The sequence below is a fragment of the Myotis yumanensis genome, unplaced genomic scaffold (assembly GCF_028538775.1).
Source record: "Myotis yumanensis isolate MYYU_CA2020_CCGP unplaced genomic scaffold, mMyoYum1.0.hap1 SCAF_2, whole genome shotgun sequence".
NCBI lineage: Eukaryota > Metazoa > Chordata > Mammalia > Chiroptera > Vespertilionidae > Myotis > Myotis yumanensis.
In genome coordinates this window covers 118,239,479-118,311,567 of record NW_027223753.1, presented here as the reverse complement: position 1 = coordinate 118,311,567, position 72,089 = coordinate 118,239,479, and the positions used below count along the sequence as shown (strand labels likewise).

Here is a 72,089-nt window from a genome sequence, read left to right as displayed (position 1 = left end):
TTAAAATTATAAAATATGTTCAGCTGGTGTGGCTCAGTGGTTGAATGTCAACCCATGAACCAGGAGATCATGGTTTGATTCTCAGTCAGGGCACATGCTCACATTACAGTTGGCTCAATACCAAGCAGGGGGCATGCAGGAGGCAGCCCATCAATGATTCTCTGTCATCACTGATGTTTCTATCTCTCTCTCCCTCTCCCTTCCTCTCTGTAAAAATATGAATAAAAACATATTTTTAAAAAGTATATAATATGCTATATATTTTAACTTTTTAATAATTTACACCCCCCCTCACACACACAGAGAACGTAAGTGTAGGATAGTGGTTATTTTCATCTCATTTATTCACTCCTTTTCTCCTAACTGAAACAGTGTTACTTGGTCTATCATAGGCATTCAAAAAGCATGCATGGATATGATAAGTGAATCAATTAATGATAGGAAGAAGGTCTGGTTTGGTTCACCAAGGAACAAAGAATGGAAAAGAATATTAGGAACTCTATGAGATAAAATAAAAATAAATGCACTTAGATATTACTCCTAAAGTTGCTACTAATGAACTATATCATCTTTAAATACTTTTTATACATCCTTTTAAAAAAGCAATTTCAATGTTTCATCTATAAGAACAAGTTGAGTAATATTTATAATAATAAAAGTGTAATACACTAATTAGACTGGATGTCCTTCTGGACCACCTTCCAGATGAAGCTGGGGCTGCGAGGGCCGAGCCCCTTGCATAAATTTTGTGCATCGGGCCTCTAAGTGTAATATAAGATCCTTTGCATCTCTGATTTTTTTTTTAATGACAGATTTTATACTCCATTCTCTTGTCCCATTTCAGAAAATAGAAATTTATAACTATTTAAGTGCTTATGTATCTGTATTAGCCTGGCTTTTGTCAGGATTACATGAAATATAGCATTTTTAAAAAGTCTCCCCCCAAGTATAAACATAGCATTTTTTACATTTTCCCCTAACATAAACAATTACTAAAGAAACATTTATAAATTTTTATTATAGGTTTTCCAAACTAATGATGATATGAAAGAGAAAAATACAACTCCACACACATACACAGCTGAAATTTATCAGAAAAAAAATATAAGCCAATCTCCTCTTCCAGGCACCCTGCCCCAGCTGGTCTAAGAACATACATCACCATGGCTTCCAAATTTTAGTTTACAAGAAACACATGTGTTAGTTTCATAGGTCTTGATCATTACAAAATCACAGATTGCAAGGTTTGTCTCATAAACTAATCAAAAGGTGACACATTCTGTTAACTTCTATTATGCATTCATAATATCATCTTTCAATCCAATGTCATAAAGAATTCATGTAGGACATTAATCATGCAAGACCACTAAATTGTTCTCATTTCAGTGATAATTGTTTACTCTTATAAATGGTTTGAGTTCCAACAATCCTACTGAATAAAATATATCTCCTACTCACTCTGGAATGGGAAAGAAAATTAACCTATGAAATAACAAACTGAATGTGTAATATGACTTGTAGAAAAACTAAAATTTAGTAGAGTTCTTCTCTGTTTAATGACAAAGACCAATGGTACAAAGGATACTTCTGTAGGCTCTACTAAAAAAAATCTTGAGAAAAAAAATGAAAAAAAACTACAGCAAAACCATGTATAATCAGCAAATATCTATAAACAAACCCTCTTTAACATCTACATGAGACAGTTGACTCTGAAATCAGCTAGAGTATCTTGTAAATGAAACTCAATACATCTTGCTAGTCAACAAAGCTAAATCTAATTAGAGTGTCAATCATTAGCCAGGAACAAAAGAAAAGGAAATCTAATGGTAAATTAATTCAGTAATGTCTGGTGAAATGGCATGAGAACTGCCAGTCTTATGATCTGACTTCTAGTCCTAAATTCACTAATGCTTCCATAACCTTGAGATTGACACCTACACTCCTGTCTCAGTGTCTTTCATGTGTAAAATGAGAAGGCAGGATTCCACAATTTTGTAGGTTTGTCCTAGCACCAACATTTTATGAGTCTATAAAGAAAGCTAATCAAAAACTCTGATTAAAAACCCCCACAATGATTTGTCTCCAATTTTTTTTACTTCCCCACTGCCTGCTGAACAGAACAAGAAAGGGATCACTTTAAGACAGCCCTTTCAGCCTAAAGGTGCCACAACTAATGCACTGTCTATCCCTGCTCTCTAAACGGAACCTTTCTGTATACATATTTAAAGTGTCTACTTTATGAGCATAATAAATAGCAATTGCCCTTTAATGGAAACTTTAGCTGTGACCATTATGGCACAATTTAAGTGCTTAAAAACACTAATGGGAGTGATCCAATGTTAATTATACTAAGGATATGAAAGCTGTTCACAAGAACTCCTTCAAAATTAAGTAAAACCCTGGCTAATTCTAATTACCGTCTGTCTGGAAATGATAAGAGAAATTAAGCACCCCCTTTGCACCGCTTCCTTAATATAACATCACTATTTGCCCACATGGGTTGAGCAAACATTGTGACACAGAAAAGTGGGATTCTGAAATAAAAGATTTTTTCATTTTAAAAGAGAAAAGAAAAACAGTGGATTATTTACATAGTAAATGCATATTAAAACAGAGCTAACTTTCTTGTCTCTAAGCCTAAGGTAACCCATTTTTTAAAGGGATTATTCATTAAATTTTCAGACACAAATTTCAGACACCTCCAGTGTCTTTTTAGACTTATTTTATGAACCATTTAGAATAAATAAATTTTAAAAATAAAACCATGAAAACTCTCCTTCACCTTAAAATCATGGTTTAAAAAAAATTAAAGGCCATATCAAATATTTTTGTTTCTTTCAGAAATATCTATTCCTGACTCTCATCTTTTTCCTTCACTCATTTATTGAATGCCTTCTAACTGCTAGTACTAGATGTTAAAATAAAATGGTTAATCTTACTGCCTTTAAGGAGTTTATAGTCTAGCAGAGACAGACTTGTAAAAACAAAATAACAGTTCATGTTTACACCTTAGCATCTGTTATAAGAGAAATATTTTTTTCTCTCTGCCTTCCAGCTCATTTTTCCCTTTTTTCTCCAAATTCTGTTGCTTTTCTCATTATAAGTTGGTTTACATGGATACCTGACTGAACTAAACTGGAATAGTAGAAATTAAGTGATTGACTTATCCAATTTTAATAATTTGTTAGAAATAAGAAGGTCATAGGATTGCATGAAAACCATCAGCTAGACAGCCTGGAAATTTTGAAGTGCTACATTTTGAAAACTGAGGCAAATGACATCTCATCAATAATGAAAATAATTGGGTGACAGCGTTCAATTTTCAATATGCACATTGTTTTAACATATCATAAACTAAGTAAAATATCAAGAGGACAAGAGAAATCCACTCATTTTTAAATTAACTAGAGGCCTGGTGCATGAAATTTCGTGCACTGAGGGGGAGTCCCTCAACCCAGCCTATGCCCTCTTGCAGTCCAGGACCCCTCACTCCTTATCACCTGCCTGCATTGGAGGCAGGAGAGGCTCCTGCCATCGCCATGGCGCTCACAAGCTGTGAGCCCGACTTCTGTTTGAGTGGTGCTCCCCCTGTGGGAGGGCACTGATCACCAGGGGGAAGCTCCGGTGTTGAGTGTCTGCCCCCTGGTGGTCAGTGTGCATCATAGCAGCTGGTCCTTCCACCATTCAGTCGATTTGCATATTAGGATTTTATTATATAGAATAACAGTCCTAAACAGATTGAGATAATTTAATTCCACTGAAAAGTGTCCCATAATCTCTAAATTATAGGTATTTGTACGTTAACCCAGATAGTTATGGCAAATACCTAGATACTTTACAAATCACCTGAAATCATGTATTATCTATCACAGACTTTCTAATCTGTCTATATGTCTAGTTTCAAGTGACCCATAGGGCATATGTCAAATGCCAGCCTTGGAAGGTTATTTGTCATTTCAGCAACATCAGTTTTACAGCAGTAGGGTAGTTTCCATGACATTTAATCCGTGTTCCCTTGAAAAAATAATTGTATCACTGTTCCTAAGTATATGTTTTCAAATGCAGGGCACTTTGCACCTTATGTTTTTTAAATATATGCAGATCCCCATTGTCTCCTGTGGCCACGTCAAACTCAACGCTAAGAGGGTTTATACATGAATCCAAAGGTTCCATTGGCATTCCTTGTAATAAATTTCTGAAATTTCTTTGTGTTTTTTATATTTTTAAAAACTAAATTCTATTAGCAAGACTTTTTAAACCTGGTCATGGTTTTTATATTTTCTTCATATTTTTCTGAGATTTTCTTTTGCCAGGTGAACACACACACACGCACCATATTCACTAAAAATGTTCTCCCCATTTTCATTCATAGGCTTGCAGTCAGTGTTTTTCAGATGTTCCCTTACTGGTAAACAACGCTGCATCTGATTCTATTTCTTTGCTATTTGCCTATTTTCCCCCATACTAAATGTCATCATTGTAATCACCCATCATATACTAGTATTTTTAGCCTCTTTACTGATAACCATAGCATTTTCTACTTAGCATTGCCATCATTTCTTATTAAGGTTATTTATTCCTTTATCAGATGGTTACTATACAGAAACAATCTTCCTTTCACCAGAAAAATAGATTTAGAAATAAACAACCTATTGAAAGCATCAAAGACAGAAAAACAGGTAAGATGATGAGAGAATGTGGAAAACACAGGAATGGATAATGTGCTGGAGAGTGGAAAATGATGGCAATGGGTCTCTATAGAGGAGAGGCAATGGCTAGACCACAGAAGCCTAAGATGCACCCGTAGAGAGGACAGGTGGCTGACACAAACTCTCTGTGTGACTTCAGGCAAGCCACTGAATTTCTCTAGTATTGTTTCTTCATGTCTAAAACAATGAGTTCAGTACCCTTGGAGGATATTCCCAGAAGGAACATAGGAAAAAGGCAGACAATTTAAGGAGAGCTCAATTTTCAAAAGATTGGGAAAAAGAGAAAAAAATGGAAAAAAGTGAGAAAATAATTTAAACACTGGCTTTAAGAGATTGACAGGTATCACCATTATGAAACACAGTATGGAGTTTCCTCAAAAAATTAAGTATGAAACTGCCATTTAACTCAGTGATCCCACTTCTAGGAATATATCCTAAGAAACCTGAAACACCAATCAGAAAGAATGTATGCACCCCTATGTTCATAGTAGCACAATTTACAATAGCTAAGATCTGGAAAGAGCCCAAGTGCCCATCAGTAGATGAGTGGATCAAAAAGCTGTGGTACATTTATATCATGGAAAACTATGTAGCAGTAAAAAAGAAGGATCTCTTACTCTTTGAAACAGCGCAGAAAGAGCTGGAAAATATCATGTTAAGCAAATTAAGACAGTTATAGAAAGACAAGTATCACTTGACTTCATTCATATGTGGAATCTAATGAACAAAATAAATTGAGGAACAAAATAGATCCAGAGACATAGAAGCATAGAACAGACTGTCTAATCTAAGAGGAAAGGCAGGGGTGGGGAGGTGGATAGGAAGAGGTCAACCAAAGAACTTGTATGCATATATGCAAAACCCATGGACACAGACAATAAGGTGGTGAAGTCCTGGGGGAGGGGGCGGGCTAGAAGGGATCAATGGGGGACAAGGGAGACATATGTAATATCTTCAACAAGAAAGATTAAAAAATCATTAATCAAATCAAGCAAAAAAAAAAAAAAGAAATTGGTAATCATCCAGAATCACCTATAGAAATAAAATAATTAAGCATTCAGTTTTCTCCTTTAGAGAGATATCTCACACACACACACACACACACACACACAAAAAAAAAAAAAAAAAAAAAAACACACACCAGGATGCAATTATGGTAGAATATAGTGTATTATCTACTGGAGTTATGTAGAGGCTAAAAAAATTTTGGGTGCTTGAAGTTGGTCCTTTATAAAATAGAGGGAGACTATATTATTACATTAGTAATACTAGCTGTAGGCTAGATCCAGAATAAGAGAGAGAGAAGAGAGAAAGAAAGGCAGAGAGAAAGAGAGAGTGAGAAAGAGAGAAAAAAAGAGATAAAGGTAGAAGGATAAATTGATAATTACATAAGAGAAATGAAGATAGAGACACAAACTCTAGGAATTGGCCCCTTAGATTTACTTCTGTCATCTGAGAGAGAAAAGTAATGGGGATCTGACCTCTAGTTTTCATTGGAAATTATTTAATTTAGCTTGTATCAGAATAAAAAGAGGAGACAGACATTAATGGCAAGAGAAAGACATCACTGGGTAACCAATTATTGCAATTCACTAGCTTTACATCTATACTAATAAAAGGTTAATATGCTAATTAGACCAGGAGACCTTCCGGGAGACCTTCTGGACATTCTTCCAGACAAAACCATGGTGGTGGGGCTGAGGCAGAGGTGGTTAGGGGAGATCAGGCCAGCAGGGGAGGGCAATTGGGGGTGAGCAGGCAGGCAGAGGTGGGCAGTTAGGGGTGATCAGGCTGCCGGGGGCGGGGGGGGGTGCAGTTGGGGTTGATTAGGCTGGCAGGCAGAGTTGTTAAGAGCAATCAGACTGGCAGGCAGGTGAGTAGTTAGGAGCCAGCGGTCCCAGATTGCAAGAGGGATGTCCGACTGCCAGTTTAGGCCCCATCCCATATTGGGCCTAAACTGGCAGTCGGACATCCCCCGAGGGGTCCCAGATTGGAGAGGGTGCAGGCCGGGCTGAGGGACACCCCCCCCATGCATGAATTTTGTGCACTGAGCCACTAGTATATTAATAATTAGTAAAGTGAACGTAGCATAGGTAAATTAATTGCCCCAGCTAAATGGAGATAGGGCACTCACTACAATCTTAGTTCAATATACCACAAAGGTAAATCATCTGTTGAAACATAGTTTCTTTAGGGTTATTGGTATCCTGGTGACTTTTTGCTTGTTACTTCTGCACTTGAAAAGACTGTATAACTCTCCATATTTTTAGATTTCTTTTATGGACAAGGAAAGATCTTATCTGATTATATTTTTAAACTTGAAATTTCACTTTCCAAAATTAATTTAATTTTTACAAATATTGCCTTGATTATGCCTTCTGATCCATATTTCACTAAATAGAAAGAGAGCAATAGACTCATGGACCACCAGCTGGAGTAGAAAATAAGCAGTGGTGTGAATAATCCCCAAACGTTGGGTAATTATAAGAAAAATTCCATTTGTCTCCTGAATACACACAATGAGTTGGAGAGAATAGATTTACTAATCTAATTACTCTCTGTTGTAATTGAGCCAATACTGAAATGACTTTACACACCCTGGGTACACACCAACTGTTGGAGGTAAGGAGGGACCTATAACCATACTGGATACTGAGGGAAAACATTTTTAATATGCAATCCACAGGGTAAAATGCCTTCCTTAGAGCTGTGTCTGAATCATGACAAAACTGGTCAATTTCTGTAGTTCATATGAGAAATTAAACAAAATTCTTTAAAAGGAAAATCAAGTTGGAACTTTTTACCGGTACATACTAAACTGATCACTTCAGTCAAAATACCTAACTTCAAATGCAGATATAGTGAAAGTAAAAGTTATAGTACCAAGTGTCTTATAAGAATTGATCATGTTTTCCTACTTTATAAATAATTAAAAATGACGTGTGCCATATTTGTAATAACTCTATATAAAGTGATGATTATATAGAAAGACTGGATATTTTTAAAGTTCACTGTCAAAGAGGAAATGCAGACAAAGAAGACAATGGAAAAATATAAATTAAGCTTCCATCTCTCTAGCATTTATTGTGTATTGAGCATAGTGATTGTCTATAGGCAGTTTACTAAAACACTCAAAACAATTCCCAAATATGTAGGTATATTATTGCTGTGTTCCCAAAGAGGAAATGGAGGCTGGCAGAGTTTGAGAAATTTATCTTTTTTTTTCCTTTAAAATATGGAATGCTTCACGAGTTTGCGTGTCATCCTTGCGCAGGGGCCATGTTATTCTTCTCTGTATCATTACAATTTTAGTATATGTGCTACCGAAGCGAGCACGTGAGAAATGTATCTTAAACAGGATATTGAGTTGGTAAGTGAAAGCTTTCTAATTTGGACTAGGATATGTCTGTTTTTAAAACCTGGCTTTCCCCATTTGTGTCCCCTTAAAATCAGAAGACAAAAGGAAAAGACAGAATGCAATGTTTTGTCTAGTATAGTGGGACTCACTCATCCAAAGCCATAGAGCAGTCCAAATCTGAAAGTCACATTCTGAACCATGAAGCCAAAAATAAAAAAGACCCTTTTTTTAAATTTAATAGGATTCATTTATTTATTTTAAAAGATGTGGGCTGCTAGCATTCTGTAATGTAGAATTTTCTTAGCATTTTTTGATTTATGTCAGCTTTACTTTAAAAAGCAGCTGTTGAGCCCTAACTGGTTTGGCTCAGTGGATAGAGCGTCGGCCTGCGGACTGAGGGGTCCTGGGTTCGATTCTGGTCAAGGGCATGTACCTTGGTTGTGGGCACATCCCCAGTGGGGGGTGTGCAGGAGGCAGCTGATCGATGTTTCTCTCTCATTGATGCTTCTAACTCTCTATCCCTCTCCCTTCCTCTCTGTAAAAAATCAATAAAATATATTTTTTAAAAAAAAGCAGCTGTTGAAGAGAATTGACGTCACCAAGGTCCAATTAGGCCTTGACTAACACTAGAGCAAGCTATCTTTTTGGACCTGGGTTTCCTGCAGAACAATGTGATGTCGAACTCAATGACTTTCAAGATTCTTTTCAGTGATAAAACTCGGTTAACATAAGCACCCTGATTCTCAATTCAAATTTTTTTTGTATTACCCCAATCTATTTATTATATTACCATAAATCCTTCAGACGTGCTGATCAGTGATTCAGTTCATCAAGACCTGATCAGAACAAACATATAAAGAGACAGAGAAGCAATCATGTTCAGTTTCTCTGTTGTCACCTGACATGGAAAGGGGCTAAAGATATATTTATATTGTGATTACAAGGGATAAAGGACCCCTATTTGAATCAATCCTCTGAGTCTGTTCTTATGCTTTTGGGCTGACCTACTTATTTGAGGGATATAAGTTTCTTGATTTTTCCCTCCTCCATTCAATTTTATTGATCCTGTCAAGTGCATCAATGTATCAGAACCCTATGAAAATGGAAGGATTGATCCAGGTCAAAGGTATTAAACCACAAGGAGAAAAGAGTCTTGAATGGAAACACATATTTACAACTTGCTTCCTTTACATTGTTTCTCTCTCTATTTTTATTTCTGTCCTATAATTTTCTAATAAGTGAATTAAATCCATATTTGCCATTATGGCAGTTACTAATATCATAACATGCAGCTTCCCTGGTACAAAAAAGTGAAAAAAAAAGAGTAAAATATGGGACATTTGCCATTTTCATAGAGGCTACAGTGGTGGTTGTTTCTTTTGAGATGTCAAGTTGTTCTATTATATTTATTCTCTGACTGTATTGTATTTATCCATATTTAATTTACCATCTTATTTTGCTTTGTGGTTGCAGCCAGGGAATTTGAGAATGTCTGGCATCCTACATTTATTTTATTCCTAAAATAATCAGATCATAATTTATACCTGTGCAAATGTCTTTAATGTAGATCAGGGTCAGCAAACTTTTTATATAAAGAGCCAGTAGTAACTATTGTCATCTTTATGGATGACATACAGTCTCTGCTTCAATTACTTAAATCAGCTGTTATAGTGTACAAGCAGCCATCCTATCTAATAGTAGACAAACATGGTAATTGACCGTACCTCTGCTATGCCTCCCATTGGCTAATCAGCGTGATATGCAAATTAATCGCCAACAAAGATGGCGGCTAATTTGCATACTGCAGGCAAATCCCGCCGAACCTCCCAGCCTGGGGCTGGTGGCAGCGCGATCCCTAGCCACTGGCCGCCCCAGCGCAAGATCCTGGCCTGCTGTGTGCGGCCCAGGGAGGGCGGCAGCGAGATCCTGAGCCTCTGCCCACCCCAGCCCCGGATCCGGGCCTGTCATGTGGGGGGCGGGGCGGGCGGGGCGGATGGCAGCACTATCTGAGCGGCTGCCCAACCCAGCTCGGGATCTGGGCCTGCCATCTGCAACCGGGGGAGATGGGGCAGACACCATGGGATTGGGCGTGCCATCTGTCACCAGGAGAGTGGGCTTAAGCAAGCAGGTGGTTATCTCCTGAGGGATCCCAGACTGTGAGAGGCACAGGTTGGGCTAAGGGACCCCCCCCCTCCCCCGCCAGTACACAAATTTTTGTGCACCAGACTTCTAGTCTATGATAATAAAAGCGTGATATGCAAATCAACCGAATGGCTGAACAGCGTAATGACCATCTGGATAACCATGCTATGACACCCACTGGCGCCAGGCCAGCCAAGGCAGGTGCAATGCAATTGGTCGGGGGCCCTGCCATCACTCCATGATCACCCCGCAGAGGGAGGTTCAGGCCACCGGCCAGCAGGGTGATCAATTGGAGAGCTCCACAATTGCCACAAAGAGGGAGGCCCAGGCCACTGACCAGCAGGCTGCGGCTGGTGGGCGGGGCCTTGCTCTGTGTGGGTGATCCATGGTGGAGCCCCAGCTGGGTAGGAGGGGCTTCCTTCTGTGGGGCAATTGTTTGTGGGGCTCCCAGACTGTGAGAGGGCACAGCCTGGCTGAGGGGACCCCCCCCATGAGTGCACAAATTTTGTCCACCTAACCTCTAGTAGATATATAAACAAGGATTGTGGCTGTGTGCCAGTAAGACTTCATTTACCAAAACCATGGCACAGGTCAGATTTAGCAATGGGTTGTAGTTTGATGACCTTGATTTAGATCCTTTGATTTCTGGCCATACATTTAACTCATCTTTTCAAGCATCAAACTATCATTATATGTTGAACATAAATACATATGCAATATGGTTTTGGAAACCTATTACTTCTGTCTGGGTTGTTCTTTTCTTGATTTACAGTGGAATCCTGCTCAACTTTCTGAGTCCAGATCAAATTTCATCTCTAGGGAGCTTTCCCAATCCCTTCTCATGTCCATCCTTAATTTCAACTCTGTTATTCCTTCTTTGTAGAGCTGTAACTTCTCACATATATTTCACATTGTGCAATATGACAATTTTATGTGTTTGTTCTTCATCAAATTGTAAGTTTTTGAGAGAAGGATAAACTGTTATTCCTCTTTGATCCCTATGAACAAGGACAAGGACCGACTTTAGCTTGTAATTAAAAATTCAATAAGTGCTTATTCAACAATATGCACTAGGGAAATTAAGTTCATTATTTTTTTTACTTTATAAGACAATTGATCTTTTTGAATTTCAGAAAACATGATAACGTAAGTATTATGTTTGTTTAATTTAAAAAACATAATATTTAGCTAAGAGGTGGATTGATGCCATAACCATAGAATATGCAGGGTGTCTCCCACACACACAAAAATTGCATACATACTTTAACAGCTGATAGCTCAATTTTGAAAATGAAATATATTTTAATAAACACTGGTTTATAATTATTCAAAGTATGTAAACATTTTTTGGGACACCCTATATTTGCTTTTTTTAACAAATATAAAATCTGAAGATGTCAAACCATCATAAAACCTTAAATAAAAGACTACTTCACCACTCCTTTTACAGCTAGGTTTTGCCAGGTGACTAATTTCTAGGCAATAATAGGGTGGGTGGGAGTAGATCAACCAAAGAATATGTATGCATATATGCATAATCCACAGACACAGTTGATGGCTGGGGCGGGGGGCGGAGGTGGGCTAGGAGGGTCAATGGTGAAAAAAAGGGGACATATGTAATACTTTCAACAGCAAAGATTTAAGAAAAAAGTTTTTTAAATAATATATAAATGAAAAATATTGTGTGGAACTTCCAGGAAGGCTTCCTTAAGAGACTTAATCCAGGTGAAAGGAGCATCCCTCTTCCCTTTCCTATCTTCCTTTATTATTTTTTCTGGAATGTGAAAGTCATGAGTCAGTCCCAAGTGGACATCTTGGAGTGGAAATACAGACTATACCTGGGTTCATGTTGGAACTTCTGTGCCCCTTGTGGACTGCCTTCTCCAAAATTCTTTTATGTAACATTGTTGTTTCTGGTTTCTATTGCAGAAACCTGTCTGTTAATATACAACTAATACAGTGTAATATATTCCATTTAACATTAAGTAATTTCTCTGTATTCTAAACCTTATGCCAATGTATCTTTGCCAATATAGAAATAAATTAAAACCCATTGAGTGATAAAAATATTTTAAAAATGAGAAAGAAGATAAACATCAGAAACGATAAACATCAGGCCTTTCCAAAACAAGTCAGTAATTATTTATAAAATACTAGAAGCCTGTTGCATGAAAAGATTCTTGCAATAGGCCTTCCCTTCCCCTGGCTGCTGGCACCGGTTTTCCTCCGGCACCCAGGACCCAGGCCTTTGCTCCGACCAGAGCCACCTTCAGTCTTCACTCCACCGCTTCACGCCTATGTATGCAAATTAACCACCATCTTTGTTGGTGGTTAATTTGCATATCTCACTGATTAGCCCATGGGAGGTGTAGCAAAGGTACGGTCAATTACCATGTTTGTCTATTATTAGATAGGATAACATTTAGGATTATTTTCACCTAAAATGAGATGCAAACTATGAACATGATTCTTTCCTATCTCTCTCATAAAACTACTTCTCATTTCAGGCAAACATTTAGGATATTTGTAATGGTAGGAGAAGAAAATACCAGTACATATTGTTGTAAGCCATTTAAGCATCAGTCTGTTTGATTATTGGGTCTGGATATTAGCACTATATGTGATTGAAAATTTAGCAATATTTATGCTCCAATCTATTTTTCAGAAGGTTGACCATGGTGAGGAATAAAGGGTTCCTACTTTGGAGAGCATTAGATAAATGACAGCACGTACAGAGTCCACCTGGCTTTGCATCCTTGATGTGTTGCTACCCACCTGTGTGTACTTCAGCAAGTTATGGAAGTTCCTAGTGGCTTCAGTTTTCCTATCTATAACACAGTGATAACAACATTAACCCCATTGGGCTTTGTGATGATAAAATGGATTAATGTAGGAAAAATACTTAGGAATAGTAAACACTTTTACTTTTAGCTAGTTTTTTTTTCTTTACCCCCAATTGTACTTTAGCAGTGACCCATAATCTGCCACTTGCCATCTATGTGATCCAGAAGAAGACACTTCACTTCTCTGAAACCTTAAGTTTTTTATCTCTAAGATGAAGAAATACCAACTTATTGATGCTATTTTAGAGATTAATTAAGATATATCTAAAGCCACTGGTTCAGTGCCTGGCCCATGGTTAGCGCATAACATTTTGTCTTCCCTTTACTTCCTCTTTTCCTTTTAGTTATTGATAATCATATTTCCCCCCATCTAAACCTCTAAATAGGCAAATGTAGTTAGAATGAGATGGAATTCACGTAATAGGTAAATGCATTTTTTTTACAAATTAACACATATGTATATACACCCATAAAAACATTTAAATGTATTATTTACACGTATAATCAACAAACACTGCACTTGACAATCACACTGTGTAGATATATTATTACAGATAATGTAATATATTATATATATAATATATATGACATCATGTAAACAATCTCTCATCTAATAGATAAAAGTTAAACACAATCTTATTGAAAAGGGATTCTATATTTCTCTTCTATGTTTTTTAACTGTGTACAAAATCTCCCCATCCCTTTATGTTCTCCTTAATTTTAAAAATTAAATTTATTGGGGTGATACTGGGTAATACAATTACATAGGTTTCAAGTGTACAATTCTATGGTACATGTTCTGTATATTGCATTGTGTGCATACCACCCAAAGTCAAATCTTGTATTTGACTGCCATTACCTTTAACTATCACCACCCCTGTTCCCTCTAGTAGCCGCCATACTGTTGTCTATGTCTATGAGGTTTTTTTTTATTTGCTCATTTGTTGTTTTCAGCTTTATATCCCACATATGAGTGAAATCATAAGGTCCTTTACTTTTTCTGTATGACTTATTTCGCTTAGCATGATAGTCTGAGGATCCATTCATGTTGTTGCAAATGGCAGTATTTCATCTTTTCTTCTGGCTGAGTTACACCCCCTTTTAAAGAGAGGAAACCTGAACTGACAGAGATTAATCAAGGAATCATCTGTCTAATTACCTGCAGGAACTTGCAGACTATCCAAAATATTACTCTTTCAAAATATCATTCTGTCTGGGAAGCTCTCCTTCTAACATTTATGTTTCTTAGAATACTGTTTTTTAGATCACAATATCTGTCAAATTATTAAAAAATGAATCTCAATTCCATCACTAAAACAAATAAGATGGAATATATGATCTCTCAGGTCTTACCTAGTTATAATTTTCTGTAATTTTATGATTTTCTGGAGATTTGTTTCATTAAAAATGGTTGGCAGAGAGGGGAAAAAAAAGAAAAAAGAAAGGAGAGTGCAGAAGAGAATACTGGTAAATTTAAAACTGCAGAGAGAGCCATGTTCTCAATCCACCAACACATTGAGAAAAAATCTCATAGCACATTGTTACTGCCTTTGCAGTAATGAAAGGAAATCTACAATTGGCTCTGAGAATGTGTTTTGGATCATATTTTGAACTTCCAATTCGCTAATGCAATTTTTATAAAAGTTTCTGAAAGCTGTGGGAAGGTCATAAAAAAGGAGATACTCACTCTGCACCTATATAGATTCATTCCTGGTGTGAGAAACCCTGGATGTGGGCATGGAAGTAGAATGGGAGGAAGGAACCACATTGAGGCATCTGGTAGAGTGGAGAGAGAGCCTTCTCACAGCTCCCCATTGCTTATGGGGTCCCAGTTACATATCCCCCCATGAAGTACATAGTAAAATATCCACTCCTCACTTTATACAAATTGCACAGAATACAATTCTAATTCACAGATATGGAATCCTGTTAAAGTTGCAAACATATTGCAGGGACAAATTCCAAATAAACCTATATCTATTAGCTGTCTAAATCTAACTTTTCACTTTTGACCTTCTCATAGCAGCTTTATGTGTTTTTTACTTTCTGCTTGCTTAAATGCTTCAGGGCTCTTGGTACCACATGCTACCAACCAATATAAAACCTGTAATTGGAACTGACAGGAAATTGATATAAATGAAAAATCAAGAAACTGCACATGTTCCTTTGAAGACATTTTAGAGTTTCTACTAGTGACAGTTGGAACAAATTTTTCTAATTGCAAAAGAGAAGGGAATGAATGCTTGACAGGGACAAGGGTTACTCATTCAGTTGTTAACTCTTTGTAGAGTTCAATGTTGGTAAAGACAAAACTTGTTTCTCACTATATTCCTAAAACATAACACAGTGTCTGACACAGAAGACATGTATAAAAAATGATTTTAGAGGTTGTTATGTAAAGGAGCAAAGTCAAGCTTAGGTTTTATGTGCAAATATAAACAACAGAGAGGCAAAAATATGTATGCATTTGGTTGGATAAATTTAAAAATCCCCAAATCTAGTTTTGTTGTGAAAAAAAAAGTATTCCAGGTTTTATTTTGTTCATTTTTATTTTTGTTTGGTGATAGCTTGGAAACAAAGGGAATGTATTTGGGAATAAAGTAATAAACATACCAATTTCTTAAAGTCAAAGTAGCCCCCAAACTATCAAACAAATTAAATTAACTTTTCCCTTTCATTTAAATATTTCGTGGAATTACAAAGATCGCTTAGCAATGAAAGGCCCAGGGGGGTAAAGTGAAGGTATGAAGACACCAAATTGAAAATTGGATTGAGAGAACTGTAACAAGACACAAATCAACAAAAACCACTATTTGAGCATTCCAGATTAGAAATAGTCAATATCATAGAATGTAGACTAGCTATGAAAAGTGTTTGCAGAACAGAAGTTCAGGGAGAGAGGAATAGAACAGAGGAAAGGTAATTTTGCTGTAAGTTAGAAATAAGTCATGAGAAGAGAGAGAAAAGGCTGCATTTAGTTTTAAATTTAGGTGCTTTTAACCCTATCACTTTCTTAGGCAAAAAAATGAAAAGTATTAACACCACCTCTAACTTGGGTGTGTCTCAAACCAAAGGCTGATCTGCTGATATCAGTCAGTAGTTGCTACTGAAGAACACTGAGGAAAAGAAAAGAAAGAAGGAAAGTTAATAGACCATTCCCATTGTTACTGTCCTCTAGGTTTTCTTAGTAATAAACAAACAAACAAAAATTTATAACATTCACTTAATGGAGGAGAATCTAATCCATAAGTAAATCTGCTCGCTGGAGAAACAGAGTTAGAGGAAAAATCACAGGGGAAACTGACATTCAGAAGAGCTTTATGTGAGGTTAAAAATAAAATTTAAAAAAGACTTAAAAGGATAAAATGAACCCTCCAAAGGTATCAACAACAAGTACTCATGATTTTTTAATAATAGAGATTAAAAGGCCAATAACATATTTAAACAATATATTTGATATCTAAATTACTACCATTTTCACAAAAAATATTTTCCAAATGGTTATTGGTTAGGATAATGAAGACTATTTTACCCACTAATAGAACACAATTATGGACTTTTCTGCAGAGCCAGCTGAATGAAGGACAATTCTCAGCTGCTTCTATGAATGTTACCAGGTTTCTCTCAGGCAAGAGATTGCACTTTAGGCAAAGTTTGAGGTTGAGGAAGTGAGAAAAGAGCTTTAAGCAAGGGTGGGCTACAGGAAAAAGTCTTTTCTTCTTTTCTTTTAAATTAAATCTTTATTGTTGAAAGTATTACATATGTACCCTTTTCCCCACCATTAACCCCTTCTTGCCTGCCCCCACAAATCTCCTCAGGCCATCACCAGCCTATTGTTTGTGTCCATGGGTTATACATACATGCATAAAAGCTCTTTGATTGATCTCTTCCCACCCACCTCCCCACCCCTGCCTTTCCTCTGAGATTCCACAGTCTGTTACATGCTTCTATATCTCTGCATCTATTTTGTTTCTCAATTTATTTGGTTCATTAATTTGCATCTCTCTGATGACCAGTGACTTTGAGCATTTTTTCATATGTATCCTGTGTATGTCTGCTTTGAGAAGTGTCTATTTAGGTCCTTTGCCCATTTTTTAAATTGAATTGCTTATCTTCCTGTTGTTAAGTTGTATGAGTTCCTTATATATTTTGGAAATTAACCTCTTATTGGATGTATCATTGGCAAAGAGTGCACTCCCCTTTCATTTTGTTGATGGTTTCTTTTGCTGTGCAAAAGCTTTTTATTTTCATGTAGTCCCATTTCTTTATTTTCTTAGTTTCCTTTGACGCAGGAGATGTATCCTTAAACATATTACTATGAGAGATGCCTGAGATTTTGCTACCTATGGCTTCTTCTAGAATTTTTATGGTTTCATGACTTACATTTAAATCTTTTATCCATTTTGAGTTTACTCCTGTGCATGGTGTAAGTTGGTAGTCTAGTTTCATTTTTGCATGTAACTAATTTTCCTAACACCATTTATCGAAGGTACTATTTTGACTCATTGTATGTTCTTGCCTCATTTGTCAAATATTAATTGATCATAATGGCTTGGGTTAATTTCTGGGGTCTCTGTTCTGTTCCATTGATCTATATGCCTGTTGTTGTGCCAGTACCAGGCTGCTTTGATTGCAGTGGCTTTGAAGTATAACGTTATATTTAGTATTGTGATCCCTCCAACTTTGTTCTTCTTTCTCAAGGCTGGTGCAGCTATTTGGGGTCTTTTTTGGTTCCATATAAATTTTTGGAGTATTTGTTATAGATCTGTGGAATATGCCCTTGGTATTTTAATAGGAATTGCATTAAGTCTGTAGATTGCTATGGGTAGTATGGACATTTTAATGACGGTGATTCTACCAATCCATGAACACGGTATATTCATCCACTTGTTTATATCTTGTATTTCTTTTAACAATGTCCTATAGTTTTCTGAGTACAAGTCTTTTACATCCAGGGTAAAGTTTATTCCTAAGTATCTTAATTTTTTGTTGCAATGGTAAAAGGAATTGTTTGTTTAATTTCTCTTTCTGAGAATTCATTATTGGTGTATAAAAATGCTATTTATTTCTGGGTGTTAAATTTGTTCCCTGCTACATTGCAAAATTCATTTATTAAATTTAGTAGTTTTTGATGGAGTTTTTAGGGTTTTCTATGTACAATAGTGTGCCATCTGTGAATAATAAAAGTTTTACTTTCTCCTTTCCAATTTGGATGCCTTTTATTTATTCTTCTTGTCTGATCGCTGTGGCTAGGAATTCCAGTAAGATGTTGAATAAGAGTGGTGAAAGCGGACATCCCTGTCTTGTTCCTGTTCTTAGGGGAAATGGTTTTAGTTTTTGCCCATTGAGTATAATATTGGTTGTAGGTTTGTCATATATGGCCTTTATTACGTTGAGATATGATCCCTATATTTCCACATTGTTGAGAGTTTTTATAAAAAATGGGTGTTGGATTTTGTCAAATGTTTTTTCTGCATCAATTGATATGATTATGTGACTTTTGTCTTTCAATTTGTATATGTGATGTATCACGTTTATTGATTTGTGAAATTGTACCAATCTTGTATCCCTGGAATAAATCCCACTTGGTCATGGTGTATGATCTTTTTAATATATTGCTGGATGTGATTTGCTAACATTTTATGGGGGATTTTAGCATCTTTGTTCATCAGGGACATTGGCCTGTAATTCTCTTTCTTTTTAGTGTCTTTATCTGGTTTTGGAATTAGGATAATGCTGGCCACATAAAAAGAGCTTGAAAGTGTTCCTTCCTTTTGGATTTTTTTGAATAATCTGAGGAGTATAGGTGTTAGTTCTTCTTTGAATGTTTGGTAAAACTCCCCTGTGAAGCAGTCTGAACCAGGGCTTTTGTTTGCTGGCAGGTTTTTTGTTTGTTTGTTTGTTTGCTTGTTTTTTAATTACTGCTTCTATGCCATCAATTGTTATTGGTCTATTCAGGTTTTCTAATTCTGCCTTATTCAGTTTTGGAAGACTGTCTTTTTCTGGGAATTTGTCCATTTCATCTGCATTGTCCAGCATGTTGGCATATAGTTGTTCATAGTATTTTCTTAAAATCCTTTGTATTTCTCTGGTGTCAGTTGTTACTTTACCACTTTGTTTATGATTTTATTTATTTGGGTCCTCTCTCTTTGTTTCTTGATGAGTTGAGCTAATGGTCCATCATTCTTGTTTAACTTTTTAAAGAACCAGCTCTTGGTTTCATAGATCTTAAATATTGCTTTTTTTGTTTCTATATCATTTATTTCTGCTGTAATATTTATTATTTCCTTCCTTCTACTTACTCTGGGCTTTTCTTGTTCTCTTTCTAATTCTTTAATTTGTAGGGTTAAATTGTTTATTATTAACTCTTCTTGTTTTTTTAGGTAGGCCTGTAAAACTATGAACTTCCTTCTCAGGATTGTTTTCTCTGTGTCCAATAGATTTGGGGTTTTTTTATGTTCATTTTCATTTGTTTCCAGTAAGGTTTTTATTTCTTGCTTGATCTTATTTGTAACCCATTCATCTATATATATATAATCTCTATATATAAAAGCTTAAGTGACTGGTCGACCAGTCACTATGATGCACACTGACCACCAGGGGGCAGTCAACTTGGACAGATGAAAAAAGAAACAGGCGATTGAGTCTATGAAAAATCGCAAGCAGGTGAGCCTGAGCTACAGTTCGCATTGGGAGGCCAGGTTATCTGCCCAAATTACACCGCTCCCACTCCGGCAGCACCCCTGACCCCCATCAACCCTTCCGGCTGCATTCTCCCTGGCCAGCTGGGACCGAGTGACGGAGGGAGGGAAAAAAGAGACCACAATCTCTGTCTAGCGCCCGCCTCCTCCTATCAGACCAGAGCCACCCCAGGACTTGAAGGACGGCTTGTGAAGTGGCGGCCTTGCCGTGCAGCTACAGCGACTCTCTGGTCTGCCCCAGGCGCCTCTCAGGCACTCACCCCATTTCTCTGAGCCTTAGTCTGCACCCTTAGCGAGGCCATGGGAACTCGGCCCTAGGGAGCCACTTCTCCATAGCTGAATGCGCCAGACCAGGAGATGCAAGGGGCAGCTGTGGAAGACAGGGACAGACGTTCAGCTGACCGGGGAAGAGCGGGAGCAGCTCCTCCCTGGCCTCCTGCCACTTCCTGCACTACTACATCTCTTGGGGGATGTTGGATGCTGGTTTCAGCCTGATCCCTGCAGGCCACACCGAGGGACCCCACCGGTGCACAAATCCATGCACTGGGCCTCTGGTTGTTTAATAACATGCTATTTAGCCTTCAAGTGTTTACATGTTTTTTAGTGTTTATACTGTGGTTGATTTCTAATTTCATTCTATTATAATCTGAGAAAATGCTTGATATTATTCAATGTTCTCAAACTTGTTGTGACTTGTTTTGTGTCCTAACATGTGGTCTATCTTTGAGGATGACCCATATGCACTTGAGAAAAGTGTATATTCTGCAGCTTTGGGTGAAATGTTCTATAGATGTCAATTAAATTCATCTGATCCAGTGTGTCATTTAGAGTCACTCTTTCCTTATTAATTTTTGTCTGGAACATCTATCCTGTGAAGTCAATAGGGTGTTAAAGTCCCCTATTATGACTGTATTGCTGCTGATCTCTCCCTTAAAATTCTCCAGAAATTTTTTTATATATTTATGTGCTCCTATATTGGGTGCATATAGGTTTTCCAGCATTTTATCCTCTTTTTGGATCAATCCCTTTAGTATTATGTTGTGACCTGTATTGTGTCTTGTGATGATCTGCATTTTGAAGTCTATTATGTCAGCTATGAGTTTTTCTACCTGAGCTTTTTTCTTTTCTTTTCCATTTCCAAAGGCATGGGACATTTTTTTACATCCCTTCACTCTCATCCTTTGTGAATCTTTTATTCTGATGTGGGTCTCTTGTAGACATCATATAATTGGATCATGGTTTCTATCCATTCAGCTACCCTATGTCTTTTGATTGCTGCATTTAATCCATTTGCATTTAAAGTTATTATTGATAGGTACTTATTTATTGCAATTTTAATTCTGCATGCCTATGTTTCTCTCTCTCTCTCTCTCTCTCTCTCTCTCTCTCTCTTTCTTCTCATTACAGAAGTCCCTTTAGCATTTCTTGCAGTGCTGGTTTGGTGGTGATAAAGTCCTTTAATGTTTTTTGGGCTGGGAAGCTCTTTATTTCATCATCTCTTTTGAATGATAGCAATGCTGGATATAGTAATCTTGGATTCAATTCCTTGCTTTTCATTAAATATTTCTTGCCATTCCCTTCTGGCCTGTAGAGTTTCTGATGAGAAATCAGCTAGCCTTATGGGAGCTCCTTTGTAGGTAACCAATTGCTTTTCTCTTACTGCCTTAAAGATTCTTTTTTGCATTTAATTTTTGGCATTTTAATTATGTTGTGTCTGAGCGTGGGCCTCATTGGGTTCTTCTTGCTTGAGACTCTCTGCTTCCTGAATTTGTGTGACTTTTTTCTTCATGAGTTTAAGAAAGTTTTCTGCCATTATTTCTTCAAACATTTTCTCCATACTTTGCTCGCTTTCTTACTTTTCTGGAACTCCTATTATGTAAATATTGTTACATTTCTTGTAGTCCCATAGCTCCCTTAAACTATCCTCCTGTTTTTTAATTGATTTTTCTTTTTGGTTCTCTGATTGAATTTTTCTACCCTGTCTTCTAACTCATTGATTTAATCCTTGGCTTCCCCTAATCTGTTGTGTATTTCTTCCACTGTGTTCTTTAGTATGCTATGTCATTTCTCATTGTTACTATATCTTTTCTCCTGCTGTTGAGTATCTTTTCCATCATCATTCTGAACTTTATATCAGATAAGTTTTATCTACATTTCATTTAGGTCTTCTTCTGGAGAATTCTTTTTCTTTCTTTTTGGGCTTGTTTTTTTTTTCTCTCCCCATTTTTTTTGCCTGTTTGGTTTTGTGTCTATGTATAATGTAGATCTGCAACAACTCCCATTTTCTAGTGTAAGACAATGTCAGACACTGTTTGTGACTGTCCCTGAGAACAGTTTGGAGCTATCAGTAATCCATAGCTTGTGTCTCCCTCTGCTGGGGCTGGGTGCCTTTGGAAAGAACCAATGTGTGTACCAGAGTCTGCTTTACTTACTTTACTTTGCCCCGGGACAGGGATTAGATCAGGCAAAGATTCTAAATCTCCAGAGACCCATCTCTGCCTGCAATCCTATTGACACTCAGACTTGATTAGCCTCAGGTTATAGACCACAGGATAGGGTGAGAGGTCTTTCCATGGGGTGGGGAAACTGATTTCCCCTTAGTCAAAAACTGCCTGGATAGCAAAGGTATGCTAGAGAAAGATATCCTCCATAGTGTGAGGGAATGACTGAGTGCAGGATACCAGTGTGGTTGCCCTTCAAGCTCTAACCCCAGAGTCCCCAATCCAGGCTTCTGTTCACACAGCTTCAGTCTTCTCTGCCCTCCTTCTGCCAGAGCACAAGATGAGTGTCTGCCCACGAAATTTTGTGCTTTGGCCCTTTAAGAGGGTTCCTGTATTTCCAGCCATCTCTCCCTGGCAGACTGCAACCCTGCTGCTTTTCACAGCCAGATGTTATGTTGGCACCTTTCTCAGTTCTGGTCCTCTGGACAGGGGAGCCCAGTTTGGGGTTTAGACCCCCGAGTTCTAACTGGGAAACCCCCACAGCTGAGATATCCCTCTGGAATTTCAGCTGCTGTCCATGGTAGCCTCGCCTGCCCTTTTGTGCCTCTGTACTTCCTACCAGTCTCTATATGGTCTCCATTTTCTGTTCTGGGTTATCAGGGATCTCTCCAGCTAGTCTTCAATTGATTTTTCAGGGTGTTTGTTGTTGTTTTTTGTTTTGTTTTGTTTTTTGTATTTTACTTGTATTTCCAGTTTGGTCCTGGAAAAGTGTCAGTGTAACTTCCACTTATTTGCTGCCATTTTGGAATCTCCAAGAGTCTTTTCTTTAAACACTATTTTTCAATTTCAGTTTACATTAACATTATTTTGTATTCATTTCATAAATACAGCATAGTGGTTAGATAAACATATACTTTACAAAGTATCCCCCAATATTTCCAGAATCCATCTGGCTTCATACTTCATTAGTGCAATATTACTCACTATATTCCCTCAGCTGCACTTTACATCTCTGTGACTATTTTATAACCATCAATTTGTAGTTTTTAATCCTTTCACCTTTTTCACCCAGCTTCCCAATACCTCTCCCCCTGGCAAACATTAGTTCATTGTGTGTGTCTATGAGTCTGTTTCAATGTTATTTATTGTTGTTCTTTAGAATCCTCATAAAAGTGAAATAACATGGTATTTTTCTTGCACTGTTATATTTCACTCAGCATAATGCTGTTCAGGTCCATCCATGCTGTCACAAAGGGTAAGATTTCATTCTTTTGTTTATTTTCTTTTTTATTGAATTTATTGGGTTATTATTTTCTATGGCTGAGAAATATTTCACACCATTTTTATTTTATTTTTTTCCTCACATACAATATGTTTATTGGTGAGAGAGAGAGAGAGAGAGAGAGAGAGAGAGAGAGAGAGAGAGAAATGGTTGGGTCCCATAAACTCCCTGACTAGGAATCTGTCCTGAAACCCAGCTATGTACTCTGACAAAGAATCAAACCCTCAACCTTTTGGTTTATGGGATCATGCTCCATCCAACTGCACCACCTGACCAGGGTTTCCATAGCTTTTTTTATCCACTGCTTTTTTTATCCACTGTTTATATATATATAAAATAAAAGCATAATATGCTAATTAGATCAGACAGCTGAACGACCTTCCAGATGTCCTTCCAGATGTCCTTCCAGACAACCTTCTGGATGAAGCTGGGACTGCGAGGGCAGAGCCCCTTGCACAAATATTGTGCATTGGGCCTCTAGTATATATATATAGTTAAATTTAACTTATTGTGGAGACATTGGTTAATAAGACCACACAGGTGTCCAAGTCTCTGACATGTGATCTGTATACTGTATTGTGTGCCCACCACCATAAGTGAAATATTTTTCTGTCACCATATATTTGGCCCTCTTTACTCTTTACTACCTCCCATTCTCTCTGTTAACCACCATACTGTTGTCTGTGTGTATGAGTTTTTGCTTGTTAGTTTTTCTTACTTGTTCCTTTGTTGCTTTTGATTTTATATCCCGCATATGAGTGAAATCATATAATTCCTGACTTTTTCTGTCTGGCTTATTTTGCTTAGCACGATATTCTCAAGAGTCATCCCTGTTTTGCAAATGGCAGTATTTCATTTTTTCTTATGGCTGAGTAGTATTCCATTTTATTTATGTACTGAATCTTCTTTATCCAATCATCTATCATCATCCACTTCTGTTGTTCCATGTCTTGGCCACCATGCATAATGCTGCAATGAACATATGGTGCATATATCCTTGCTAATAAATATTTCAAATTTTGGGGGTAAATATATCAAAGAGGAGTTGCTGGGTCATATGGTAGCTCTATTCTTAATTTTTTGAGGAGCTTCCATACTGTCTTCCATAGCAGCTACTCCAGTCTGCATTCCCATCCACAATGCATTAAGGTCCCCTTTTCTCCACATCCTCGTCAACACTTGTTTGTGAATTTATTAATAATAGCCATTCTGACAGGTATGAGTTGATATCTCATTGTGGTTTTTATTTTAATTTCTCTTATGATTAATAATGTTAACCATCATTCCATATGTGTATTGACCACCTGTATGTCTTCTTTGAAGTGTGTAGTCAGGTCTTCTTTCCATTTTTATTTGTGGTTTTTCTTTTTCTACTGTTGAGTTGTCTGAGTTATTTATAATTTTTGGATATTAACTACCTTTCACATGTATCATTGACAAATAATTTCCCCCATTCAGTAAGTTGTTTTTTTCATTTTTTTATGGTTTCCTTTGCTGTACAAAAACATTTTAGTTTGATGTAGATTCATTTCTTGATTCTTTCTTTTGTTTTCCTTGCCCAAGGAGATATAGCAGAGAAAATATTGCTAAGAGAAGTATCAGAGATTTTATGGCCATTTTCTTCTATGAATTTTATAGTTTTGAGTTTTAATCCATGGTCTTAAGTCTTTAATCCCTTTTGAGTTTTTTCTTGTATATGGTGAAAGATGATGATGTAGTTTAATTTTTTAATGTATGTATCCAATTTTCCAAACACCATTTATTAAACAGACTGTCTTTACCCTATTGTATGTTTTTGGCTCCTTTGTCAAATATTATCTGACCATATAGGCCTAGTTTTATTTCTGGGCTCTCTATTCTACACAAGGGAGTGTCTTAACTTTGCCTGAATGCCTGGTAAACTGGAAGAGAATCTTGAATCACACCTGACCAAACTTTTACATTTAAACCCAGGTTATAAAAAATATAGGACACAGGAGCATGTTAAATGATACCATGGGGATGAAATAATCGAAATTTTGCATATGGGAAATAACAAGAAAAATGACACAATTTTATCAACAAATAAATTGAAATTAAAAAAGAAATTTAAAAAGAGCCATGGGATTTATCAAGAATATATAATGAGTAAATCTTAGATATTAATTCAAATAAATCAATTATGATAAATTATTTGTAAGACAATTACATTTAAACACTAAGTACTTCGTGACATTAAGAAATATTTCTTAATAATTGCGGGAGTGTTAATAATATTAATGGTTATGTTTAAAAAGTTCTTACATTCTCAAATATTTAAGCTTAGAATAGTATGATATCTGGGAATTATTTTAGCATTCTATGAAATTGGCGGTAAAGTGGGTAGGTTTGCAGATAAAATAAGATTTTCACAGTTTGATAGTTGTTCAAGCTGAGTAATGTGTATATGGAGTTCATTACATTAATCTCCCTACTTTATTTTACAATTCAAAATTTTCAAGTTAAAAAAAATTGGAAAGTCAGTGAGAGCTCTAAAGATAAAATTAAATAATGAAGCAATTCACTCCATGACATGTAAAATTATATTTAGATATTTGATGTTTAATTTTTTTAGTTTCACCATGTTTAATTATTTACAAAATTTTGAGGAGGGCACTGCTTGAGGAGGGAAACGGGAAAGTTGTGCAGAGTTCACAGAGAAGTTAAAACCATGGAATCTACCTCTCCCTGTCTATATGGTTCCAGTTCTACTTAGTATAAAATTCATTGTTCTTCAGGTCCATCCATGTTGTCACAAAAAGTAAGATTTCCTTCTTTTCTTTGGCCAAGTAGTATTCCACTGTGAAAATGTAACTGTGTACTTTAGGTGATGGAAGGAGATTTGACTTGGGGTTGTGAACACACAATACAATATACAGATGATGTATTATAGAATTGTACACCTCAAACTGATATAAGTTTATTAACCAATGTTACCCCAATAAATTCAATAAAAATTTTAAAAAATAATTCATGGTTATGATGGCTTACAAGGACTCACAATCTACCCCTGGTTACTGCTCAAATTGTCAGAGGCTTTCCTTAAGCATCCTTTCCATTACACTCAACAACTTCGTCAGGCTTTATTTTTCTTTGTGGCATTATCCTTATATTAAATTGTGTATTTTTGTATTTATTGGTTATATTATTCTTCATATAGGCTGTGTATTTATGGTAACATTATTTCACTTTGTTTTTGTATGTAACCTGAGCTCTTAGAACAAAGATAGGCAATATTAGACATTGATTAAAAATATGCTGAAAATGAATTATGAGATCCAAACACAAGTATTCATAATAGATAGCTACCTGGGCTTTGCTAGAATAATTTTGTGTTGGGGTTCTCACAACTTCATGAAGAATAGCAATTGTTAGAAAGTACTTCCTTTTGTATGAGGCTGAATGTTTCTTGTTCTACTTTCCACCCATTGCCCTTAATTTTCCCTCTGGTGTTACTGTGAGCATGCCATCATCTCCCTTGGAACAATTAAGAGCTCCTTTCTTCACAAAGTTGGTGGTTAGTGTGGCCATGGAACCTGGAGCTCTACCTCCAGCAAAGAGCAAATTATTTTTTTTTAGATTCTTTCAGAAAATCAAACTCATGTGCTGCATTCTGCATTTGGCCCAAAGATTAAATCACCCACTTGTTCTCTTATTTATTAACTAAGAGACCTGGTGCACAAAATCCGTGCATTGGGGTGGAGGCCAGGGGGGGTCCCTCAGCCTGGCCTGTGCCCTCTTGCAGTCCAGGAGCCCTCGGGGGATGTCCAACTGATGGCTTAGGCCCACTCCCCCACGAGTAGGCCTAAGCTGTCAGTCAGATATCCTTAGTGCTGCCATGGAGGTGGGAGAGGATCCCACCACCACCGCTGTACTCACCACCTGTGAGCCTGGCTTCTTGCTGAGCGGTGCTCCCCCTGTGGGAACACACTGACCACTAGGAGGCAGCTCCTGCATTGAGCATTTTCCCCCTGGTGGTCAGTGCATGTCATAGCTATTGACTGTTCCGCTGTTTGGTATATTTGTATATTAGCCTTTTATTATATAGGATTGATATAGATATAAGATTGCTTGTGGCAGTCATTGATAAGAAAAGGATCACTGGTTTCATTTATAAAAAAATAATTCTCAATTATTTCATCATACTATTTTGTTGTGTGTATGTGTGTGCTCTTCTAAATATATTTCAAGTTCTTTCCAAAACAAGGCGTTAGAAACCCCAAAGTTCAGGTATGCCTCTGGTCTGGGTCCAATTGCATTCATGCCTCGGTATAGAAGATATGAAGAAGGACATCTCCTATCTGTGACGCAGGACCCCCTCCTCCAGGGCATCTGTCCTTGGTTGATTCCAGAGGTGGCAGCAGTGGCCAACATGGAAAACACACTGGACTTTTCCTTTGGAAGTGGGACATCACCATCTTTTCCATGACTTTTCCCCTCCAGTTTCTTAACATATAGAAGAAAGTAATCTACTTTGAAGAAACTGGATAATTCCAAAAAACATAAACACATGCTTCCAAAGCAGTGTGTGTTCAGATATTCTGGGTTTAATTCCGCTGCTGGATGAGCTGATTGATGCGTTCACCTCGATAACCAGGGAGCCCACCTCCTTGAGGAAGCCCACTCTATTCTTGGGAGCATGACAGGCCACTGAGAGATGGAAAGGGCATAAGAATCCTGAGATCACCCGGAAATTCTTCCTTGGGAAGGTAATTTCATGAATGAGGTCTTCCAAGCAAATGACACCAAACTTCCCCAGATGCTCCTCAATCACTGTGTTGCCTGTCAAAGGGATGATCTTGACCTTGGCTTGCCCACGTTTGAAAATGAGCTCCTGGACAGACTTCAGATTTGGAAGTCCATTAGAGGTCACATAAGGTTCCATTGTACACAGCGTTTTTATGGTCTGGGGGGGTCACTTTGACAAAAACACCACTGAAAATCTTCTTCAGGTGAAGCCTTGCAATCAATGGGCATCATGTAGGAACCATTCCAGTCGCTTAAATCTGATATCTTTTTCTTTCCTCTGCTCCTTCTTTTCCAAAAGTGCTTGCTTAGCCTGGTGGCTTTGAGGGCATGATAAGCCTTCCTCTTTTGTTGGAGATTTTCTGGAACCAAAGGGATCTTTTTTTTTTTTTGCTCTTCCTCAGCCATCTTTCTAATGCACATCATCATTCTATTTTTTAAAATATGATTCTTATTTCCAATTTCCTCTTTTCCTACTTCTGAATCATTATTTATCCTGTTTCCCCATTCCTTCTCATTTACCACTCACAAAGTTAAGCTCAGTATCACCTGCAAATATAATAAATATGTTTGGTTTTACATCTTCCCAGTTAATGATGAAAGATAAAACAATATTGCACCTGGCAGCCTAAAATAAAGGCTACCATCAATAGTCATATTAGAAGCTAGCTTGCACTAAATAAACTGTTTTACAATGTAAAATGTATATTCTAAATTTACTGATGGACATTTAGTGAAGGAAATAATTAGAAGTGATGATAAGTTATGCCTACCTAATTACAGTGTTCCAGAACTGTCACTTTCAACTGATAATGGATTGATCTGATGGGTCTCATAGTTCTTCACAGTCATTAGGTGCCAGCTATTACTTTCTGTATCACTGTCTGTCTCTCAGATTCTAAACAAATTCTTATTTATGTCTCTTATCAAGTCAAAGTTTACTTTTCTGCGATGAAAGTAGTGCACTCTTACAACTGTATAGTGAACACTGGAAACACTCTCAAATATTGTCTTATACATTTTTAAGTGTTCTCAGTGATGAACCATTGTAAAGCAAAGTAAATATGCTATGTACATTTTCATTAGTTACTATTCTAATAGTAATTTGAACCATTGTCCTTTGCCAGATGAGCAGACGAAGAGAGAGAACAATATGAAAACATAGCACTGTTCTATTTACACATTATGGCAAATAATAATCACTCATTTTATACAAGAAACAGTAAATTTGAGTTTCATTTATTGATATTAATAATTGTGTGATGCATTTGGATTAAAAAGGTGAGACAAAAACTACATGTGTTAAGTGAATTATTTAAAAACTAATTTTTTAAGGAGACTGTTAGAGAATATAATGCAATTAAGCATCTATATTTATGAAATTTTTTTCCAGTAGTTGGTTTTATTGAGTTTGTTGTCATTGTATAGAAGTGTCATATACCTTTCAAATAAAGGTTTTGCTTTTCTTTGTAGTTATCTGTATATGAAATCTGTTATCTTATTCAAATCATAATACTTCTATTTTTGAAATATATAAAGCATATCCTCATTTTTTCCTAAGTAAAATGTCAATTCTAAACATTAGATTTTATTTCATTTACACAGGTAGAGCACCTATTACCTTTATCAGAGTAAATAAGTTTTCACACATAAGGCTAAACTATTTCTAATTCAGCAGTGCACGGAGAATTTATATTTTAAAGCAAAGAGCACTCAGCCCATATCACCACAAATCTGTTCAGGTGGAACAGGATAGGATGACATGACAGTCAGGCAGCAGGCATGATATGACAGCTTATAGACAGACTATGAAAGGGAACTTTGAAGAAAGGAGCAGCTGTATTCTACTGTATTCTGCAATTAAAGCTATTAAGGCAAAAGGAAATTATCTTCACTTCCACCTTCTTGATTCTGAGCTATCTCTCTGCACTGTTCTAACAAAGCCTGATGTATTTATATTTCATTGTGGTAAACATAATTGATGTCATAAGCATTTTAAAATGATCACTGTATAATATATGCTTTTAAGAAACACTGTATTTATTATTATAAATGTTCAAATACTTATTCTGAATGATACTGAAGTTCATGAAAGTACACTTTAAATATTGTCAATGGCGCCGAAACCGGTTTGGCTCAGTGGCTAGAGCGTCGGCCTGCTGACTGGGGGGTCCGGGGTTCGATTCCGGTCAAGGGCATGTACCTGGGTTGCGGGCACATCCCCAGTGGGAGATGTGCAGGAGGCGGCTGATCGATGTTTCTCTCTCATCAGTGTTTCTAACTCTCTATCTCTCTCCCTTCCTCTCTGTAAAAAATCAATAAAATATATTTTTTTAAAAAATAATAAAAAAATAAATAAATATTGTCAATGGCAAAATAAGTCATTTTGACGATGAACTTTCTAATTAGTTATGTAGTAGTTGAACTTTCCAGTCTCTTCCCAGAAATTAGTTATACGAGAAAAAAAATGATAAGTCAAATAGTGTACATCATTCAGAATATATATATATATATATATATATATATATATATATATATATATGTAATATGCAGATGAGGTTGAGACTCCATCACGGTCATGACCAGCTCAGGAGGAGGGGCCGGGCTTGGCTCTGAGCCTGAGAGAACAACACTCAGGCAGGAACTGAGCCTGAGAGATCAACACAGAGGGGCACCTGCTCTGAACCTTTGTGGCACGGCTGGGGGCAGGGCCCCAGTGGACACACACACACACACACAGGATGCCTGCTCTGAGCCTCAATAGCGCAGCTGGGGGCAGGCCCCCAGTAGACACACACACACACACACACACACACACACATACACACACACACAGGGCACCTGCTCTGAGCCTCTACGGCGAAGCTGGGGGCAGACCCCCAGTGGACACACACACAGGGCACACACAAGGGGAGCAGGCCTAAGCTGTCAGTAGGACATCCCCTGAGGACTCCCAGACTGTGAGAGGGGCAGGCTGGGCTGAGGGACCCCCACCCCCAATGTACAAATTTCGTGCACCGGGCCTCTAGTCTATATATGTAAAAGCTTAAGCAACTGTTAGGATGGAATGACCAGAACAACTGGTTGCTATGATGCGCACTGACCACAAGGGGGCAGACAGTCAACACAGGAGCTGCCCCCGGCCCGCAGGCCTTAATTGCCGGATGTGGCCTGCTGGCCAACCTCCTGCGGTCCCTCCCCCTGGCTGGCAGGCCCCCATTGCCTGATCAGGGTTTGCTGGCCAACCTCCTAGTCCCTCTCCCTGGCTGGCAGGCCCCCATCACCTGTTCGAGGCCAGGCCCCCAACTGAGATAGGAAACTGAGGGTGGGTGGTGGTGGACGTGGCCCCTTTCCTAGGGGGGCTGAGTGCCAGCTCCCTCCTTGGGGCTGACAGCCAACCTCCTGGGTCCCTCCCCACAGCTGGCAGGCCCTAATTGGCCCATCACCCACCTGCTGTGATGGCGGTTGGTCCTCCCCCTGGCCAGCAGGCCCTGATTACCTGAAGCCCCTGATCACCCAATCAGGGCTGGGCCCCATCTAGGATGGGGAACTGGGGGTGGGTGACTGTGACCAACCTCCTGCTGCACCTAGGCAGGGAGCTGTGACCTCTCGCTGGCTACCTGGGAGTGAGAGTGACTGGACAGAGGTGTGGTAAGAATGCGGGGTATCTGCTGAGCTTGCTCTCACTCCCCATGCTAACCTCTCTCTGGACACCAGGTTTCATGCCTTGTGCTTAGGTGCCAGGAGCCCAAGAGGAGCCTGCCCTGTACCTGTGTGGCCTCTTCCAGGTGAGCCAGACTGCAACTGCTGGGACCGCAGGGGCCAGTTGGGCTCCCTGTGGGTTCCAGTCAGCCCGGCTCCTGCCCTGGTGGTCTCAGCCCCGATCAGGCTTGGCCTCTGCCCTGATCCTGGGCTCCAGCTGAGGGCCTTGCCTGGGCACCAAATGTGCTCATGGCCATGGCCTCAGACTGGTTGCCATGCTGGGTCCCTTGCTCTCCACCCACAGCCCCTCTCCAGCCACCCATCCCTGTGCTCATCGCTCCTTGGAGTAGAACTGCAGCTGCTTTTCCTGCTGCTTCTTCTGGATAAATGCCATGGAGGGTAATGGGCATGGGCCCAGGATGCAGGGACATCTCTGCCACTTGCCGCACGAGAGCTGGTCTGCGAGGCCAGTCAGGAAAGAGCGCGCTGCCCAGAAGGCTTTTGCATGGCACTACTGGGGGGCCCAGAGGCCCACATAGCGCCCCAGCCCATGACATCCAGCCATGCTCATTGCATCTCTGCATGGGGATTGGGGCCCTGTGACTCTGGTGGAGGTGGGCGTGTGGGGGGCCCGATGGCCCAGGTGCTTCCCAGGGCCCAGAGCTCAACTGGGACCTGTCCTTCCATGCCAGATGCTCATACTTTGATCTCCAGCCAGGCCTAGGGACCCCAGCCATGCATGAATTTTGTGCACTGGGTCTCTAGTATTTTTATAAAAATGATATTGTAAAAAACAGGGTAAATGTCATAGACATAAGCCACTCTCAGTTACCTGAGTACGCATATCTCTACATTACTCTTCTGTGTCCTGTTCACATAAAATATTATAGTTCAAAGATGTGAGCCTTTATAATTAAACACTAGAGGCCCGGTGCACAAAAATTTGTGCACTTGGGGGTAGGGGGGTTCCTCAGCCCAGCCTGAGCCCGCTCGCAGTCTGGGACCCCTCAGGGGATGTCCACCTGCTGGTTTAGGCCCGCTCCCCAGGGGATTGGGCCTAAGATGGCAGTCAGACATCCCTCTGGCAGCCCAGGAGCCCTCGGGAGATGTCCACTTGCCAGTGGGGAGCAGACCTAAGCTGCAGTCGGATATCCTTAGCGCTGCTGAGGAGGCGGAGAGTCTCCCACCACCACCACAGTGCTGGCAGCCGTCAGCCTGGCTTGTGGCTGAGCAGAGCACCCCCAGTGGGAGCACATTGACCACCAGGGGGCAGCTCCTGCATTGAGCGTCAGCTCCCTGGTGGTCAGTGTGTGTCATAGTGACCAGTCATTCTCAGTTGTTCTGCTGTTAGGGTCAATTTGCATATTAACCTTTTATTATATAGGATAGAGTTCTGGTACACAGGTGGGGGCCGGCTGGTTTGCCCTGAAGGGTTTCCTGGATTAGGGTGGGGGTCCCACTGGGGTGCCTGGCCAGCCTGGGTGAGGGGCTGATGGCTGTTTGCAGGCTGGTCAAGCCCCCCAATGGGGACTCTCACCCCATGGGGGTGTGGCCAGCCTGGGTGAAGGGCTGAGGGCTGTTTGCAGGCTGGCCACAGCCCCTTCAGGGTGGGGTGGGGTCCTTCTTGGGTGCCTGGCTAGCCTGAGGGAGGGGCTTCTGGCTGTTTTCAGGCTGGCCATGCCCACTGGCTGGAAGCAGGTATCTGGGATTTATTTAACTTCTATAATTGAAACTTTGTAACCTTGGTCCAGCTGGAAGCCTCAGTTGCCCCTGACAATATGCTTCCTCCATCGCCGGGTTAACCCAAGCCTTCTGCTCACTCCAGCTCCGTGGCTGCCACCATCTTTGTGATGGAGTGAGGGAGTGATGGAGTGAGGGAGTGACAGTTAATTTGCATAGTACTCTTTTCTTAGATAGGATTTTCCACTATTTAAAAGGAAATACAGATTGAGATGAGGAAAAAAGTAATATACCAGCCCCAAATTCTAGACAGACTTGGGTGCCAATTCTGGCTCTTTCACTTATCTGCCAAGTGACCCGATTCAGAATAAAAAGACTGTAAATGTTAGCTTTGGGGCTACTTCGTCCACAACTATCCCAAGTTCTAAGAGTAGTGCCTGACACACATTGGACTCATGATACTACCTGCTGGGTGGAAAAATGAATGAATGATTAGCCCTAGGAAGACATTTAGAATGACATCTGTAAAGTACTGTGTATTATAGTCTTCTCCAACTTTGATTCTTCATATCTCCTATATTTTCCACAATAGCAGCTAGAACAATATATGTACTGAAGTTTTTCATTGGAGTATTTGGGTTCAATTATTATATACTAGAGGCCCAGTGCACAAAATTCTTGCACTGGTAAGGTTCTTAGTGACTGCCGACTGCCGGCCTGGTACTCCCTCCTTTCCCCCAGCTGACCTGGCCCCTAGTCGAACTCCTGGAAGAACTCTGGTCGTGGAGACAATTTGCATACTATGCTTTTATTATATAGGATAGCAGAGTATGTGACTACCCATTTTAAAAGGGACAATCTAACAATAGACATCTTTCTCTAAAATGCAAACTTAATAGTTCCCTCAAACATCGAAAGAACTTAAGAGACAGAGGTGGCATCTCTTTCCAAACTAAACTTATGTTTTACATTGATAAAATATAGTTTAAAATAAAAACTAAACAATTGTTCAAAAAGTAGAGTGAACAATTTACAAATAAGTAAAATAACAGCTTTTATTTGTACCCTCATTGCTAGTCTTGCTGATATTTAGCAGGATAAGTTATCAGACTCATGATATATATGATAGCAGGCCCCCCTGCAGTGTCCCACTAGGTCTGCTTAGAGTCCTGACTCAGCTGGAAGCTACTGACTATGGGACAAGTCACAGCCCCACAAAATAACATTTCTTTTAAGGAAAGCTATTCTGAATAGCTACCATTTTATTAAAAAATTATACTGTTTTTATTTGTTCCTTATTCAAAAAGAAGGAGGAGGGACTCAACATTTTGAACCATGTAATTTTAGAATGTGGAACATATCCAACTCTCAACTTTATCTTCCAGAACTGACTTTAATAAAGTAAAAATTACCTTTTATCACATGGATTTTTGAGTCAGGCACAGAGCTTTTCAGAGCTGTCACTCTCTCACATAAAACTAATGTGACCGCCATTGTCAAGGACAAAACGAATGTAACCTCCCCATCTCCCTCTGCTGTGGAGGAGTTTATACATTACAGGAAAGCAAGGCCTTGGTGCTCACTTTGTTTCATAGTGTCACCCCCATTGGCTTTAGGCTAATTAGATACTTCACTGTCCTTATATAGCCATATGATGCCTTACTTATTTTTCTCCAAAACTATTTTCTTTTCTTTTCTATTCTATCTTTCTTTTTTTTTCTTTTTTTACTAGTAAAAATCAATTTCCCCCAGTATATGAGGTGTTTGATTCTCATTCTTTGATTAAAAGGGAAAAAATGACAACAAAACTGAGTTTCCAACCCTTTGTCCAGCTCCTTGAGTAGATAAGTTTGTCTTTGTTCTTCAATAAAAACATTGTGTTCATTTTTTAAATAAAGTTTAGCAATAAATCTTATTTAATTTTATATTGGTAGACACCTGCGCTGGGCTAGAAGCCACAGTAAATGAAGGAGAATTCACAATCCACAAAGCAATGTAAAATTCTGTCTTCATTGTGGATCTGAGGGGTGATAATTGTAGATGATGTTGACTTTTGAAAATTGTTTCTTTTCATCAATATAGTTTGAATGTATACTCTTTGAAATGAGTGTTGAATGTGTATGCACACAGAAATATTTGTTATCTATATTTCCTTTCATTTAGTGTTTTGTCTAATAGTTACCCAAAAGAAAATGACTGTAGGGAGAATGAAAAGGTGTAAACTCATTTAAAACTAGAAAAAGATCTTAAAGGAGATAAATTGTGATGTTTAAAATTTACAGTTGATGTCTCCTAGATAATGATTGCCTAGAATGAATGACTTAGGACATGAGAAATTACTGCAGAAAGTCAAGGACTCTCCTTGTGAGTGGAAGGAGATGGAAGCTTGGGCATTGGGATGGGGAAGCAAAACTTAGAACTAAGACCTTTCAATAAGGGAACTCTTATGAAGGATTTATTTTTATTTTCTCCTATTTTTCTTGCTTATTTTCTCCCACTTTTCAGTAAAACCATTCACACAAAACCTTATGTTGGAGGGAATTTGAGGGAAAGGGAAGTATAAGCTTGTGTGGCCTTCTAAGCATAAGCCCTCTAATAAGGCCAAGGAAATAATTAATTTTGGAGTCCCAGGTGTTGGTCAGAAATAAAGTCAAGCTGAGTTAGACCTATGAGTAGCCAAACAAACTGGATAACTAGAAGCGAATGGGGTGCATACAGACCCATGCATAGATATGAATCTGTATTTTCTAATTATACCAGCACCTGGAAGTGTAAGTGGATATAAACTTGCTTACAAATGCATTTTATTGATTACTATTTTTATTTTTCAACTTTCTTGAAGTATAATTGACAACTAAAACTGTACAGATTTAAAGTGTACAATGTGATGATATATCATGTATACATTGTGAGATGATTACCTCAATCAAGGAAATTAACATATTCATCACATCACAAGTCTATCATTTTTGTGTTGTGGCAAGAATATGCAAGATCTACTCTCTTAGCAGACTTCAAGTATACAATAAGGTATTATTAACTATAATTACCATGCTGTACATAGATTCCTAGAACCACCTTATCTAATAAAAGAGAAACATGCAAATTGACCATACGTCTGCTACACGCACAAACCACACCCATAAGCCATGCCCACCAGCCAATCAGGAGCAACTATGCAAATAAACCCAACCAAGATGGCGGCGGCCACAGAGCTGGAGCGAACAGGAGGCTTATGTTGCCCCTGGCAATGGAGGAAGCCAAGCTTCCCACCTGCCCTGGCCAACTGTGGGCTATGCTCAAGGCTACAAAGTTTCAGTTATAGAAGATAAATAAATCCCAGATACCTGCTTCCAGCTGCTGTGGCCTCCGCTCAAGGAGGGTCTGGGAGCCTGGGTTGCCCGGGGCCATGGCCAACCAGCAAAAAGCCATCAGCCCCTCACCCAGCCCCTGAAGGGGGTGTGGCCAGCCTAAAAATGGACTTCAGCCCCTCACTCAGGCTGGCCATACCCCCATGGGGTGAGGGTCCTTACTGAGGGGCTTGGCCAGCCTGCAAGCAGCCATCAGCCCCTCACCCAGGCTGGTCATGCACCCCAGTGGGGACCCCCACCTTAAGGGGGTGTGGCAAGCCTGCAAACAGCCATCAGCCCCTCACCAAGGCTGGTCAGGCACCCCAGAGGGACTCCCCATTCTGAAGGGGGCGTGGGCAGCCTGCTAACCACCACAGGTCCCTCACCCAGGTTGCCCCACGCCCCAAGGGAACCCCCACCCTGGTCCAGGACACCTTCAGTGCAAAACAGCCAGCCCCTACCTGTGCACCAGGCTTCTATCTATACTAATAAAAAGGTAATATGCTAATTAGACTAGGAGACCTTCCAGGAGACCTTCTGGATGTTCTTTTGGACAAAGCCATAATGGCGGGGCCGAGGTAGAGGCAGTTAGAGGCCAAGAGGGGAGGGCAGTTGTGGGTAATGAGGCTATTGGAGGATGGGGCCATTGAGGGTAAGCAGACCAGCAGGGGGGCCATTTGGGGGCAAGCAGGTCATCAGTGGGGGTCAGTTGGAGGTGATCAGGACAGTGGGGGGACAGTTTGGAGTGAGCAGGACAGCAGGGGGTGATCAGGCTGGTGAGGGGGCAAGCAGGCCTGCAGGCAGAGTGGTTAGGGGCAATCAGGCAGGCAGGCAGGTAGGTGAGCAGTTAGGAGCCAGCAGACCTGGATTGCAAGAGGGATGTCTGACTGCCAGTTTAGGCCCGATCCCTGTAAACCAGCAGTAGGACATCCTTTGAGGGGTCCCAGATTGGAGAGGGTGCAGGCCTGGCTGAGGAACACCCCCTCCCCCATGCACGGATTTTGTGCACCGGGCCACTAGTTCATATTATAACTGAAAGTTTGTACCTTTTGACAGACAGTTCTCCATTTCCCACACTCCCCAGCTCTTTGAACCACTATTCTACTATTTCTATGTGTTCAACGTTTTTTTATTTGTTTTTTTGTTTGTTTGTTTGTTTGTTTGTTTTAAGATTCCATATATGAATGAGATCATACAAAATTTGCCTTTCTCTCTCTGGCTTATTTCACTTAGCATAATGTTCTCCAATTTTATCCATATTGTTGAAAAAGGCAGAATAGAGATAATGTGATATATTTTCATGTATCTATTATTCTATTATTTAGACATAGAAAAAAGAAATCCTGACATTTGTAACAAATGCATTTTAATACCTGGTAGTAAAAGAGTTGTTTCAAGTAATTACAACTTACAATATTTTCTCACTTTTGTGCTTAGTCATTGATTAATTAAAAATATGTTTGAAATATATTCTTTTGGAAAATACATGCTAAGGATTTTTCCAAATTTCTAGAATGACAATAGTGAAAATAACATTGAAAATTTATTCCTTCTTGAGCTTATCTTCAAATAGAGGAGTCAAATAATAAAGGAGTAAACAAAGAAATATAAAATGTAATGTGAGGAAGTGATTAGAGACATGAAAAAAAGAAAAAAAAGAGTTTAAGAAGATAAAAAGATATCAGTCAGGGTTCTCCAGAGAAATATAATCAATAGGATATATATGTATGTATGCATGTTAGCCAAAAACATACACATACATATGTGTGTATATATGTCTGTCTGTATCTATCTGAGAGAGATATATATTTTAAGGAATTAGTTCATATGATTGTGGGACTAACAAGTGTAAAATCTGCAAGGAAGGCTATCAAGCTGGGGATTTTGGCAGGAGGTGAAAACGCCAACTTGACTTTGAAGGTGAGAGGAAGAATTCTTTCCTCTTTGGAGACTTACTTTTTTCTCTTAGAGCTTTCAGGTTACAGATGAAACTCACACACATTACAGAGGGCACTGTATGTTACTCAAAGTCTACAGATTTAAATGTTAATCATATCTTAAAATACTTCCTCAAAACATCTAAACCCATTTTTGACTAAGCAACTGAACGGAGAGCCTAGTGAGGTTGACACATAAAATTGACAATCACAACAAGAGACAAGGGATATTCCCCTTAAAGGACAGGGCATTTAAAAGAAGACATGAAAGAAGTGAAGAAAGTGAGCCTTCAGAATACCTGGAAGAAGCTTCCCAGCAAAGGAAAAAGTCTGTACAGAGGCCCTGAGGCAGGAGTAGCAGGCAGTGTCAAAGAACAACCCAGAGGATTTCTACTATGGCTTGAGTGCAGTGAGCCAGGGAGAGAGAATATAAGATCAAGGAGCAGTAAGGGGCTGTTTGGTCTTTTAAGAACTTTGCTGTTTCTTTTAAGCACAAGGGAAAACCTGTAGAGTTTTGAACAATCAACTGCATGATGTGACTCAAGAATAAAGAAGTTCATTTTGGCTGTTATGTGAGGAATAGACTACTAGGAGGCAAAAGGGTAAGCTGGAAATATATTGAATATCATAATTGTGGATTGGGATGCCATGGTGACAGTGTGGTTGATGAGAAATGGTTAAATTCTGGACATATTTAGAAAGTAGCAACAGATTTGCTGATATTTTGGGTAAGGGTTGTAAAAGAATCCTACATAATAAAAGCCTAATATGCTAAGTGTCGGTCATCTGGTCATCCGTTCAACCAATCAAAGTGTAATATTCTAATGATATGCTAAGGCACATCAACCACTAGCTATGACATGCACTGACCACCAGAGGGCAGATGCTCTGACCAGTAGGTTAGCTTGCTGCTGGGGTCTGGCCGATCAGGACTGAGCAAGACAGGCTGGACACACCCTGGAGCGCTACCGCAGTCCCTTCCCAGCTGGCCAACCTCTTGTATCCCTCCCTGGCCCCGATTGTACACCAGTGGTGTCCCTTGGCCCGGCCTGCACCCTCTCTCAATCTGGGACCCCTCAGGGGATATTGGAGAGCCGGTTTTGGCCCAATCCCACAGGCTAGGCCGAGGGACCCCACTGGTGCATGAATTCGTACACTGGGCCTCTAGTTAGATAAATAAAAAATGTTTCTAAAAATTTATCCTTAGCAATGAAATAAATGGTTTTGCCACTTACTGAGATGGGGGACACTGAAAAGGAGTCTATGGAGTCAAGATTTCAGCTTGGAACATGGTAACTTTAAGATGCCTAGGAGATATCCACATTGAGAAATCAAGTAGGTAGTTGGATATAAAAAGAGTCTTGGGAACAGCAGAGGTGAATTTGGCAGTCATGGAAAATATAGAGGTAAAAAGACATTTGTAATGGATGGAATCATCTAAGAACTGAAATTATTTTCCCCTAAAATGTGATCATATTTAAACTGGAACTTAAAGAATGAGCAGTGTGATTTGTCAGGTGAGGATGGAGAAATAGGGGAGAATGGGCAGAATGTTAGACACATTCTTATATTAATTTGTATAACTCTTCAACAATCATGTATTTGGAAATTATCCCTATTTTACAGGTAAAGAAAAGCAGTTTGCTTAATGTCCACAATATTTTGTCTGAACTATAAATGCAGACTCCAAAGATAATTTTGGAAGCACTTCCGTTGTACAATGTTACACTGCTGACCTCAAGGACTTTATAGTATGGCTGTTAACTATATGAAATATTCTATATGAATTATGAAATATTAATAGGCATATATTTCATGAAACACTCTACTTTCATAAAAACATGAAACCATAGATAATTGAGCAATCAATATCCATAGCTTTTCTACATTTTTGATATAAAAGTGAGAATCAGACAGGCACTAGTATTATTTTAGACATGAATTTCATATTTTGTAATCTGAAACATTGATGTTCTTTTTTAAAGGCTATGTAAGAGACCAGCTCCATAACCCCATTATTTGAACATTTTCACCCAATTTTCAAAGACTTTTATAACATAACTGTTGACGATATGTTTCTTCCATAAGTTTGATGATAGTTTAAAATAAACAGAACACATACATCTAAGGGAAGTAAAAGATGATCTACAGCCTAAGTGACCTAAAAATAATATATAATACCTAGCACCAGGATGAAAACATTTATGATGTCAGTGAACAAATGATTAATCACTTAATCACACCTAAGTTAATAAGTATTTTAGTGGTAAGACATTTAAGTTTTAATTAGTTTTCACTTATTGAATGTGAGGCTGTTTGAAGGCACTAAGATACGACAAGGCTTGTTTTAGTATTCCATTAACACACAACTCAGCAAACTCAAATATCTCCAAGCACTTAAATCAGGTATTAATTAAACAATAAAACATAACCCAGAGCAACTGAAGGCTATTACATTCTTTCTGTGCCTTAAACTTTGGAATCAGATGTGGGAAATAAGGAATGAAGAGTAATTCAAAGTACTATTAAATAAAGGCAGATTAAGGGCACTACTAAAGAGAAAATTATGTAGATGATTATTTCATTTGCCTTTATCTATTTACAAATGTTGACCCCAAACACATATGTAGGAGTATTTTTCCCCTTTTTAAAAATATGAAGTGAAATCACATAACATAAAATCAACCACTTTTAAACATTTAAAAATGTTTTCAATACAGATAACATACAATATTGTATTAGTTGTAGTTGTACACCCAGGGATTAGACATTATATAACTTCTAAGTGATCATCCTGATAAATCTCATACCCATCTGACACCATACATAGTTTTTAGAATATTACTGGCTATATTTCCTATGCAGTACTTTACATCCCACATGATTATTCTGTAACTACCAATTTGTACTTCTAATCCAGGGGTGGGCAAACTTTTTGACTTGAGGGCCACAATGGGTTCTTAAACTGGACCGGAGGGCCAGAACAAAAGCATGGATGGAGTGTTTGTGTGAACTAATATAAATTCAAAGTAAACATCATTACATAAAAGGGTACGGTCTTTTTTTTTTTAGTTTTATTCATTTCAAAAGGGCCGGATCCCGCCCACGGGCCGTAGTTTGCCCATGGCTGTTCTAATCCTTTCATCACCTTTTTCACCTAACCCAACAAACCCCTCTCATCTGGCAACTGTCAAAATGTTCTCTGTCTATCTATCTATCTATCTATCTATCTATCTATCTATCTATCTATCTTTCTATATACTAGAGGCCCGATGCATGAAGATTCATGCAAGAATGGGCCTTCCTTCCCCTGGCTGCCGGCACTGCCTTCACTCTGGCCCAGAGCCACCTTTCTGCCTTTGTTCCGGCCCGGAGCTGCCTTTCCGCCTTCCCCACTGCCCAGAGTCCCGGAGCAGCTTGGGCAGTGCAGAATGCCTGCATCCCACCCTGCCCCCACCGCACGGGACCTGCATATGCAAATTAACCCACCATCTTTGTTGAGTTAATTTGCATACTCACTCCAGATTGGCTGGTGGGTGTCGCAATGGTATGGTCAATTTGTGTCTTTCTCTTTTATTTGTGTGTGTGTGTGTGTGTGTGTGTGTATCTTTCTGCAATGCTGGTTTAATTATTTTGATTTTTAGATTCAATTGTTGATACATATACATTTATTGCCATTTTATTGTTCACACTTTTGATCTTTTTTTCCCCCTTTTCTCCTTAAAGAATACCCTTTAAGTTTTCTTATAATAACTGTTTTGGTGGTTATGAACTCCTTTAACCTTTACTTATCTGGGAAAGTCTTTATCATTCCTTTGAATTAAATGATAGCTTTGCTGGGTAGATTAATCTTGGGTATAGGTCCTTGCTTTTCATCACTTTGAATATTTCTTGCCACTTCCTTCTGGCCTGAAATGTTTCTGCTGACAGTCTTATGAGTGCTCCCTTGTAGGTAACTAACAGCTTTTGTCTTGTTGCTTTTATGATTCCCTTTGTGTTTAAATGTTTGCATTTTAATTTTGATGTGTCTTGGTGTTGGCATTTTTGTGTTCATCTTTTCTGGGACTCAGCATTTCCTAGACTTGTAGGTGTAGGTCTATTTTCTTTACCAGGTTAGGGAAGTTTTCTGTCATTATTTTTTCAAATAGGTTTTCAATTTCTTGCTCTCTCTCTTCTCTTCCTGGCATCCCCATTTTGCAAATATTGGCCCTGAAAGTGCAAAGAGATGGATTCTACCAACAACCTCGGGAAGCTTTACCAGTTGTGACTATGATGGAGACTATAGCTCCAACTGGCACTGGGGTTTCAGGCTTCTGAGATCCTAAGCAGAGTACCTAAGTACGCTGTGCCTGAACTTCTGCCCCAATGACATGAATCCGAAATATGACAACTGCTCGTGTTTCATGAGAATTACTTTCTGGACCACTAGGCTTATTTTAAAAACTCTTGAAAGTTTTATAAAAGTGTAATGAAATTCATCTGTTACTGAAATAGGGACATTTATATATGCATAACAGAATAATATTTTAAAAGTTGTTAACCTATGTTCTTTTTGTCTTTCTTGCCATTTTCACATTTCTCTTTTCCCCTTTCAAGCACATAGATCATTTTACTGAGATCCATTACAATACAAAAGGATGTGGTGAAATAGAAAGCAAAAAAATATGTGTTTGGCTGGGGTGTCACAAAAGCTTCCTTCTCTTGAAGTATTTAGAAGGTTTAAGGCATAACAATTACTTAGAAAAGACATCATGAAAACACAGGGAAGGTGTAGAGAAAGGAAACTGCATTTTTCTCAGTTGTATATTGTTCCCTGGCCCATTCATTACAGGGCTGAAAGAAACAACCTACAGGTCTGAGAGAGGGAGGGTAGATAGAAGCAAAGGGACACAATGGTCCTTGTCCTCTCTCCTAGGTTATTGCTGGGCAGGAGGTAGGATACCAGCGTTTAAATGGGTGCATAATGTGTATTGGCTTATGGTCTTTAGGCAGCCTTGAAGACAATAACATGTTCTCACATGCTTTTGAAGTTGCAGAAATGCTGTTCTGTCTCTTGCTATTACATAGAAGCAACCTAGAGAGTTTCAGTGCTGTAAGAATCAGGGGAGAGGACATCAGCATCATGAATTCAATTGAGATCAAAACCATTTCTTCACTTTGGCATTATAAAAGACCTCAAAATATATAAACACCCTAAGTGAAAGGCAGGACATCCTAGAGTATATTTATTTTTCAAAAAATAGTAAGAATCTATTAGTGTTAAGTGCAGTACTAATAGTTAAGGACATAGCAGATAAAATTAAGTTCTTGTCTTTATGAAGCTCCCAGTCATGTGTGTGTATGTGTGTGTGGGTGTGTGTGTGTGTGTGTGTGTGTATGTGTATGTTTGTGTCTGTAAGGCAGTTAATCTACACTAATAAAAGAGAAACATGGTAATTGGCGTACAACCGCTACCCTTTTCATTGGCTAATCAGTGAGTATATGCAAATTAACTGTCAGCCAAGATGGCGGCCTGCAGCCAGGCAGCTGGAAGCGAACATGAGGCTTGCTTGCTGCAGACTCCAACGTTCCCCGCCTCACTAGCGGGCCTCTGAGCTACAATTCTAAGAAACTATGTACTATGTTGCAAATAAGGAGATAAACAAAACACCAGAAACTGGCTTTCATTCAGCTGGGCTTTAGCAACATTGTATCGATGTTTTCAGCAGTGAGGACTCAGAGCTAAAGCTGGCCCAGAATAAAAAAAAAAAAGAAAACAAGGAGCGGTTGGAAGCTTCAGTCACTCGCTTCGGGAAAACAGCCGTCAGCCCCTCAGCCAGACTGGCCAGGCCCCCCAGTGGGGACCCCCACCCTGATCCAGGACACCCTTCAGGAAAAACCAGCCAGCCCCCACACGTGCACCAGGCCTCTATCCTATATAGTAAAAGGGTAATATGCCTCCCAGTACCGGGATCAGCGGAGCAGCGAGGCTCCTGGCACCGGGATCAGCGTGACAGGGGGCATCGCCCAAACCCCCTGATAGCCCTGCGGCTCTGTGTGTGACAGGGGGCGGGGCACAACCTCCCTATCCACCCTGCTCTGTTCGTGACAGGGGAAGGCGCCCCAACCCCCTGATCAGCCCTGCTCTGTGCCTGATAGCGGGGAGCTCCACAATCCCCTGATCGCCCTGCGACTCTGTGTTTGACAGGGTGCGGCGCACCAACCCCCTGATCAGCCCTGCTCTGTGTGTGACAGGGTGTGGTGCCCCAATCCCCCCACCCCCCGGAACGGGCCCTGCTTTGTGTGTGACAGGGTAGAGCCATAACCTCCCCATTGGCCCTGCCCTGAGTGTGACAGGGTGCAGCGCCCCAACCCCCTGATCCGCCCTGCTCTGTGTGTGACAGATGGTGGTGCCCCAACTCCCCTATCGGCCCTACTCTGTGAGTGACAGGGGGGAGCTCCTCAACCCCCTGATGGGCCCTGCTCTGTGTGTGACAGGGGGCAGCGCCCCAACCCCCTGATCGGCCCTGCTCTGTGCATGACAGGGGGTGGTGCCGCAACCTCCCCATCGACCCTGCCTTGAGTGTGACAGGGGGCGGTGCCCCAACCCCCCAATCAGCCCTACCATGAGCGTGACTGAGGGTGGCATGGAAACCTCCCAATCCGCCCTGCTCTGTGCATGATGGTGCGGCGCCCCAACTCCCCAATTGGCCCTGCTCTGAACCTGACCAAGGGCTGCACTTAGGGATTGGGCCTGCCCTCTGCCCCCTGGGAGCAGGCCTAAGCCAGCAGGTCGTTATCTCCTGAGGGGTCCCAGATTGCGAGAGGGCACAGGCCGGGCTGGGGGACCCCCCTCCCTCTGCCCCCCGAGTGCACAAATTTTTGTGCACCGGGCCTCTAGTAAATAAATAAAGTGTAAGTACATAGTATGTAAGATTGTGGTAAGTGCTACTGAGAAATGAAAAGCATAGTAAGGAGATAGCAATAGAGATTAACTCTCCCTGGAATTTCAGACTTATCAGTCCAACCCCTACTTAATATCGCCACATAATGCTTAATTGATATTTCAAACTATTTATAGTTAAACAGAATTTGAGATTCCCTTCCTACCCTGGGATTTTCTATCTCAGTAAGTGGCCCTGTCATCAAGCCAAAATCAAAATATTATCCATGACTTCTCTCTTGTCAATCCATCAACAAGTCTCACTGAATCTACTGTTAAGTATACCCCAAATATGTCAACTTCTTTCCATCTCTACCACCCTAGCCAATACCATCATCATCTCATTCAACCCAGTTGTCTATTCTTTCTTCTTTGACCTAAATTCTAGTCTTCCCATAGCATCTCCAGTGATCTTTAAATAATATCAATCACCTTTTTCACTCAGTCCACCAACCCCACTCCTCATGGAAACCATCAGTTTGTTCTAGGTATCTATGAGTATGTTTCTGGTTGTTTTTTGTTTGTTTGTTTGTTTGTTTGTTTATATGGTGTGGAAAGGTAAAGGGATTGAGAAGTATAGAATATTGGTTACAAAACAGTCATGGGGATGTAAAGTACAGCATAGGAAATTTAGTTAATATTCTAATGACTATCTATGGGGCCAGTTGAATACTGAAAATATCAAGTGGAACACTTTCCTTTCTTCCTACTTCTCTTCCTCTCTATTTTTACAAAAAATATATTCATCCTCCCGAGATTAAGGTCTGTGCTCTTAACTCAACCCTTTCTGACTCTGTAGCAATTTGCTCTTTCAATCACTGCAGCCCTAATTCCCTCCTCTCCCCCTTTCTCTCTCCCTCTAAGGATCTCAAAAAAATCAAATTAAATCCAAATATCAACAATGAATAAAACCCAAATTTTCCCAACCCCAAATATCATCTTGTTTCCTTCCAAACCTCTCTATCACTCCCCCATCTGCTCTCTGTTCTAGTATTTTTTTTTTGCCCACCTATTACTCACTTTTCAATACATCATTTTTTTCTACTTATATCACACCAGAAATATATTTTTTCCAAGGTTACCAAAAATCTCTCCATTATTTTATTCCATGGAAATTTATTGGTCTATCTTCTTTGATCCAATAGCAACATTTGACATTTATTCTATCCTTTCTCTCTGGTTGTTATATCTTCTCTGCCTGAAATTCTCCATCTTTTTTGTGGGATTCTTTCCTCTGGTTAGAATTTAGGTATTTACCTCTTCCCATCCTTTACATTTTTATTTTATATGTTTATATAGTCTCAAGATTCTATTTCTAAGATATTCTTATTCCTTATAAATTTATTTCTTACCACAGACTTATATATCCAATTATTTTCTGGGAAATCTAGCATTGCTGACAGCATCTTGGCACCTTTCATTCCTTCAGCCTAATATTCAATCGCTTTGTGCACTTAACCTCCTGTAAATTTCTTTCATATGTTATCTTTTCCACCCCTTGTGAACCACTTGTCATCCTCCTAATTTCCTTCTGCTTCTAGTCTCTCCTCCTCCTGACCTTTAATTATGCACATGATAATCTATTAAAATTGTCAATATCAGCATTTTGCTTCCATGCTTGCGATTTGTCAAAATTTCTTGATAAATTTTATATTTATATTGTTTCTTATGTCTGAAGTTTTGTATGACACTATTCTGTGCCAATAATTTACTTGTACTCATTTCTTTGAGTTAATCATTAAAATATGGGAAAATTCTAATGCACTAGACTTAATAATGTTTCTATAAGTTTTCCCCATAGTTTGAAATAAAATGAATGCACTTAATTAGTATTGTGCAATCATTATAATTTGAAGATAAAAAACTTTAAGGCATGGATCATACACCAAATAGATCCCATATATGCTGTTCAGAAGATAAATATATTTGCTGTCAAAAGTGAAATACAATAGCATGAAAAAATAATAATATTATATATTTTATTTCTAAGCATAATAAGTAGTACTAGTAAGTATCATTTTGAGATTCAGAACACTACAAAATAACAGGAAAATAAAATATCCTTTAGAATTTGCCCACACATATTTATTTTGAATTTTCTAATATTTGAGAAGATTCTCACTGATCCTTGCCAAATGTCATCATAGGACATTTCAAAGATATATGAGTTTTCATTATCATATAACCAGGGATTTTTCTGAATAAATATTTTTTTGAAAAATACTTGTTAGACAATCCATACAAAAATATTCAAAGGCCTAACTACTCTTACATAAAGGATGTGTATTCCATCTAAGCCACCAATGTAAATCAAAATTGTCATAACTCAGGTTACCTCAGTTTTATTTATAAAGGAATAAATCTCTCCACATAAACACAAATCATTAGCCTGGAAAGGTTCATAACACTATACCAAATTAATGATTCTGAAAGAACTACACACATAAGGTCTAGAATCTGTGTATTTATTTTTCTACTGGAAATAAATTACTGGGAAAAGCTCTAACATTATCTACTTATTTGATAATTCCCCCAAGGCTGCAAAGTCCTTTGCAGTAAAAACTGAAATTATTTATATAACACTTTTTGAAGTTTACAGACCTGGCTCACGTGTATTATACCACTTGATGCTCCCTTCAGCCCTAGTGATAACATACACAGGACTTACTTTGCAACTTTATAATTAACAGTCAGAAGATGAAATGAGACAATGACTTGCCCCAAATTATGTAGCTGTAGAGTGAAAGAGTTAAGACTTAAACCAAATCTTACAAGAGCCATCTTATATTCTTTCCACTTTTCATATTTTAGCCTGGTGAAAGTATATGGAACTGTGTATGACAAACCAGTACAAAAGTGGAATTTTGTGTGGCACCTGAATTCTAGACAGTTTTACTTCCATTGAGACATCAACCTCAACTTTAAAAAGCATTTTAGAAAAAGACAGAGATATTTAACTTTTGATAAGAAAAATAGGTGATACCCATTTTTCAAAGCAGACTCAAAAGACTCATGAAAACAGTTAAAGCAACATAACTGGTGAAGATCTTCACATGATTCTTGGAGGGACTGCTGGCATATTGTTTCCTTATGAAAGAATGATTAGGGAATAAAATATGTTGATCAAAGAGAATGGATAGCTGATCAAAGAGGACCCTGTCAAAAGACATATGGGGAAAAATATACCTAGTTAATAGGATTTTTATAATCAATATTTTAGTAAAATTCTCCTTAGAATATAAATATTTTTCTTTTACCTTGTTTTTCATTATTTTTATTGTCACTAAGTTAAAAAAAAAATTCTTGCCCTAACTGGTTTGGCTCAGTGGATAGAGCATCGGCCTGCAGACTGAAGGGTCCCAAGTTCGATTCCGGTCAAGGGCATGTACCTTGGTTGGGATGTGCAGGAGGGTGTGCAGGAGGCAGCTGATCGATGTTTCTCTCTTATCGATGTTTCTAACTCTCTCTCCCTCTCCCTTCCTTTCTGTAGAAAATCAATAAAATATATATTTTTAAAAAAATTCTTGATAGACTATAGCAGTGGTTCTCAATCTTCTGGCCCTTTAAATATAGTTCCTCATGTTGTGACCCAACCATAAAATTATTTTTGTTGCTACTTCATAACTGTAATGTTGCTACTGTTATGAATCGTAATGTAAATATCTGATATGCAGGATGGTCTTAGGCGACCCCTGTGAAAGGGTTGTTCAACCCCCAAAGGGGTCGCGACCCACAGGTTGAGAACCACTGGACTATAGGGATATCCTATATAATAAAAGCCTAATATGCTAAGTGTCCAGTTGTCCATTCAACCAATCAAAGCATAATATGCTAATGATATGCTAAAGCCGCTCAACTGCTCCCCATGACGTGCATTGATTTTCAGGGGGCAGACAGTCGACCAGTCTACTAGTTGGAGCATCTCCAGGGGGCAGATGCTCCAACTGGTAGGTTAGCTTTCTGCTGGGGTCAGGCCAATCGGGACTGAGTGAGACAGGCTGGACATGCCCTGGAGCCCTCCGTGGTCCCTCCCTGTCCCTCCCTGGCTGGCCAACCTCCTGCATTCCTCCCCACCCGGATCATGTACTAGTGGGGTCCCTCGGCCTGGCCTGCACCCTCTTGCAATCTGGAACCCCTCAGGGGATGTCGGAGAGCCAGTTTCAGCCCGATCCTGCAGACCACTGGTGCCTCTAGTAACAAATAAAGAACTATTTAATACTTGAAATGATAAGCTAGAAACATTCATATATTGGATATAATAAGTGATCATAGATATAAATTAGATAATCTAATCAAGATATCTAATTCCTCTGCACTGCAGGAGTTTTACTTTGGAAATTTTAGAAAATTTAAACTATACCTCTAGAAAACTAATATTCACTAATTACAACTTCCTGAGGAAAAGGGAATGCTTGGTTTTTAGTTGTTGATTACTGCTTCTCTCTCCAGCTTTCTGAGCTACAATATAGACTCCCTGCTTGACTGAGCTCATTGAAAGTAAGGGCTGAATGCTCCTACCATGTAATACAGGTACCTGTTACTGACACACAGAAGATACTTCAATAGGTATTTTCAATGAGAATAAATTCAAATGTGTGATGTAAACTTTGACTTTCTGGGAGAGATGATATGGAGCCTGAATATGGTAGTTCCATATCCAGCCTATTTATTGATAGCACATATAACGTGTACAAATAAGTTATAATGATTTTTTTAAACAATGAGAGTAACATATTTACTGGTAGAAAACAAAATGTCCAAAAACAAAGAAATTATTCTATATAACTCAATAACATTATAGCATAATATATTTTAGCAAACTGTTTCTAAAAAAAAATTTAAAATATCTTTAACTATGCAGGGTCATAAACACAATAGTGCCTATTAGTATTAGCTGTTATAAAATCATCTTTGCCGAAACCGGTTTGGCTCAGTGGATAGAGCGTCGGCCCGCGGACTGAAAGGTCCCAGGTTCGATTCCAGTCAAGGGCATGTACCTGGGTTGCAGGCACATCCCCAATAGGAGATGTGCAGGAGGCAGCTGATCGATGTTTCTCTCTCATCGATGTTTCTAGCTCTCTATCTCTCTCCCTTCCTCTCTGTAAAAAATCAATAAAAATATATTTAAAAAAAATCATCTTTGAACAGCAATAAAGTTGCATCAGATATAGCGTGGAAGTAACTTTACAAAGATACATTTGCATCTATTTTATTAAATGAAATTTACCATTTTCAATACTGATAATTTGTTGAATAAAAATATGAATTTGAGGATGTTGGAAATATATGAATTATTTCTGAAAACATCATGTTAAGTAATTGAGTTTATGATAAATTCTACATAAAATCCAGCTAACCTAATTTTTCAAATTGCTTGAAATTGCAGATGAAGATATTAACAATTCTTTTATTAAAGAATAAAGTGGCCATAATACCCAAGGCAATATGCTGATTAAAGCAGGTGCAATGGAAGATAACCCATAAGCTTCATAATTCCTTGGATAATAGATCGGTGATTCACTGTAATGTGCGTATTAAGCAATATGGAAAATTGGGTCAAATTAGACAGTGAGATAGAGTTGTTCATATATGTCATGGCTTGCCATGGAGATAATAAAAGTGACATTTCTTAACCTAAGTCTCTAGAGATAAGATACTTGGCATCAAATTAGTCAGTTACCTAACCTTTTGGAAAATTTATGGGTGTGATCATTGAAAGAAAATTGCCTTAAAATGTGCAATTATGATATACAGTAAAATTATAGGGGACACATTTTCTGTCTAATAATAAATTGAAACCCTGCCTTGTTGAAGAAATGAGAGTTTAGAAAAAGGCACTTTATGGTTATTTGCATAAAATAAGGTACCTAACTCATACTCATGATGGCTGTTCTGTATGGCCCTAAAGCACTCTAACATTTATGGTAGAACAAGTCCTCAGAGGGCCATTGTAAGATTCAAATAATTGGTAGTATCAATCAGCTTTTTCTGAAATGGAAATATTTAATTTTTTTCATAAGGCAAAACACTTATTTTGTTTTGATAAGATGACAGGAAATAAAAGCTTAATTACATAGAGTGATTCTATGTTGGCTATTAATTAAGGTCACACTCAGGGAAACTTGAAAGCAGTTCTGAGCAACTTCTGAGATTTGGAACTTCCTACTCAAATACAACTGCATAATGACACTTCTTTTCTTTAGTCACTAAATTTAGCTAAAGTTGGTGGGCCTTAAATATAAATCTGATTGATGTAATCAGTTTAAATTTTGGTTACTGCCATGTTAGAAATGTATTCATCTGATTATCTTTTTGATACATATGTTTAGATGACTGGGGAGCCCAGCTCACATAGGCCTTTCTAAATTCAATAAGAGTCCAATTCCCAAACAGTGTTGGCCTTATATATACAGAGGATTTGATACTATCATGTTTGGACATCCTGAGGCACCCAGATAGTCTCCCAGACAGGGGTACTGAAGGTATCTTTGATGAGAACAGAAATCATTTGCATTATGTTAAATGGAAAATGATTCACCTTTTTGGGGACCTTCAGGCTGCTTGAATCACGTCATCTAACTATGCCTAGTTTCCTGCACCCTCAGGCCAGTAACTTCCTTGCTCTTGACTTATCTTTCTCAGTGGTTCTGACTTGAACCCACATGGGAATCATCTGCAGGGCTTGTTGAAGTATAGATTGCTGGGCCTCATCACAGAGTATTAGTTCAAGAATTTACATTTCTAATGAGCTCCCAGGTGATACTAATGCAAACTTTGAGAGCCATTGTTCTTCCGTGGCTAACCTGAAGTAGCTTTTGATTCATTCATATAGTCCCCAGTTATTTTTTAATATATTATCCATTAAATTATATAAAATATAGATATCTATATAATAAAGAGCTAATATGCAAATAGTTGTCACATCCTCATGTACTTGTGCCCTCGTTCCCTCACGCCGGGGCTGGGGGACCTGAGGCTGTGACCTCCACCTGGCTCCAGGCCGGGGGACAGGAGGCTGCACCCCCCACCTGGTGGGGCTTGATGGGGGTTGGGACGGGCGGGTCTGGGTCTTACGCCATTTCGAGGCACACGTGGGTGGGCAGGGACTTGACTTTGGGTCCTGCGACGTGCCCCAGACTCTGAGGAAGGAGGAAGATTTTCATATACATTTTACTAATATTCTTTCATCTCTGACACTTCTATTATAGAGAAAGGGGCAAATAGAAATATTAAAATATTTCTTCTAAATAATTCCCTTTTAATGTGCATGAATTTTGTGCACCGGGCCACTAGTATTTACAATAAATGTCTAGAACCATGCACTCTGTAAGGAACATTAAATAACAACAGATCTTATGCTCTTCTTCTTTCCAATTGCCCCATGCCTTCCTGCTGCTCTAAATTCCAACACAGTGATTCCTCTCTCCAGATCATCTAATCCTTGGAGGAAACACAACTTTAAAATTGTTCCTTTACCCAATTCTTAATTGCTTTCATATAATTTCCATTTGCTTTATGCAGGTGATCTCATTTGTGTGGCATGAAGAATGCAATGTACTTAAACTAATACATGCTAATACTTGAGACTTGGTGTGAATGTTCACGTTTTAAAAAGATGCCTTTGAGATAGCATCAACTTCAAAATCCATGACAATATGAAGTGAAAATTGTCATGTAGCTATGATGTGTTTTTTCCCTCATATCTCCTATCTTTGCACCCACCTAGTTAGCACTGCAAATGATTCATCTAGATACAGAGCTCTGGGCAAGATGAATTGGTTTGGAGCTACTTGAAATATTTAGTAACTTTGTAGAAACCAAATACAATTTCTGTTTTAAATAGTGTGTCTGCATATTCCTTCAATCAAACATTGAAAAGTTATAAAACTTTTGTGATAACCAATAACTCTACCTAAACATCTGTTCTTATTGGCAATGTTCCAATAAGATATTTCTGTTTTTATAAGGTGAAACTATTATCCATTACATGGCCATAGAAGTCCACGGTTCTGGTAATTGCATGATAGTTTTCCCATCAGAGGTATAATGAGTCCATCTCTCCTATACAAATTTACTTCCTAGATTTTTAAATGGTAAAATAGCATAATATATTTAATAGAAGTGATTCTAAAATCATTGCTAGTCTGAGGACTAATATGAGAAAGACAACATTGGCCTACTGCAGCAAGGAAGGGAGGAAAATATGTAAGCAATTAAAAAGGTACTAAGGAATAGAAGGGCAAAGGAGTTGGAAATTGTGTTGAATGATGGTGGCGACAATCTGGAGGAATTCATAATTATGAATCATGGACTTCTGAGCTGTTGTTGCCGAGGCCGCCTTGTTGATTCTTCCTCCTGTATTTCCTTTTTTACTTCTCTTTATTATCTTTAATCTCTTCCTTCTCACTCTCTTCATCTTCTTAAATTTGTTTTTAATTTGGTTGTTCTTTATTTTGACTCTGCCCCCTGAAATCTATGTATTCATCAATTACCAACTTTATTTGCTGATTTGATGGTTTCAGCTAACATAAACAATTGAAAATAACTGTACATTTAGTCAAAATTTTACTTTATGACAAATTCCTTTATAATATGATTTACACACAAAATAGGTTACTGTCTGTCCCTAAAGGTAAAACCCTGGGCAAGACACTGAGGACTCCTCTGGGTCTTACTTTCATCCCTTAGCAAATAGTTGAGTTAAATAATTTCCAGCCCAAAAGCTTATTTTCTACATTTTCTAATTCTATATGATTATTTCTAAGGGCACTTTTTACTACAAATTGCTAGTCCATGTAGAACTAACAACTACTTATTTTTATTGATTTCACAAAGGAAGGGAGAAGAAAGAGAGAGAGAAACATCAGTGAGCGAGAATCATTGATTGGCTGTCTCCCATACACCCCTAAATGGGGACCGAGCCTGCAACTGGGCACGTGCCCTGACTGGGAATCGAACTATGACCTCCTGGTTCACAGGTCAACACTCAACAACTGAGCCACATTGGCCGTGCAACAACTACTTATTTTATTGGGGGAGTAAACTTAGGGAGAGAATGAGAAGTATTTTCAATGGAGAAATGACATAACATTTATTGTGAGAGTAAAACTGCTGAGTTGTGATGCCTCGCATATTTTCTATCCCATATATATATTTGCAAAATATTTTCCTCAGTTATAATTAAAGTTTTTATCTTGTGATGACTGCAGTATTCTATAAATGTTGTTTTTATTGTTGTTTTCCCAGCACTAGCATTTTGGGCCTTTTATTTTATTTTATTTTTACAATTGGATACTCCAGTATAAACTGGAAATGTTGTAAACAGAACCAGCCATGCAGGCAGTATGTAAGAGCTTTTTCTGGTAAAAATCTCACACAATGTACTCAGTCCATTTACATTCTCTCACTGAAGCTTATAAAACAAGATAGGAAAGGCAGATGTTCACATTTGCTCAGGCAGAGGTCAGAAACAACTTTCAGAGGGAATTTGAAGCTTAGGCAAAAATCCAAACACATAAAAGCACATCCATTTTAAAACCAGTAAAAATGAACTGTTACTTGGGATAGCAGATGGCAATGTTTTATGAACTATTTTGTAACATTATAGAATTCCCAGCATCTACTAAAATTCAGCTTCATGAATAGCATTAAAGAAGCTCTGCTGTTTTTCCACATGGTATTTTTACGTGAAATGCTATATAGTGAACTTAAAAAGAATTTCTTAAGATGTGAAAGGATTGCTAATGCACACAATGGCAGGTGAGCACCAGGTCAGTGTGATGCGTGCCAAGGACATTTTTCCATGCTGGGAAAACACCATGATATTGAAGTTATTATATTTCCGTTTTAAAGGAATTTGTAACTAAAATGTGTAAAGTAAGATAAATCTCAGTTTATATTAGAGCATATACACTGAGTGGCCAGATTATTATGACCACCCACCCCATCAGTACTTCATTGGGCCACCTTTTGCCTTCATTACTGTAGCGATTCTTCTTGGCATTGACTCCACGAGATGTTGAAAGGTGATGTGAGGAATCTGACACCATGCCTGATGAATAGCACTGTCCAGTTCTATGAGATTTGATGGTTGTGGAAGCAGCTGCCTGATGGCTCTTTGAACTTTGACTCACATATGCTCAATTGGATTGAGATCTGGTGATTGTGGGGGCCACCTAAGCAAAGTAAAGTCTCCCTCATGTTCTTGAAACCACTCCTGCACAATACAAGCACCATGGCATGGCGCATTGTCTTGTTGGAAGAAGCCATCTCCATTGGGATACGCCATCAACATGATAGAATGAACTTAATCAGCAATGAAACTTAGGTATGTTGTGCTATTCAGACATTTATAATGATCTGGCCCTCTAGCAACTTCAGTGCAAAATTATAGCTAATTTGCCTACAAACGTCAGGTGGTGGTAATAATCTGGCCACTCAGTGTGTGTGTGTGTGTGTGTGTGTGTATCCTTCCCTGAGGACATGCTTCTATAGATTGTTTTTTTTTTTTTTTTTTTTAGAAAGGAAAGGAGAAGGGGAGAGATTAAAAAAAAAGGCATACATGTGAGAGTGAAATATCAATTGGCTGACCACCCACCTCCCTACCCTCATGTGCCCTGACCAGAAACCTGGGTATGTGCTTTGACCTGGAATGGAACCTGTGACCTTCCAGTGTATGGGAGGATCCTCCAATCAACTGAGCCATACTAAGCCAGGGCTAGAATATAACCTTTTAATGCACATTTAGCCAATAAGCACCTAATCCTATATGATTATTGCTAAGGAAACATTTACTACAAATTGCTAGTCCATGTGGATCGAACAACTACTTATTTTATTGTGGAAATAAACTTAGTAAGAGAATGAGAAGTCTTTTCAATGGAGAAAACACATTTATTGGAGAGTAAAACTTCTGAGTTGTGATACCTAATATATTTGTGTATTACCTCTTCATGTTTTTGCCAAATAGTAAGGAATGGGATGAAGATTTCAGAGGATAAGTCTGAAAGTCTTTGAAGATTTTCTTCAGTAGTTGGACATAAGAAACAGCAGCAACAGGGATGTTCGATTAAATTTAATGCAACCAGAAACCAGAAAGGAAGGGAATTGGGGCTTATGACCTTTGAAGACTGTATGTAAGTTTGAGTGGCAAAAGGTACAAATTTTAAAATAAAAGTTAACATTCCTTGATTCTTATTTTCTCAAAAGTTAAGTAAAAAACAATTATGTTATTAAGGTAACTTTTAATAAATTGATTTGTCAGAGATACTAGAATTATAAAGAATTCTGATAGTTTTCAATAATAGAAATATTAATTCAATAATTTTATATAGAATTTGGTTTCATATACAGATCAACATATTTTACAATAAAACTTTATATTTATAGCATTGCAACTGCCATATCCTATCTAATAAAGAGGGAATATGCTAATTGACCCTCACACTGTCACAAAGATGGCAGCGCCCACAGCCAATAAGGGGGGAATATGTTAATTGACTGCCATGACCTCAAAGATGGCGGTGCCCAAAGCCACAAGATGGCAGTGCCCAGTCCCCTCAGCCCCGCCGGGGTGGCAGGCATGCAGCAAGGCTCGGCCCACCCCCAGGCAGGCTGGACCTTGCTGCATGCCTGCCTCTGGAGACCCCCAGTCCCCTCAGCCCCCCAGCTGCCCAGGGCCAACCTGAGGTACAGGCAAGCCTCAGATGTTGGCTGCCCAGCCACCCAGGGCCACCCATGGCTCAGGTAACCAGGGCCAGCCAAGGCTTGTGTTGCTGGCAGTGGCAGTAGCAGACATGTGATGGGGGTGTCACCTTCCCCTGATCGCCGGGTTGCTTCCTGCCCCTGAGAGCTCCTGGACTGTGATGGGGGGCAGGCCGGGCTAAGGGACCCCTCCCTCCAGTGCATGATTTTCATGCACCAGGCCTCTAGTTCTAATACATTGATCAATGTTTCATAAGTTATATGTAGACAGGTTGCTACATATTTACCAAAAGACTTATCACAACCACATTTAATAATTTAGAATGAGTGGTGCTTTTTACCACTAAGTGACCAATTAATAAGAAAAATACAATTTTTCTCCATCTTTTAACTTCCGGCCCAACTGAATATCAAAGAATCTTAAAAGTTATCAATTATCTTTTTTTTTTTTATTGTTTACTGTATTACATATGCCTCCTTTTTCCCCCGAATTGACCCCTCCATGGCCATGCCCACCCCTCAGGACAAGCCCCCACTGCCTCAGTGTGCATGTCTATTGGTTATGCTAATATGCATGCATACAAGTCCTTTGGTTGACCTCTGACCCCCTCACCTTCACCCTCCTCTGCCTTCCCTCTGAAATTGGACTGTCTGTTTGGTGTTTCTCTGTCTCTGGATCTATTTTTATTCATCAGTTTATGTTGTTCATTATATTCCACAAATGAGTCAGAACATGTGGTATTTATCTTTCTCTGACTGGCTTATTTCACTTGGCATAATGCTCTCCAGGTCCTAAGACCATCAACTCACACAATACACAAAAATAAACTCAAAATGGATAAAAGAATTAGACATAAGATGGGAAACCATAAAAATCTTAGAAGCCTCCATAGGCAGCAAAATATCAGACATACGTCATAGAAATATCTTTACTGACACAGCTCCTAGGTCAATGGAAACTAAGGAGAAAATAAACAAATGGGACTACATCTTTTAAAAACGCAGAGTCATAGTTAATATTTGTGATAAAGAATCAGCAGTAAAACAATTTATTTTTTTTTTTGGATTTATTTTATAATAGATAAGAGAATAGGCATTGCACGTAATTATTATAGTTTATTCTCACAAACACCCCCAGGAAATAGACATGATTATTTGCATTTTAGAGCTAAGATTGGCAGCTTGACTAAGATCATATGGGTAGTAAGTTTTGCGGCCAGAATTTGAACTCAGTACTGCCTAACTGCAAATTCCATGTTCCTTTGATCATATCATTTGGACTGCCACAGTACACAACCAGTGAACACCATTCATTTGCATTAGCTGCAATAAAATTTCTCTGAAATTTTGATACCTCCTGAAATGTTATATAAAACCATTTTCCCCCAAGAACACTCATTTTATTGTGATAAAATCTATGTTGATAAGTACACCAAGGGAACCTAGCTCTTAGATATATCAGGTCATTTCCAAGGTTTACCTGATGGTAGCTCAACCTTACTCTTAGCCCTCTGTCCATGTGGAAGTAGACTCTTGAAACCTGTGATTGCAAACTTCTGTCATTAGTGACAGAAAATGCCACACCATCTCCCAACACTCCGGGTTAAAGAGTGAAACGCTGAAGGAACATAGCAATAGCTAAATATTATTGCTAAGACATTTCTTCATATAAGTAACATGCCCCTCAGCTTTCAATGGGAAATCCATCAAAACTCAAAAAGGGTAGAGAATCAGTTCAAATGCAGCTGAATTATTCACTAAGCTTCAAGCAATTGTTTCTATGCTCAAAATCAAGAAATAGCTTTGAAAGACTTGAAGAATTCACAATAAATGTATTTTTAAAAGGAGCCCAGGAAAAAGCAAAGCTGACTAAATAATAAAGTGGGAATAGTTTTGGGGTTTTTTTTGCCCTCTGAAGGGATTAATTCAGATCTAGTAATTGACCTGAAAGTGGTGCTCTAGTATCTCTAACATTTAAGTGAAACTTCTTTTGAATTGTTTTCTTAATAGGTTATTCTACATGTTCTTAGAACAAGATCAGAGAAAACTACATGAACAAATGAACTACATGAACAAATATTTATTAAGGTAACACTTTAAAGATAGTGAAGTTCCAAATGTATGTAACACACAGTCCATCTGTCCCTACACAAATTTACTTCCTAGATTTTTAAATGGTAAAATAGCATAATATGTTTAATGGAAGTGAGTCTAAAATCATTGCTAGACTGATCTTCTCTAAGTCAGTAATGTCCACCTTTTTTCAAAGTGCCTGCTGTGTCCTATCCCACTCAGAAAAGAATTCAACATCTTCACGTAGCTGCACATGATAGGGTCAGTTTCTCTCCTTGGCCTCAGTGTCCGCCCTCCTTCACACTCATTCAAATTTGGCTGTATTTCCTGCTGTACTTGACCAGACACACATGCTCCTACTTTAAAGCCTTTGAAATGACAGTTCTCTCTGCTTTAAACCTCTTCCCCTCAGTTATTTTTATGTCTTACTATTTCACTGTTTCTCTGCTCAGTTACCTAATCAGTGATATGGTCCTGGCTACCCTATTTAAACTAACACTCCCCCTCATAACTCTGTATTCCCTTATGCTAGTTTGTAGATTAATATTCACTTTTCCATCATACTGGGAAAACTGTATTCCCCATTCCTGGGCTTTTTTACTCATTTAGGTTAAAATGATATAAGTTGAATTTTCAATAGACGGCATGGTTCACCTTGATCTCTTGCACTTCTGAGATTGCCATGTGAAGCACATGTCCCATAGCCTGTGGATTCCAAGAGTTGGGTGAGAGAAATGTGGAGCCTGGTCCTCCAAGCCCAACCTTCTTAGTCAAGTCCAGCCTACTTAAACCACACTCCAGTGCAGGCCCATGATGAGTGAGCCCAGCTGAAATCTGCTCAGCCACCTGCAAAGCTCAGCTGATCTCCAGCAGAATCTGGACAGTTGAGGCAAATAAATGTTTATTGCTGTAGGGCACTGATGAGATTTTAGTGATTCTCAATATAGTATTTTTGTGACGTCTAACTGATACATTCTAAATTTTATAGTACATTTATTATCACACATATTATACATTTAATTCTTTACTTGCTTATTGTAATGTGCATCTTCCATAATATATACTTCTTAGAAGAGAGATTTATTCTGTTTATTGCTATCCTCTCACCACCAAGAATGGAAGTTGGAATTCAGTTGTCTCTCAATAAATATTGTGAAATTCTCTACTATATGTTATTGCAAATATCTGAAATGCACAGGAACAAAGGAGACACATTTTTTAAAAGAAATGTATTTTATGCTTTCATGGAAATTATAAACTAAATATTTTAAAATATGTATATTTATATTTACTTACATACAATATTATATCATTTAAGTAGAATTAATTTAGAGCCCCAAACTTATATTTGTAATTTTACCTCCAGTGGCATCAACAAAACAAAACTTTTGTTACAAGAAAAATATTTTCACTGACAGCATTTCCTATAAAATGACATGAAACTAATCATCTTTATTTTAATCATCCTATTAAAATAAACTATCTGTATGCATAATTGGCCTAATGTAATATATTTTATAATTCAATTATCTCTTTTCTTATCCTTTTCAGAGCTCTGCCAATCAACTAACTCTACAATCTTCTCCTGTCCTTGCCTCCCATTCTTTCTTAGTCAGCTATCAGATGATGATTTAGTATTTGCAGAGCTCTACAGCAGGTAATTAGAGTTAGTGAAAGGTATGAAACAACATGGTAAAGTCTTTAGGGTTTAGAAGATGAAATACCTGCTCCCAACAGGGTAGACATATAAGCAAGCAAATATGACCCTCTGCAGCTTAATCCAGCATATATCAGCACCTAAGTTCATACCACTCTCCTGCTCATGAAGAAATCTTCATGTTTTCTAAATGTTCTTTCTTTTTTCTTTACACCTCTTCTTTTTGCCTGTGCTATTTGTTATGTCTTCCTAGATAACAACACAACACTTCTTCAGTTGGAAAGAGTTTATTACTTTTACAAAATAATTAAAAGTGTTACCCAGCCAACATTTGTTGATTTATTGATGATAGCCATTCCGACAGGTATAAGGTGACATCTCATTGTGGTTTAATTTGTATTTCTCTGATGACTAGTCATTATGAGCATCTTTTCCTATGTCTACTGGTCATCAGTATGTACTCTTTGGAGAAGTTTCTACTCAGGTCCTTTGTTCTATTCTTAATTAGATTATTTGTTTTTGGTGTTGAGTTTTTATAAGTTTCTTATAAATTTTAAGTATTAAGCCTTTATCAGATATGTCAGGAAATACTATGTTCTCACATTTAGTGGGTTGTCTTTTCATTTTGTTGATGTCAAGTATGTGGAGAAAAGGGAACCCTCGTGCACTATTGGTGGGAATGCAGATTGGTGCATCCACTCTGGAAAGCAGTATGGAGTTACCTCAAAAAATTAAAAATGGAATTGCCTTATGACCCTGTGATTCCACTTCTAGGACTAAATGTGAAGAAACCAAATAAACTAATTTAAAAGTATATATTCATCTGTATGTTCATTGCAGTGTTACTTACAATAGCCAAGATTTGGAAGAAACCCAATTGTCCATCAGCCGATGAGTGAATAAAAATGCTGTGACAGTTTTATACAATGGCATACTACTCAGTCATAAAAAGGAAGCAAATATTACTCTTTGCAATGGAATGTATGGACCTGGAGATTATTATGCTGAGAGAAATAAGCCAGTCATAGAAAGACAAGTACCATATGATTTAATTTATATGTGGAATCTAATGAAGAAAATAAAATTGGATATAGACTCATGGATACAGAGAACAGATTAATAGCTGTCAGAAGGGAAGAGGTTGTTGGGCTGGGTGAGAAGCTAGAAGGGATTAAGAAAAACAAAAAAGACTCATGGATAGACATAGTATGGTGATTACCAGAGGGAAGGAGGTATGGGGGAGGTAGAAGAGAGTAAGGGGGGATAAATGGTGACCAGAGAAGACCTGAGTTGGGTGGGGTGGAAAAAATACAATACTCAGATTATGTATTATAGAATTGTGTACCTGAAACCTGTATAATTTTATTAACCAATGTCACCCCAATAGATTCAATAAAAAAAATATTACTTAGAAAGCATACTCTCACCTTCATGATCTTTATGGTTGTATCCTCTAAATTTCTGCTCTAAATATTATGTGAATATATTTTTTTTGGGAGAAAGGCATTGTTTCTGGCCATTATTCTAGTTAGATTTTCAAAACAAAATGTTGACTCCCAGATTGAATAAATTATTCTCTAGAATATAAAACCTTTAAAGACAGAAGTTCTTTCCTATTTGTTTATCACTAGTCTAAAATGTAGGGATTTAGAAAACATTTATTGAAAGTAGAAAGGATTAGTTAGATAATCATTTAGCTGTGAATCATGAGCTCTATATAGAGTAGAAGAAATCATATTAAATAAACTATTTTATTGGCTCAAAGTAGAGCTTATGTTGAGTTGGCACACTCAGGTTAAACCTCAAAAGAGGCAGAATTTGAAAAGGGCCCAGAGGGTGGGCATAAATATCCTATTAGGATTCCACAACTAGCCAAATTACATGGAGAAGAAAATAACAACTCAAAAAAGTTTTGGGTCTGGAGCAGAGTTTGGTTGCCCGGGTGAGTCAGTCCATAGATGTGGAGTGCTGATGGGTGCTCTTTTAAAACGAGGTGCATTCATTTTGAAAACTTATCAGCTTTGTTCATTGTGAAGACATAGAAGGCCTTCTTTTAAGTTAAATTACATGGGAGCTGCATTTTTGGATATGTAAACACCACTGGTAGTCTTCTCAACGCTTCTTTTGACATTTTAAAATTTTTCATTTTTAGACTCTGACAGTCACCTCAGCATTTTTTTTTTCTTTCATGAGACTGACATACTGTCCCACTTATCAACAGCGCTGTGATTTATCAGCTTAATGACAGGAAATCATTTGGTAGCCCAGCTCTATTTTGCTTAAACAATGACCTGTAACTTTAATCTGATGCTTTTCAAGATTCTTTGCTTTTCCATATAAGACCAATTAAATTGAAACATTTCAAAGTCATATTTGAGCATTTAAAATGAACATTTCTCTCAAAAAGTTAAAAAAATAAAATATTTATTTAAAAATAATAAAAATTATTTCAATAATATAGTTATTAAAGCAATGGACTTAGGCTACTCGAGAACAATTTTTAGAATAAATGTAGTGATAGAGAAATGCACAAGCACAATTTTATTTATTAATATAACATGTATAAATAATAGGATGAGAATTGTATTAGTTATACTTTTTTATAACAGATTTCTCATAAATCTTCACATCTACTTCTTAGCATAATATTATTATAGTTAAATCTACTAAACAATTATACAAATGAAATTATACTAAGAACTCTTATAAACTACTGAATTTAGGATAAAACAGGCATCTTTAAAGTATTTATTTCAATACAGGATATGTTACTTATTGCCCTATTTCAATAAGAATAAAAGAGGAAGTAATCACTGCCAATTCTGCTGATTATGTAAAATATATATTTTTTTCTATCACTTAATTGATGATGGGAAATGTGGCAGTTTTATGGGAGAAGCAACACACATACAAACACAATCATGGAAGCACAGACACACATATCAAATCACAGAGAAATGTTATACTTTTAGATATGTTATATTATTAATGTGATGAGAGTTGTCAGGTGAATTAAAATTATTTACTTTAAGTTTAAAAAAAATATCCAAAACTTTCATTTGTATACAATGGCATGGAATTTCATAAAAGCATGTAAAAAATAATCTCAGTTTTAGTTATGAACATTTTTATTGAAATTTCACAAAATAACCTTCCTGTCAAGCAACCAGTGCAGTATGTGCAGTAACTGATAGTTATCAGGCTTCCCTTGCATTTATGTATAATTCAAAACTTATTCTTAAGCCATTTGGAAGAGAAATATGCTCATATAGTGAAGTGGTACATATACTTGGAAAGACTGAAAAGTAAATCCACCATAAGTATCTTTTAAAATGTACATAGCCTAGGAGCAAAATAAGTGCTTCTATTTATGCAGTCATTCCACAAGAATTTATCGATTACCCTACTATCTGCTATGACCTCTTCATATAAACTTGATTAATAAATGACTGATGCCCTTAAGTAACTTTAAATAATTGCAGTATGTGAGGATATAAGTATTCACAGGTTGCAATAAGAATATAAAACATCTGGAGGGGTGTCAGAGAGGCTACTTATAAGGGGTAGAATTTTTTTATTTGTATTCTAAAGAGTCAAAGTTAGATAAAACTAGCAAATAAAAAGCAAGTATAAAACATCTTGGAGAAGAACATATAGGAAAGTAAGAAGGAAAGGTGGCATAAAATTGCATGCTTACTATATTCAGAGAAATAAATTCATTCAGTGAAGCATATGTATAAGCAAATGGGATTGGGATGGGGTAAAGGGTAAGACGAGGTATAGGCAAGAACAAGATTATGAAGCCATTGATATATATTATGGGAAGCTTTGGAGATTGTAGCAGTCCTCAAAGATGGACCTCAAAAGAACCATCCTTCCCAGTATTCATATTCTTTCTGTTTATATGAGCTAACCTGGTGTGACTCACTTCAACCAAAACAATATGGGGAAAGTGATACCATGTTCCTTCTAAGACTGACTTCTACCTAGGTTTCTTGGGCAGCTAGCTCTTGGCATGCTCCTTCTTGGAACCCAGCAGCTATGGTGTGAGAAGCCACATGGAAAAGCCACTGTAAATGATCCAGTCAACAGCTCAAGCTGAGCTCCCAGCCACAGTAGTGAATCACATGGTGACCAATTTTGGGTTGTCCAACCTACTGGAGACTTCAGATGACTAATTCTGACCAACATCTAATTGCAGCATTATAAGAGACCCCAAGCAAGAATTAACCAGCTGAGCCTTGTCAACCTACAAGGATCATGAGAGGTAATAATAAATCTTTAGTCATTAAGTTTGGGGAAGGCTTGTTATATAGCATTAAATAACTGATATAGCATCATTTCTGAAATAGGGTTCATTTAAAGATTTTAAATCTGGATCATGTTTTAGGGAAATCATTCTAGTTTTAATATGAATGCTAAAACAAAGTAAAACCTGAGCAGCATCAATACTAGTTATTGCAGAAATTCGAATGAACATGATGAGGGCTTGGAATTAAGACAATGGAATAAAGAAGACCTAAGGAATATAATATACAGGACCTGATGCCTTGGCATTTCACTGGATTTGGTGCAGAAGGAGTGGTAAGCAGAAGTGAGAAGTCTGGGTTGACTTTGCAAGAGAATATATTTTACTTTATTCATTCATCCAGCAGATGTACATTGAACCCTGATATCTGTGGTAAAGGTGAGCAGAAAGAGCCAAGCTCCCTGGTCTCATGAATCTTAAAATCTAGTGAGAGAAGAAAAAATTAATCACATATTCTCATCAAACCACTAAAATAACTCATCTATAATAATAAAAGCATAATATGCTAATTAGACCGGACAGCCAGACGTCCTTCCAGATGACCTTCGGGGCAAAGCTGGGGCTGTGAGGGCCGAGCCCCTTGCACAAATTCTGTGCATCAGGCCTCTAGTGTAGATTAATGGAAGCCATTAGAAGCATACGGAACCACATCTACTCAAGGAAAGTAGGAGTTTGACAGATGACTAATTAGAGATATTTCAAAGATAATTGATTCAGTTGAGTCAGAAGGAACAGCCATTCTATGTTCACAAAGAATAAACAGTAAACACAGGATAAATTACATAGTCAGTGAATTAAATGAAGCTGAGAGACAGAGCATATTGGAAAGAGATGAGAGGGGGTGACCAATATAAGTCAAGGCTCAAGAGAGGTAGGTAAGGGTAAAATCTTACAGGCCTTGCCAGCTATAATAATCTTTGTATTTATTCTAATAGCATTTGGAACTCATTAGGTGGGTTTGAGAAGCATTGTGATACTAGCATTTTATCTCAATTACGTAATTCTGATGTTAGTGTGGAGAATGAGTTGAAGAAGAACTAGAGTGCATGAGAGGACCTGCAAGGAGATTATCACAGTACAAGCCTTTCAGTACCTGGCATATACTGAGTACTCAGTAAGTCAATAAATATTAGCAGTCATTATTATCATTATTGGTATTGTCATTGCCATTGTTATCTCCAACTAGGTTGATGGAGATTGTGAATAGACATATTCAAGATACATTTTGTGATAATATAAATAAATAAGGCTGGTTTGACTATGGGGTAGGAGGATACTGAGAAATGAATAAAAAATGACTCCTGGGTTGTAAGTATATGCAACAGGATAAAAGGTGGGTGAATATATGATGAGTCCTATTGGGGACAAGATAATTCTGAGATTTCCTTTAGACACACGTGTGCGTGCGTGTGTGTGTGTGTGTGTGTGTGTGTGTGTTTAAATAATAATCACCTGTAGTTGTTATATAACATATTTGGAAACCAAATCCATAATGGCTACCTCATTAACTTACTTTAAAAAAAGTAAGGGACAAGCCAAGTGCATCTTTATTTTGACCCACCTTCCAATGGCCTGATTGAACAAATGGTTATGAGGATTTTGCATATCTAGCACAAGTTGTCTCTTGATATTTATATCTTACTGAAGATGATAATAATTTATTTCCTCTTTTCAGTTATTTTTATTGCATATAGCTTTATAGGTATTACATTGTTTTTCAGTATCCTGAAACTTTTCATAGTTACTTTTCCTTCTAACTTTTAAAATGCTATCATGGAATCTCAGCATAATGGTTTATTTATTTTCTCAATAGAAACAAATTCATTGCTGTACATATCAGCTTAGTTTTAAAGCAAATTTTATTTCATGATAGTGAATGGTGATATGAGTGCAGTGTTGTGAATTTAATATCTGATGGAGCAGTGAAAAAGGTCCTCATATATTTCACATATCTAAAGATTAGTTACGACACAGAGTCTTCAATGCTTTGAATGTATAAGATTCAGTGTTAGAAATATGACTTGCATATCTAACCACTCACAGTAAAGAAATAGAGCATGTTGAAAGTCAGCCTGAACTTTCCCATAGTAAATGATAGGACATGAAAGAATAGTGTGTAAATCTTATATTAAAAATATCATAAAGTAATATAGACAAAATATTCATCTACACTAATAAAAGAGAAACATGGTAATTGGCGTACGAACGCTACCCTCCCCATTGGCTAATCAGCATATCCTTATGCAAATTAACTGTCAGCCAAGATGGCGGCTGGCAGCCAGGCAGCTGGAAGTGAACATGAGGCTTGCTTGCTCCAGGGACTGCAGACTCCAACGTTCCCCACCTAACTTGCCGGCCTCTCAGCTGCAACTCTAAGCAACTATGTACTATGTTGCAAATAAGAAGCTAAACAAAACCCCAGAAACCGGCTTTCAGTCAGCCTTGGACCGCAACATTGTATCGATGTTTTCAGCAGCGAGGCCTCAGAGCTAAAGCTGGCCCAGAATAAAAAAAAAAAAAAAAGAAAACAAGGAGCTGTTGGGAGCTTTTAGTCACCTACCAGCCGGAAAACAGCCCTCAGCCCCTCAGCCAGCCTGGCCAGGCACCCCAGTGGGGACCCCCACCCTGATCCAGGACACCCTTCAGGGCAAACCAGCCAGCCCCTACCCATGCACCAGGCCTCTATCCTATATAGTAAAAGGGTAATATGCCTCCTGGCACCGAGATCAGCAGAGCAGTGAGGTTCCCAGCACCAGGATCAGAGTGACAGGGGGCAGCGCCCAAACCCCCTGATTGCCCTGCGGCTCTGTGTGTGACAGGGGGCGGGGCCACAATCTCCCTATGCGCCCTGCTCTGTTAGTGACAGGGGAAGGCGCCCCAACCCCCTGATCAGCCCTGCTCTGTGCCTGATAGGGAGGAGCTCCCCAATCCCCTGATTGCCCTGTGGCTCTGTGTGTGACAGGGTGCAGCGCCCCAACCTCTCCCCCCCACGGGCCCTGCTCTGTGTGTGACAGGTAGAGCCATAACCTCTCCATCGGCCCTGCCCCAAGTGTGACAGTGGCGGAGCCCCAACCCCCTGATTGGCCCTGCTCTGTGGGTGATAGAGGGTGGCACCCCAACCCCCCTCCACAGGCCTTGCTCTGTGTGTGACAGGGTAGAGCCATAACCTCCCCATTGGCCCTGCCCTGAGTGTGACAGGGTGCAGTGCCCCAACTCCTTGATCTGCCCTGCTCTCTGTGTGACAGGGGGCGGTGCCCTAACTCCCCTATCGGCCCTACTCTGTGAGTGACAGGAGGGAGCTCCTCAACCCCCTGATTGGCCCTGCTCTGTGTGTGACAGGGGGGAGCTCCCCAAACCCCTGATCGACCCTGCTCTGTGCATGACAGGGGGTGGCGCCCCAACCCCCCTGATGGGCCCTGCTCTGTGAGTGACAGGGGGCAGCGCCCCAACCCCCTGATCGGCCCTGCTCTGTGAGTGACAAGGGGCAGCGCCCCAACCCCCTGATCGGCCCTGCTCTGTGAGTGACAGGGGGCAGTGCCCCAACCCCCTGATTGGCCCTGCTCTGTGCGTGACAGGGGCTGGCGCTGCAACCTCCCCATCAACCCTGCCTTGAGTGTGACAGGGGGCAGTGCCCCATCCCCCCAATCGGCCCTACCCTGAGTGTGGCTGAGGGTGGCATAGCAATCTCTCAATCCGCCCTGCTCTGTGCATGACGGGGCGGCGCCCCAACTCCTCAATCGGCCCTGCTCTGAGCCTGACCAGGGGCTGCACCTAGGGATTGGGCCTGCCCTCTGCCACCTGGGAGCAGGCCTAAGCCAGCAGGTCGTTATCTCCCAAGGGGTCCCAGACTGCGAGAGGGCACAGGCCGGGCTGGGGGACCCCCCCCCCCCCCGAGTGCACAAATTTTTGTGCACCGGGCCTCTTGTAAAATTATAATAATTATAGCCAACACTTTTTTGGGGAGGGGAACTGTTATTCATTCACATTTTCTCTTTCCTCCTGGAAAACAGTTCCATGTAATGGAAAAAAAAATACAGTATAGCATATCATTTTTCTATTGAATGAAACAATTAGTTGTGTGTTTTATCTTCCTGAAAGCCTGCTCATTCTGATTGATAATACACTTGATTCTTAAAGTAGCATATACCACTGCAATAATATTAATATAGATATTGCCAGGACTTAAATAATAATTAATGTGGTTTATTAAAATGTGATAGAAATCAACAAGACCAGGCATTGGTACTTCATCCTGACAACAAATGTGAATTAATATTATAACGCTAGGTCAGAATATAATTTCCTACCAGGCTAAAGATAAAGATATCAGATGTTGTGCACTTACACAGTTTGGTATTCTAAGAGCAATTCAATGGTTCAATATCATTATTATACATGTAACCTATGTACCTAGTTCCAATATAATTTGGGGAGTATATTCTCTACTTAAAAAAAAATCAAGGGTATTTTAGTAGTGTGGGAGGGAAGAGAAGATAGGGAGGAAAGGAGAAAATGTGTAATAGAAAAGAACAAGTGTTTTTTCTTTGCTTGTCAAACCAAAAGCACCTTACCTAACTCACATGCCAAAAGTAATAAGAACAATTAAAATGTTTTGACTCAATCTCTTTTAGACTGGAAATGGTTTTCATTATACTTGAAGGTTAATAGTATGACAGTGATGGATATATCCAAGAAAATAATACATATTTATAACAATACACACTTTTCTTGTGAAATGGATTGGAAAAATATGATAGCATATAGGAATTATATTAAAATGAAGGTCTTTCAATCTGATGAATATCATGAGTGTTACTTTCTCAAAGACATTGTTAAAATTAGAAACATTCATTTTCAGCCAATTCTTAATTATCTACATTTAGATTATCCACTCTGTGGATTATCTGCTGCAATTTTATATTTTCAAAGAATTTCTTCCTTTCTTCCAGCAGTTTTCTGAAACAATCATCCAACATTGCAGTAATAAATAAAAAACTCAATAAAGCAAAATAAAATGGGGTATGGTGTAAACTGGTGTAAGTGCCTCATCCTTGGCCCTAAAATTGATTTCAAATCCCATTGTGAACTACTTTTATTACCAAATATTTTGTAATATTCACAATATTTCTTCTATAACTGGTCAAATAATGTAATGTCAAATGCACTTTTTAGCGTAATAATATTTGCATATGAGTCCACCTATACTTTTGACTAAAATAAATCCTTCCTATAGAAATACATTTTAAAAGATATCTGGATGGCATGTTTTAAGTTATCTGGATAAAAAGGGGACTCACCCCTTTAGATGGCCTATATCCTCAATACCCTTTGTTCTCATGCTTCAATAAAAACTATAAAAAATATGATCTACCCTAGCTGGTTTGGCTCAGTGGATGAAATGTCGGCCTTGGACTGAAGGGTCCTGGGTTTGATTCTAGTCAAGGGCACATGCCAAGGTTGCAGCCTGGATCCCCAGTAGAGGGTGTGCAGGAGGCAGCCAATCAATGATTCCCTCTCATCATTGATGTTTCTATCTCTCTCTCCCTCTCCCTTCCTCTCTGAAATCAATAAAAATATATTAATATATATATATGATCCATATATTATGTATTTATTAAATGAATAAATGAATGAATGAAGTTTAGATATTCATAGGGATTATATGTATTTGGAAGAAATGATATATCTACGGAAGTTAAATAATTATGTCCCAAGAATTAATATCTGGAAGGCTTAAAGAATTTAAAGAACAAAATCATGAAAGAGTCCTGTTAAGAATATTCTAAACAGAGAAAGGCCTTGAAGCAGATTATAGAAAAATGTGTATGAGTACATTTGTGTTTGCGTGGTTGTATACTCATTCTTCTGCTTAAACTAGAATGTCTATTTGATCTATCTTTGGAAAATAAATGTTATCTTACTTCCAAGAGATGATAGGGTAATTGTGTTTCTAATGGTTAGTTCATTTCTACCAGGGGAAGGGAAAAGTAGTTTATTTTTTATTATTTAAAATTACTTTTTAAATATATTTTTATTGATTTCAGTGAGGGAGAGAGAGGAAGAGAAACATCAATGATGAGAGAATATCATTGATCGGCTGCCTCCTGCATGTCCCCCTACTGGGGATCGAGCCCACAACCCAGGCATATGCCCCTGACTGGAATCGAACCCAGGACCCTTCAGTCCACAGGCCAATGCCCTATCCACTGAGCCAAACCAGTTAGGGCATATTATATACAATTCTTAAATCCTAAGTTCTTTTTTGAAATTATTTGAATGTACCACTGACCCCTAGCGAGGTTAAAAAGAAACTGAATAAGAACATTTTTTAGTATGTGTTGAAGGCTATTCCTAGAGATAGAGTAGCTGTGATTCTCGAGAGCAGAATTAATAAAAAGAGGTAGGTCCATGGATTTGTCAGTGGGGGGCCCAGTCCTTAGAGTATTGTTTTTTTGTTGTTGTTCCTTAGAAATGCTAAAACAAAAAACCTATCTTTTCAGATCAATTTTGTATCTT

The 72,089-nt window shown here is 38.6% G+C and overlaps 1 non-coding gene and 1 pseudogene across 1 annotated transcript; both read right to left on the bottom strand.

The window, feature by feature from the left end:
- Positions 1-7,938: 7,938 nt before the first annotated feature.
- On the bottom strand, positions 7,939-8,045 carry LOC139004515 (U6 spliceosomal RNA). Its single transcript, XR_011470395.1, has one exon. It is a non-coding gene; the product is annotated as a U6 spliceosomal RNA (small nuclear RNA).
- A 19,996-nt stretch (positions 8,046-28,041) lies between these two features.
- LOC139002068 (large ribosomal subunit protein uL30-like) lies at positions 28,042-28,876 on the bottom strand (annotated as a pseudogene).
- Between the last annotated feature and the right edge of the window lie 43,213 nt (positions 28,877-72,089).